Genomic DNA, 71,346 nt, shown 5'->3' with positions numbered 1-71,346 from the left:
TTCCTGTTCAGCAGTGCAAAATTGAAGCTCAAATAGGTGAAAAGACTTGTCCTCACTCCTCTTGCTTGACCAGAGACGATATAGTGTCCACTAGGATATTTTAGGATGCTTATCTTTGAGAGTGGTGGGGACAGAGTTGGCCTAATCTAGAAGCCTCCATCATCAGTGAGCACGCGCTGGAGACCACGCCTGTTGAGAAAGTGAGGCTGGCTCTCTGGAGGAAACTTCATCAGGATTTGACTTGGGGATTGACCTAAAATGGCTGCAGTATCAACAGGCACAGAAACCACTTGGGAGACAGCAGGGTGTCTGGGGGAAGAAATCACAGAAACCTCTCAGAGCAAAGCGTCTGTTTTCATACCAGCTGCAAAGTGCAAAATGATATTAAATTGTCAGCATCTTTCCCCTGGTCTAAAGAATGTGAAATCTTATCCCAATCTGTCTGTCGTCAGATCTGCTGTGGGGCTAGGGGCCAGAACACAGAATGTTACGTGCCTAGAGCACCACCATTTCTCAGCTCTGGGGGCCGGGGCAAAGCTTCCTTGCGGTGCTCTGAATCTCAGTTTTCTCATGTGTAAAATGGAGAGACTTCAGAGCTGGGAGGCTTGTGATGAGGATTAAAAATATGATGTGTCAAAAAAGCTCTGTAAGCTGTGAAAGTCTCAACTAATGTTATCTCATTAAGTGAGATAATAGATGTAAAATATCCACCTGTTATGTAAGTAGGTGGTCAACCTAAAATAGCTTTCACTTGCTGTCTGCATTATACCTACTGTGATGGTTACTTTTACCAAGCCCACCCCATGATGGGAAATCTTAGAGGGTATTAGTGTCCCCTTTTCATCCTATGTTATTATTTATTACATCTTTGTGGCCAACTGTATTTTGCAAAAATGGCCAAAGCAATATTTTCAGTCTCACATGGTTGTCCAGAAACTTGCTACCCCCTATCAAAACTTAGAATCTGGCCGGGCGTGGTGGCTCATGCCTGTAATCGCAGCACTTTGGAAGGCCGAGAAGGGTGGATCGCCTGAGGTCAGGAGTTCGAGACCAGCCTGGCCAACATGGTAAAACCCCATCTGTACTAAAAATGCAAAAATGAGCAGGGCATGGTAGCGCATGCCTGTAATCCCAGCTACTTGGGAGGCTGAGGCGGGAGAATTGCTTGAACCCAGGAGGTGGAGGTTGCAGTGAGCTGAGATGGCGACATTGCACTCCAGCCTGGGCGATAAGAATAAAATTCCACCTCAAAAAAAAAAAAGAGAGAATTTATTTTCCCTCCCCTTGAACATAGGTGGGACATTGTGACAGCCTGTGGAATAGAGTGTGGTGGATGTTAGGTTCATGATTTCTGAAGCTAGTTCATAAAAGACAATATAGTGCCCACTAGGATGTGTTCGGATGCTTATCTTTGAAATCAGCCACCATGCTGTGAGGGAGCCCAAACTAGCTCACACGCAGAATCCCATAGGGAGGAACCGAGATCCCCAGCCAACAGCCAGCATCAACCACCAGACACGTAAGAGAACAAACTTTAGATGATCCCAGGCCATGTACTTGAGTTTCCTCCTAGTTAAGACATCATGGAGCAGAGCCCTTCTCCACTCAGCTTGCTAAGCAGGATGCAGATAACAGAGTCTCTTCCCTCTGTTTCCTGCCTGAATTTCCAGTCCACAAAATCAGCACACAAATGGTTGCTTTACACACTCACTAAGTTTTGGGGTAATATTTGATGCAGTCATAGAAACTGGAACACTCCCCCACTGAGCCACAGACTTCTTGAGGAGAGAGACTATTTTTTTCCTCCTTATCAAGCTGAGCCCAAGAGCCCTCAGGGTCTGGGGTGACCAGTCCTTCCTTAAGGACATCCACCTCCCTTTCTGTCATGTTAGAGTGCCTCTATGCTCTGGGAGGCCTGGACTTCTGAGATGCGCAATGTTTTTAATTCATTGATTCTGTCAACAAATATTTATTGAATATTGGGGACAAAATGCTAGGACCGAGATAAGAACAAGCCAGACGGGGTGACTGCCCCCGGGGGCTTACAGTCAAGGTGGAGGTGTGGGGAGGAGATTACAAAATGAATCCAAATTATGATGCTTACAGTTACAGGAGGAACACAGGGGCCCTATTTGGGTAGAGTGGCTGGCAAAGGCCTCTTCGAGAGAGCGACACTGACTCTGAACGATGAGCGAGCCTCAGGCAGGGTGGGGACAGGCGTGAAGAACACTCCAGGTGGATGGGACAATGACCGCAAAGGCTGTGAGCAGAAGGAACCTGGGATGTTTGGGGAAAATGAAAGAAGGCAAGCGTGGGCCGGGCGAAATGGATCACGCCCGTAATCCCAGCATTTTGGGAGGCCGAGGTGGGTGGATCACCTGAGGTCAGGAGTTTGAGACCAGCCAGGCTAACATGGTGAAACCCTGTTTCTATTAAAAAAATACAAAAAATTTGCTGGGCATGGTGGTGGGCACCTGTAATCCCAGCTACTCAGGAGGCTGAGGCAGGAGAATCGCTTGAACCTGGGAGGTGGAAGTTGCAGTGAGCCCAGATTACGCCACTGCACTCCAGGCTGGATGACAGAGTGAGACTGTGTCTCAAAAAAAAAAAAAAGAAAAAAAAAAAAAAGGCAAGTGTGGGAGCCTGGTAGGCCAAGGCAGGCTGGAAGCCGGAGATGTGAGAGGGGTGGGCCGTGGAGCCTGGTGGGCCTCGGAGAATTGCTTGAATTTTCTTCTAAAGGCAATGGGGAGCCATAGGAGGCTTTCCAGCACATTTGTTTCACTTCGTGAGTTGCCAAATAGCTCCTTGGTCTCACTTTCCAGCACCGGCTGTGCCCAAGCGAGCAGAGTGGTAATGGGGCCCCCTGTCAACATTTGTGTTCCCACAGGTCCTTGGTGGGAATGAGGAAATGCTGAGTTTGGTCTCTACAGAGGGCACATAGAAGGCAGCCTTCTATGTAGGCTGGGTTGCCAGGACAGGCAGCATTGGGTCTGAGTTACTGGGGAGTGGCCAGTCTGTGGCACATTCTCTCTCTCTTTCTCCCTCTCAATCACACACACACACACACACACACACACACACACACACACACACAGCCAAAAGTAGCTAAACAAGAGAAAAGGAGCCTCTGAACCAAGCTGTGGCCTCCGAGTGCCATATCCTTTCTCGCCTAAAAAGCGCCTGGCCCCTCACTGAGAGCTTGCCTGCTCTTACTTTGTGCCAAGCTCTGGCAACCCTGGTTCTCTGCCTGAGGGTTCCTCATACAGGGCTGTGCCTGCCTCTCCAGGAGCGGTTCATGCTCTCAGGTTACTTATACTCAGTGTCCCTGGATTAAGAAAGTAGGACATTTGTAGCACATTTTATAATTGTTTCTATTCAAAATGGATAAGAGAAAATGTTGGTGTTTAAAGCAGCAATAATAAAGACGATGATAACAACCCGTGTTTGTATTTCTTGGTGCGTGCTGTTTGCAGGCACTGTATTCATCTATGACATCCCTGCCACAGGCCCCCGACCTCTCCAGCTGGGGCAGCTCTCTGATGCAATGCCCCTCTCCTTTAGCGCCCTATCTGCAGGCGCACACACACACACACACACACACACACACACACACACACACACACACACACAGCTTCCCAGGAGTGTTCTCATGGATGCACACAGACGCTCCTTCTTACCCTTTCTGAACCCCCCCAAATACAGTCCACGTTCTGTGGGAGCAGGAGCTAGGGAGCAGCTGCCCATGGCCCCTTCCCCGCAGGGGCTATGGATGTCAGGAGTGTGATAGCCTCAGAGCCATCCCTGGCGTCTGCTTCACTCCAAGGGATGGTGGCCGGGCTGGTAGGAGTGGGGCTTGGGCGCTGCCCCTCGCACACTGTGTGGCAGTCTGTCGGCTCATCTTCAGAGTGTGGTCCCCATCCCAGCTGTTGCTGCCTGAATTGTGTTTTCCCACGCCCAGGCCTGCCCAAGCTGTCACCAGCTGTGACCAGCTGTCAACCAGTTGTTAGTTCTCTGCTTCCCTCCCTGCCACGTGACAGCACTCATCGTCAGCTAGACCCCAGAGGAGTTTTCCGACAGGCAGACTGATGGGCAGATGGCACTCCATGCCTGAGCACCCTGCAGTCAGGAGGACACCCATGGCGAGACAGCCGTGGGGGTGAGCCAGAGAGACAAACACCCAGAGAGACAGGGATGGAGGCGGGATCACAGAAAAAGAGATCAACCAGAGAGGAGCAGAGTGGCAGATGGAGATGGAGAGAAAGTGTGCACGCGTACACACACACATACACACACACGAGAGAGAGAGAGAGAGAGAGAGAAAGAGAGAGAGAGACATAGGGAAGGAAGGCCATCCTGGCCAAACAATGTAGCAATAACTCGTTTTCTATCAACTGTGGATCCCGGGAGCCACGGCACCAGGAGTGTTGCTAGTCTGCAGCCCCAATACTCAAAGGGTGGTCCCTGAACCAGGACCAGCAGCATGAGCGTCCCTGAGAGCCTGTTAGAGCCTCGGGCCCACCCCAGGCTATCCGCATCTGCATTTTTACAAGAGCCTAGGCAGTTTATATGCACATTAAGCATGAGAAGCCTACTCCAATCCGAGCTGGCCTCTTGGCTGCAAGAAGTTTGAAGCTGACGTGTGCAGTGTGTACACTTTCTCTCCTGAGTTGTGAACTGAGCCTCAGGAGAAGCCACAATGAAGGGGTGTTCTCTCTGGCTCTGAATAAAGACCAAGGAAGGGGCCTGGCAGCCAGCGTGCTGCCAACTCTGCCCCTACCCTGCCATCCTGGCCCGACCCCCGCCATCCTGCTCCCGCTCCTTGCTTTTGCCCCCATGGTCCTCTCCGTCTACCATGCTGTTGTTTCCTCTTCCAGAAGATCCAGTACTTTGCTTCCTTCCACACCCAGTCTCGGGCTCACCAAAGCAGGAGGCCTTCTTGGGCAGACCCGGAAGATAAAGCTGTCCCCTCTGCTCCCACTGTAATGACAGTCACAGTGAGAATTGCCACCGACAGGCGGCACGTTTTCCACATTCCCAGGCTGCTTTGCTGATTTTTCTCACTCAACTCTCACAGCTGAACCAAATGAAGCCCTATTATTATACCCATTTTACAGATGAAATCATCAAGACTTAGAGGGTGAATCTGTCCTTCGTTCAACAAATGTTTAGGTGTTTCCAAGGATGTTCCAGTTTAGGGGACCAGCTAATCGAGGAGCCCCACCCCCATCCAGGCTGCACCTCCCAGATGGTGGACCGGGGAGGCTGGAGCAGGCCATGTGCAGAGGAGGGGGCAGGAGCCCAAGAAGCGTCAGTTGCCTCGCCAGAGATAAGGTTGCTTTGTTCTCCAGGCTGCTTCCTGCACTGGGGAATTCCATTCTGGCCTGTAGGCAGGTGGCTGCCTCCTCAGTTCTTGCACAATCGGCTCTGAAACATCTAGAATGACAGTTATTATGTATTTATGAACTCAGGATCTTTATGGTTTCACAAACTAGGTCTCCCCCTGAAAGAACCACCCATCCCCAGCTCTCAGTCTTAGCCCCGCAAAGGGCCCGCTCTGCCCTCAGTCTGTCATTGCCTGAAGCTGGGCAGGGTGCAAGGGTTCCCCACTGGAGACCTGCAGGGTGGCCCTGGACAGAGAGATAGGAATGCCAAGAGACGCCCCTAGCCCTGGGACCCGCAGGCCTGGGGTGGAGAGAGAAGACACCTCTTATCCACCTATCATCTGGGCCTCCTAAGCCAAGTGGCTTTACCCGTTTGGAACTCAGTTTTGCAGGCTGTAAATGCAGACAATGGTCCCAGCACTGCCTACCTACCGTGCTAGGGGATTCTGAAGAATGTGAAAATTCTAAAGTGCCGAACACACGGCAGGGCAGTTATCCTGATTCCTGTGGGGCAGGGACAGCCCCCCACCACCCTCGCTAGAGAAAACCACTTCCAGTTTTTATCTTGTAGATTATATAGGCAGCCATTGCTTAGGGAACAATTTACATTATACTGATCACAATTTCCACTTTTGAAAAATCTTGCTCCTTGTAGAATTTTCTACTTTCTTGTTATTAAGAACAGGCCCTAGCTTGCAAGTGGGAGCTCAATGTAATCTTTAGGGATGTAGTTTGAAAGCTAGAAATGTATGGTAATGAAAAGACCTTTATTACTAACATTTCTGCATGAAAAATAACTTTATTTTTGCTGGTCTGACACTCTCACAAAAACAGTTACTTGCAGAATATGATTTCTGAGATTTCATATTAATATCTTGCTCCTGATTTAGCAGAACAGCCTTCTTGGCACCCCTCCCAGCAGCCCCATGAGGTAGCTACTGTCTCCATTCTCCTGCTAAGAAAGCCGAGGCCCAGACAGGAGATGTAACTTAGCCAAGATTGCATAGTTGGTAGAAGGGAAGGAATTTGAAGGCAGGACCGTGGGTCTCCAGAGTGATATTTTCCACTGCAATGCTCAACCCATTCTCTTCTGTAGAAAAGGATCCCTTCACGGCTTCACCCCGATAAATACCAGATGACCCAGACAAGCAGAGGTGAGAGAATTCTGTCAACTGTGAAGTCCTACATGCAGGTCAGAGCTTTTTATATCAAAGCTCTAATTTATTACGAGTCATTTAGAGCTTGTTATTTCCTTCACCAACAGAGCCTTGCTTTTACAGAAGGAACCACCGCAGGGTTCCTTGAATAATGAGTGTTTAAGATATTACTAAACACAACTTTCCAGAAGCACAATCTGCCGGAGGGAAGTGAGGGGCACTTTGGGCTGGGAAGTGAAATCTCTGGAACAGTGGATTCTGCACAAGCAGAGGAGACCTACTGAGACCTTCTCAAAAGGACAAATGCTTTGGTTACCCCAGCCTGTTTACAACCCTGCAGCACCAGCTCATTTTTAAAAATCTGTATCTGGCTGTCGGGCACGGTGGCTCACACCTGTAATCCTAGCACTTGGGGAGGCTGAGGCAGGTGGATCGCTTGAGCTCAGAAGTTCACGACCACCCGGGGCAACAAGGCGAAACCCCGTCTCCACTAAAAATACAAAAAGCTAGCCAGGCATGGTGGTGTGCATCTGTAACCCCAGCTACTGGGGAGGCTGAGGCACAAGAATTGCTTGAACCCAGGATGCAGAGGTTTCAGTGAGCCAAGATTGTGCCACTGCACTCCAGCCCAGGCAACAAAGTGAGACTTTGTCTCAAAAAATAAAAAATAAATAAAAAATAAAAAATAAAAAAATAAAAACCTGTATCTTATTTATCATCACTTATAGTAAATTGTGTTTATGGTAGGGTCTAACAGAGTTATTATTCCAAGGACACTCAAAAAGTTTTCATAACCTGCCCAAGGTCCTATTTGCAAGCATCTCTTAATAGTCAATGCACAACAATATGGTCTAGCAATTCTACTTCTTGTGTATACACACAACAGAGTGGAAAGTAGGGACTGAAACAAATGTTTACACACCTATGTGCATAGCAGCATTATTCACAGCAGCCAAAAGCTGTAAGTAACTCAAATGTCCATTAACAGATGAATAGATAAACAAAATATGGTACGTACATGCAATAGAATATTGTTCAGCCTTTCAAAAGGAATTACATGCTAATTACCTGCTGACACAGGCTATAACATGAATGAACCTTGAAGACATTATGACAAGTAAAAGAAGCTACACACACACACACACAAAGGCAAATACTATATGATTCCGCTAACATGATGTACCTAGAGGAGGCAAACTCATAGAGACAGAAAGTCAAAAATGTTGGTTGCCAGTGGCTTGGGAGAGGGGAGAATGGGAAGTTGTTTTTTAAATGGGTATGGAGTTTCTGTTTGAGAAAATAAAAAAGTTCTGGAGATGGATGGTGGTGATGGTTGCATAACGATGTGAATGCACTTAATGTCACTCAACTGTACACCTAGAAATAGAGAAAATGATAAATCTCACGTTATCTGTGTATTACCACGATGCAAAAGCAAAGTCAATGTATAATCTGAATAATAATGGTGGTTGCTACAGGTACTCAGTTCAACCATTTGAGGATTTTTATTACCCTCCCAACTTTATAGATGAAGAAACTGATGTTCAGAGTGGTTAAGTGACTGCTCCCAAGTCAAAAAGCCAGAATCAAAGCTGGGATGCAAGCCAGGGCTTTCTGACAGGTCTCTCTCTGCTTCTGCATGCTGCTTCTTGTCTGAATGCCTTAGTGGCCTCTGCATGGCCTTTGGTGAAAGGATTTTGTTTCTTTTGCAGAAAACAATCATTGAAAGGCATTTAGCCTTGGATCATTAGTTAGGAGCTGCCTCTGGCACAAATTTAGTGCGGCCTCAGCTTAGGCCCTCCCCAGTCTGCACCTCAGCTTCCCCATCGGGCAATGAGGTGGCTGCATTGGTGGTCGGCTTCCAAGGGCACATCCAATCCCCACATTCCATCACTCTCTCATATCACATAGCCTCTCAAACAGAACTGCCTTTAGAAAGAAGCAAAATTCATAGGTCGATTATAATTCCCAGTTCTCCTTAGTTCCAATTTCTGCCTGTTGCCTCGTGTCATGACAATTTCACCCTCTTGAATTTGCAGAAGTGTGCTAATTTGGTTGATATGCTCACCCTACAAATTCCCCAACCATGTTTTGTTTCGGCAACAGTTGGCTTCAGACCTCGTAGTCAGAACTGCCTCTTGTAAATTCTTTATTACTGTTTGGTTTGAAACCTGCAAGGTAAAATCGTCTGAAGTTTATCAAGATTGATACTACAGGCTTTGTTTTGAAGTCACTCAGTGGGGACAGTTATATGTATCTTATTTTAAAACTTGCAAACAAGATCCCTAATGATTTGTTTGTCTCTGCTTCAAAGCTTTACACATTTCTTTTGTCTATTGTCTGATAGGGATTCGTCTGTGATTTAAAACAAACAAACAAACAAACAAACAATTTAGTTGAATTTTTTTTTTAATTCTAAGTGTAGGACCAGCACATGAAAAGTGGCTGACCCAGCAGGATGGGATAAAAGAATAACTATTACAGAGTGTTTAGGACTTGATCCGTAGAAAGACCACACTTTTATTCAAGTGCAGTGAGTAAAAAAATGGTCCCGTTATATTATCTGGCAATTTATTGTCATTCTGAGAAGGCTATAGGTTTTTTTTATTTGATAAAAAAGTAATACATATTCAGACCTAGAAAATGTGAAAAATGTAGAAAAGTACAAAAAGACAATAATCCCATTACCCGAGATACCTACTATTACATTTTGATATACACTTCTAGTTATTTTTGCATTCATGTATATATTATTTATCCAAAAATAGGATTATGTGTTACATTCTCTTCTGTAATCTACTTTTTTCATTTATATGTAAAACTTTTTTCTATTTTATTAAATACATTCTATAAAGTCACTCTAATATTAATAGCTACACAGTAGTCTATTGCATGGATGTATCAACATTTACTTAATTCCACCCCTACTATTAGATGTTTCTTTCCAATTTTTTTGCCTTAAAAAAAAAAACAAAAAGGACTGAGATTATCATTACTTTGGCTAAAATTCTATGCACGTCTCAATTATTTTTGGAAAATAAATTTCTACAAATGCATTGCTAGGTTAAAAATACACGGTTCTAAAGCTTTTAATAGATATTGTTATCATAGTTGTGAAAACTCTAAAACTTCCAAAATAAACACAAAGCGAGAGAAATGGAAAGGGTAATCATATATTTCTAGACCTCTTCCACATAATCTTCTTCCTCTGTGTCTCATCGTGATACTTTCCAAACCCAAACTGGCCAGCCTGCTCTAATATCTGCGGTGTCCTCAGATAGTTAAGCTGTAGAGGGGAAGAACTCAGGACTAGGAGATTGGACACTTGGCTTCCAATCCTGAATCAAGCTTCACCCATCTGGCCATAAACAAGATATCTGGCCTTTAAAGTTTCTCCATTTGTGAAACCATGTCACCATGGTTTCATCTGATGTCAGCCCGATAATTACAAAAGGCCCTTCCTGCGCTTATATTGGAAATGAAAGAAAACGGATGAAAATGCAGGTAAAATATTAACATGGTGCCTCTGATTTTCGTTCCCCATGCTTTCTTTTCCAATCATTTCAACCTCCCCATGTGCTTCCCCCAGTGCTTGGCTGCATTTACCTTCTCTTATTTCAGTCTAAAACTCACTCTTGGGCAGGCTTCAGCTGGGTGGCCAACGATTACCAAGCCTTTTTGAGTCATTAGGAATTAGAAGTAATCTTTCCCCAATGTGCTCCTTTGCAGTTTATCCAGAGCCTTTGAAATGCAAATCACTCCAACCTGCAGCTGGGGAAACTGGACTCTTTAGGGCCTCCAACTGATCTCCACAGCCTGTGCCCAGCAAGCCCCAAGCAGGCAGGATCCTGTGGCCTGCTTCCGAAGATCAAAGGGGCATTGTTCATCTAAAGTTCACCACCAGAAAACCTAGATTAGCAAGTAGTTCCACCTCCATCAGTCTTTAATATCAAACGGCTGTTAACACAGGCAGGACACAAGGCCTCTGGCCACAGGCTCTGAGCAACTCAAGAAGAGAAGCTACTAAGATATCTCACAAGAGGAAAAAGTAGCAGGTGAAGTTTCTGTTCTGATCTCTCTTGGTATGGAATACAATCAGTGGTTAAGAATGGCAGCTCTGGAGCTGGGCACGCTGGGCTGTTCTCTGGTCTTGCACAGAGGAGGTACTAATACAAGCATTTGGAATAAACTAAATGAATTTCTATAGCTAAGTCTAGGGGGCATATACTCTTCTTTGTTGGCACATTTGTGGTCTCCTCCTTGCTCTTCTTTGAACTAGTCCTGACTGGGCAATGGAAGTCAGCAAGCTCTGGCCAGCAGGGAGTGGACTCTGGGCTTCTTGACCACCACATGTTTCCACAATGCACAGTTTGATTACCTGGGCCCCTGCCTTGTCTTTCCAATAAATGCCCCATGGACACGCACATTCTCTCCACTCCCTCCTGGAGTCCCACCAACATGATCGTAAAGGAATGCAAAAGGCACAAACTACGAGGGAAGAGAGAATAAGAGAGGAGATGACAGTGGACAAGAGATAGCTACAAAATTCTAGAAGCTGCAAAACAGATGAATTAGTAGTAACTGACTTAGTGGAGAGAAGAATAACCTTTCTTCAGTAGGCTAAACAAACTAGGAGATAGCAGCTAGTAAGAGATGCCAAAAAAGCTCTAAAAATGTGAAAACAGAGAGATGAATGGTATCTGACTGAGAAGAGAGAAGAAAAGTGAATCTGACTTCCTTCAGTAGGACCAGCTAGATATAATTTCCTAGAGCTAAAGAATATATGTATAATTTCCCAGAGCTAAAGAAAATATATATATATATATTTTAGAGACAGGGTCTTGCTCTGTTGCCCAGGCTGAAGTGCAGTGATGCAATCACAGCTCACTGCACCCTTGACCCTCTCCGCTCAAGCAATTTTCCCACCTCAGCCTCCCAAGTAGCTGGGACTACAGGTGTGGATCGCCATGCCTGGCTAATTTTTGGTACTTTTTTGTAGAGATGGCATTTCACCATGTTGCCCAGAATGGTCTCGAACTCCTGAGCTCAAGCATTCCACCCACCTCGGTCTCCTAAAGACGACATTTTTAAATAGAAAAGGTTCTCCAAATGCCCAACATAATGTTGGACATTTGAAAAAAAAAGTACATTGATATAGAATTTGATAATAGTAAGTATGAAAAAGATGTCCCGAAAGGTTTTTTCTGGGTTTTTTTTGTGTTTGTTTGTTTTGTTTTTGTTTTTTCTTCAGAAGGGGAAGGAATCAATCAGAAAACTAGAAGCTAAAAACACATGGATGTACTTTCTTAAACATTCTGAGGGAAAATAATTTTCAAATGTAGAATATTATACCCAGCCAAATTATCAATCAAATGTAAATTGAGAAAAAAACCTCAGACTTGAAAGATCTCAAAAGCTTATGTCCATAAATTCTTCCTCAGGAAGTTGCTGCAGAAAATACTCCATCAAAATGATAGTTAAGATAGAAAAAGACACGGGACATGGCAAAGATTTACCCTAGGAACTAGATTTACCCTCCCACCTGAAACAAATATAGAACCAGACCAAATGTAAGAAACAACAGCTCTGAAGACATTAGACATTGGGTAACAAAGACCAGTGAAACAAATAGAGCCTTACAGGCAGGGAGGACACATCCAGACAGAAGCCAAGGGCTTCTTTGAGTTTGAGGAGATGAAGCGGCACATCTGGGGAAATGTCCTGGAAAAACCAAGGGCAGCCAACATTCATAGAATTGAATACCCGCGTAGAGAGTGCTGCACGGAAAGGGAACTGCAAAGATCTGAAGAGAGTTCCTTTAAGAATTCAATTGAGTACTTACCAGTGCGTACAGGTGAGGAAACTCCCCAAGGTCAGGGAAAGAAAGCACTAGAGGGAACTGTGCTGGGGCCAATGCCTGCTCCATCAGATTGGAACAGCTCATAATTCATAAAGCATTAGCTAGAGTACCAAGGAGGATCTTGCCCCAGTCAGGGAGAAAAGTTGACCCTAGACTAACCATTGCTTCGTTCCAGCCTAATAAAGACTAAAAGCAAGAACCAAAAGGAGCACATTGTTTCTATGTAATTTAACCTCATCCCAGAACAAAGTTCCACAATATTTTGAAAGGTCGGGCATGGCGGCTCATGCCTATAATCCTAGCACTTTGAGAAGCCAAAGCAGATGATCACTTGAGCTCAGGAGTTCGAGACCAGCCTGGGCAACATAGTGAGACTTCGTCTCTAAAAAAAAAAAAAAAAAAAAAAGAAAGGAAGAAATATTATTAGGAATGAAAATATATCCAGCACCCAACACTAATAAAATTCATAATATTTGGGATCCAATTTAAAGGAAAATGAAACCCATACTGAAGAGAAAACTCATTTATGGAAACTCACCCAGAAATAGCACAAATGATAGAAATAGTAGACAAAGACATTAAAATCATTATAGGGCCAGGCACCGTGGCTCATGCTTGTAATCCCAGCGCTTTGAGAGGCCTAGGCAGGCAGCAGATTGCTTGAGCTCAAGAGTTTGAGACCAACCTGGGCAAAATGGCTAAGCCCTGTCTCTATTAAAAATACAACAAAGTTAGCCAGGAGTGGTGGTGTGCACACATATAGTCCCAGCTATTTGGGAGGCTGAGTTGGGAGAATCGCTTGAACCTGGGAGGCAGAGGTTGCGGTGATCCGAGACCACGCCATTGCACTCCAGCCTGGGTGACAGAGCGAGACTCCATCTCAAAAAAAAAAAAAAAAAAATTGTTATAACCACATTTTATATCTCTAAAGAGTTAGACAAAAGATTGAACAAGTTTAGTAGAGAGACAAAAGATATAACTAAGATCCAAACAGAATCTCCAAAGAGAAAAACTATTTATATCTGATACGAAAAGTACATTGGAAGGGAATAATGGCGGATTGTATATTACAGAAAAAAAAGATTAGCAAACTTGAAGATGCATCAATAAAAAGTATTCAAAATGAAACACAGGAAAAAAAAGACTGAAACACAAATAAACAGAGCATTAGTGAAGTGTAGGACAATTTCAAGCAATCAAATATAAGTGAGGGCTACTGTAAAACATACTTCACCAGCAAATGATCCACAGCTCCTGCTACACACGTCGTCATGTAAACCCCTCATCGGATGTGAGCTGTGCTTAGTGAGTGACTTCCAGAGAACAGGATAAGGGAAATGTGATGGTGAGTGACTTGGACACCAGTGTTCCCAAAGAAAAGGAAAGCGGGGGACAGAAAAATATTTGAAGCCAGGTGAGGTGGCTCACGCCTGTAATCCCAGCACTTTGAGAAGCTGAGGCGTGCAGATCACCTGAGGTCAGGATTCGAGACCAGCTTGGCCAACATGGTGAAACCCTGTCTCTACTAATGATACAAAAATTAGCTGGGCATGGTGGCCTGTGCCTGTAATCGCAGCTGCTTGGGAGGCTGAGGTATGAGAATTGCTTGAACCCCGGAGGAAGATGTTACAATGAGCTGAGATTGCACCACTGCATTCCAGCCTGGGAGACAGAGTGAAATTGTATCTCAAAAAGAAAAAGTATATATATATATTTTTTTAAAAGAAATAACACCAAAAACCTTCCAGATTTGATAAAAATTATAAACCCACAGATTTAAGAAGCTAAAACAAACATGAAAAAAAAAAAAACCTATACCAAGCCATAGTATCATCAAATTGTTTAAAACTAGTGATGAAAAGAAAAATCCTGAAATTAGCCAGGGATGGGGGTAGGGCACATTGTATACAACGGAAAAAAGACACGTGAATAATAGCAAATTTCTCATTAAAAACAATGTAAGCTTAAAGACAGTGAAGCAACATCTTTAAAGCATTGAAAGAAAGGAAAAACTGTCAACACAGAATTCCACATGCAGTGAAATTATCTTTCTAAAAACAAGGATAAAATAAAGACTTTTTCAGACATATAAAAGCTGATAATTCATCACCAGCAGACCTGCACTATAAGAATCGTTAAAGGAAATACTTCAAGCAGAAGGAAAATGATACCAAATGGAAATCTGGATTTACACAAAAAAATGAGAAGCACTAGATATGGTACATACATGGATAAATATAAAGGCTAATATTATTATTTTTGTTATTGACATTTTTAAAAGGTAAAAGTGATTGAAGCAAAAATATTAACAATGTATTTTGATGTTTGTTGTTAACATATATACAGGTAAAATATATGAGAATAATATCACAAAGTCCTAGAGGGAAAAAATAGAAGTATATTGTTGTAAGGTTCTGATACATGATGTAGTATAATATCCCTTGAAGACAGCTGTAGAAGTTAAATATATATACTATAGACTGTAAAGCAACCTCTAAAATAACATCACAAACAGTTATAGCCACCAGGCTAACAAATTGTTACAAAGGAATCATAAACAATATTCAATGAATTAAAAATAATGTATAAAGAGGGGGAAAATGAAACAAAGAACAGGTGGTAGAAATAAAAAAATAAGATAATAGATTTGAACACAAACATATCAATAATTATATTAAATGTAAATGGTCTAAATATCTTGTGGTTGCCAGCCTCCAAGATGGCCAGCATTGAGGCCCATCTTCTGGTATTTCCACCGCCATATGAGCTTCTTCCATAGAGCATGGACTGAGCTTTGTGACTTACTAAGCAAAGGATAAGGCAGGTGGGATGATGTGTAATTGGTGACTAGGCCATAAAGGGCAGGGCAGCATTGCATTCTCTCTCTCTTTTTCTCTCTTTCTCTCTCTCTCTCGCTCTCTCTCTAAGGGCAGAGCAGCATTGCATTCTCTCTCTCTCTCTCTCCCTTTTTCGTCTTTTTCTCTCTCTCTCTTCCTCTTTCTCCCAGTATCGGTATCAGCTACGGGGAAAGCCATGCTGAGAGCAGTCCCATGGAGAGGCCCACATGGTAAGAAACTATAGCTTCCTGCAAACAGCCTCCTGGATGAGCTCAGAAGTGGGTTCTTCAGCCCCAGTCAAATCCTCAGAGTCTGCAGCCCCGTCTTGATCATAACCTTAGGAGAGAGATCTGCCCAGATAAGTTGCTTCAGATTTTGGACCCTCAAAACCTGAAAGATGAAAAAATGTTTGGTTCTTAAGCTATTATGTATTGTGGTAATTCGTTACACAGTAGTAGATAACTAACATACACCTTAATTAAACAGCAGATATTGTCAGACTAGGTAAAAAAGTAAGACCCACCACTTTATACCCATTAGGATGACTATTATGTTAAAATTAAAAACAAAACAAAATTAAAAAATAGAAAATAACAAGTGTTCACAAGGATGCTGAGAAATTGGAACCCTGGTGCATCAGCGGTGGGAACATAAAATGGCGCAACCACTGTGGAAGTTTCCTCAAAAAGTTAAACATTGTGTGACCACATGATCCAGCAATCCGCTTCCAGGCATATTTCAATTTCCAAAGAATTGAAAGCAGGAACTCAGGTGTTTGTACAGCAGTGTTTATAGCAGCATTGTGCACAAAAAACAAAAAGTGAAAATGGTCTATAATCCCAGGACTTTGGGAGGCTGAGGCGGGCTGATCACTTGAGGTCAGGAGTTTGAGAACAGCCTGGACAACATGGTGAAACCCTATCTCTATAAAAAATACAAAAATCAGCCAGGTTGTGGTGGTGTGTGCCTGTAATCCCAGCTACGTGGGAGGCTGAGGCAGGAGAATCGCTTGAATTCAGGAGGTGGAGGTTGCAGTGAGCCGAGATAGTGCCACTGCACTCCAGCCTGAGTGACAGAGTGAGACTCTGTCTCAAAACAAAAAGGTGAAAATGACCCAAATGTTCATTGATAGAAGAATGGATTAACAAAATGTAGTATATACATGCAACAGAATATTACTCAGCTTTAAAAAAATAAAATTCTGACGTATGCTACAACATAGATAAACCTTGAAGACATTATGTTAAGTGAAAGAAGCCAGGCCAGGCGTGCTGGCTCATGCCTGTAATCCTAGCACTTTGGGAGGCCGAGGCTGGTGGATCACAAGGTCAGGAGTTCAAGACCAGCCTGGCCAAGATGGTGAAACCCCATCTCTACTAAGAATACAAAAAATTAGCAGGGCATGGTGCAGGTGCCTGTAATCCCAGCTACTCAGGAGGCTGAGGCAGAGAATTGCTTGAACCTGAGAGGCAGAGATTGCAGTGAGCCAAGATTATGCCACTATACTCCAGCCTGGGCGACAGAGCAAGACTCTGTCTCAAAAAAAAAAAAGAAAAAGAAAAAGAAAAAGAAAGAAACCAAACATAAAAGGACAAATACTCTGATTCCACTTATATGAGGTACCTAGAATAGTCAAATTCATAGAGGCAGAAAGTACACTAGAAGTTACCAGGGGCTGGGAGTGGAAAGGTATTATTTAATAGGTACACAGAGTCATTTGGGATGATGAAAAAGTTCTGGAAATGGAGAGCAGTGATAGTTGTACAACATTGTGAATGTACTTACTATCACTGAATTGTACACTTAGAAAGGGTTAAAATGGTAAATTTTATGTTATGTAAATTTTACCATAATAGCAAAAGTGAAAAAAAACCAAGATCCAATGACAGACTGCCTATAAGAAACCTATTTTAATATACAGATACAAATAAGATAAAAGCAAAAAAAGGGAAGTACATATGCTATGCTAACTGTAATCAAAAGTAAATGAAATGGTTATATTAATATTAATACAAAACCATGTAGATTTCAGGCAAAGAATATTACCGGGTATACAGCAGGTCAATACACAAGAGGTTACAACATCCTAAATACTTATGTGCCTTAATAACCAAGCTTAAAAATAAATAAAGTGGCTGAGCACAGTGGCTCATGCCTGTAATCCCAGCACTTTGGGAGGCCAAGGCTGGCGGATCACTTGAGGCTAGGAGTTCGAGACCAGCCTGGCCAACATAATGAAACCCCGTCTCTATAAAATATACAAAAAAGCTAGCCAGGTGTGGTGGCTCACACGTGTAGTCCCAGCTACTCAGGAAGCTGAGGCAGGAGGATTGCTCGAACCTTGGAGGCAGAGGTTGCAGTGAACCGAGATCGTGCCACTGCACTCCAGCCTGGGTGACAGAGTGAGACCCCTGTCTCGAAAAATTTTTGAAATTGAAAAAATAAACAAAGTGACCCTTTTGTAGTTCATAAGCATGATGATTGAGTTTTCAGGTGCATGGGTGAGATGTGCCTCCCTCAAATCTTGTTCAGACATTGGCACATTACCTCTGATGGGAAGAGAGATAATTAAATTAAATTAAATAATAAATTAAGCAAAAACTAATAGAATTGCAGGGAGAAATAGCCAAGTCCACAATTATGGTCTGAGAACTTGCTGACCCTCTCTCAATAATTATAAAACAAGAAAACATATAATTAGTGTGAATACAGATGACTTGAAAACACTATCAACCAAATTGACTTAGTAGACATTCATAGAACACTCCACCCAGTAACAGCAGAATATACACGCTTTTCAAGTGCACATGAACATTTACCAAGATAGACCATAATCTAGGCCATAAAACAAGTAAGTCTCAGTATACTTTTTTTTTTTTTTTTTGTGATGGAGTCTCGCTCTGTCACCCAGGATGGGGTGCAGTGGTACCATCTCGGCTCACTGCAACCTCTGCCTCCCAGATTCAAGAGATTTTCCTGCCTTAGGCTCCCAAATAGCTGAGATTATAGGCACCTGCCATCACGCCTGGCTAATTTTTGTATTTTCAGTAGAGACAGGGTTTCACCATTTTGGCCAGGCTGGTCTTGAACTCCTGACCTCAGGTGATTCGCCTGCCTCGGCCTTCCAAAGTGCTGGGATTATAGGAGTGAGCCACCATCCCTGGCCTTCAGTATATTTTTAAAAATTCAAGTCTTTACAAAGTATATTCTCTGACCACAATGAAATTATAAATTAATAGTAAAAAGATAGCTAGAAAATCCAAAATATTTGGAAACTAAATAACACACCTCTGAATAATCTGTGATTGAAAGAGGAAGTCTCAAAGTAAATTTAAAAATATTTTCCACTAAAAGAAAATGAAAACAAAGCAGTATTTAGAAATTTATAATACTAAATGATTCAATAAAAAAGAAGGTCTCAAATCCAGGACCTCATCTTTCACCCTAAGAAACTAGAAAGACAAGAACAACTGAAGAAAAGAAAGTAGAAGAAAGAGAGATCAAAGAAAAAACCAATAAAATACGCCTGTAATCCTAGCACTTTAGGGGGCCGATGTGGGTGGATCACTTGAAGTCAGGAGTTCAAGACCAGCCTGGCCAACATGGTGAAACCCCGTCTCTACTAAAAATACAAAAATTAGTCAGAAATTGCTTGATCCCAGGAGATGGAGGTTTCCGTGAGCCGAGATCACCCCACTACACTCCAGCCTGGGCAACAGAGTGAGACTGTCTCAAAAAAAAAAAAAACTAATAACATAGAAAATCATATAAATAATAGTGAAAATCAGTGAAACCAAGGGCTGGCTTTTCGAGATCAATAAAATTGATAAACTTCTAGCCAGATGATGAGGAAAAAATAAATATGAAAGTTGATCATAAGAATTGGGTTATTCTTGTCATTCCCAACTAAAACAGAGTCAAGAAGCCACCGGAGGAAAATCACTCAGGGTATAAAACGTTACTCTGAGAATGTAATTCTCATAAGTATGGCTGCTGAAACTGCCTGTTGTAACCTAAAACCAGTTTTATCTATAGCTTCTGAGACAATTTGCTGCAACTCTAGAACTAATTTTGCCCATCACTGTTGCTCACCTATTCAGGCTTCCCAACTTTACAAACCCTTACTAGTGGCAATGAACTTTCTCAAAGAGCAATACGTGACATTTCTTCTTTTCAATAAAACCTCTAACCTTGCCTTTGCTCTTCAGGCATACCAAAGGCCACCTGGTCTGCATGTATGCCCTAAATTACAATTTTCTCTTCCCAAATAAAACATTAAGTTTAGAGATTCAGCTCTACATCTTTATTTTGATTTCAATATACAAAACACAAATAGTCAATATCAGCAATGAGTGAGGTGACATCACTACAGATCCTCTAGGTATTAAAAGGATAATAAAGAAATATTATGGCAATTCTATGCCAATAAATTTGAAAAATTAAATGAAATAGATAGATTTCTAGGAAGACAAACTACCAAAGCTTACTCAAGAAGAAATGGATAACATAATGACATTATGCCTTTTAAATAAATTGAGTTTGTTGTTAAAAACTTTCCCACAAAGAAAATTCCAGGCCCAGATGGTTTCACTGGTGAGTTCCAGAAAACTTTTAAGGAAACATATGAACAAAATCTTCCAGAAAACTGAATCAGAAAAAATAATTACTAACAGATTCTATGAGACCAGCATTCAATAATATCAAAACCGGATAAAGGCATTTCCAGAAAATTTGATGAATTTCCTTCATGAACATATGCAACAATTGTTAACAAAATTTTAGCAAATTGAATCGAACAATGTATAAAAAGGATAATACATCAACAGCCAACGCAGTTTATTCCAGAAATACGAGTTTGTTCTCATATTTGAAAATTAAGTAATGTAATCCACCACGTCAACAGACTAAACTCCAAACCAAAATGAAGCAAGAAAGCGTATGATTATCTCTAGTAGATGGGAGGAAAAGCATTTGACAAAGCCGACCCCTATTTCTGACAAAAATTCACAGCAAACCAGGAACATTGGTAAACTTCCTCAATCAGATAAAGGGTATCTACAAAAACTCTACAACTAACATCGTGGAAAGACTGAATGCTTCCTTCTTACGATCAGATTCAAGGCAACGATGACCCCTCTCACCATTTCTATGTAACATTTGTACTGAATGTTGAAGCCACTGCATAAAGCCAAGAAGTATTAAAAGGTATCTAGATTGGAAAGGAAGAAATAAAACTGTGTTTATTTACAGAAGACGTGATCATCTACATAGAAAATTCTTCTGAATGCACATAAAAGCTACTAGAACTACCATATAGAGGGTAAAATTACACCACTGTATAACTCAGACATTCCACTCCCGGACATTTACTCAAAAGAAATAAAGACATATGTTAATAAAGTGAGTTTAGCAGAGTTGCAGGACACAAGACTAAATATATAAAAATCAGTGGTATTTCTAGATTCTCACAATAAAGAGGCAGAAATTGAAGTAAAATTAATACCATTTACAATAATAGCACCAAAAATATTAAGTACTAAAGGATAAATCTGACAGGAGATATGTAAGACCTATATACTGGGAACTACAAAACGTTGCTGAAAGAAATTAAAGAAGACTTAAATACATGGAGAGAAATATATATTCATGGATTGAATGACCCAATATCCTTAAGAGGTCAGTTCTCACTAAATTGTTCCAAACTCAACACACTTTCAATAAAATTCTAGGAAGCTTCTTTGGTAGAAATTTAACATATTGGCCAGGCACGGTGGCTCACTCCTGTAATCCCAGCACTTTGGAAGTTCGAGGTGGTGGATCACTTGAGGCCAGGAGTTTTAGACCAGCCTGGCCAACATGGTGAAACCCCGTTTCTACTAAACACACAAAAATTAGCCAGGCATGGTGGCGCATGCCTACAATCCCAGTTACTCAGGTGGCTGAGGCAGGAGAATCGCTTGAACCTGGGAGGCAGAGGTTGCAGTGAGCTGAGATTGTACCACTACACTCCAGCCTGGGTGACAGAGTGAGACTCTCTAAAACAAAGAAGAAAAGATAAACAAACAAAAAAAGAAAATTGACATATTAATTCTAAAATTAATATGAAAATTTAAAAATTTAAAATACCAAAGTAATTTTGAAAAATAACAAAGCTGGAAACTGCTCTTGCCTGACTTTGAGACTTGTAAAGCTATAAAAATTAAGACAGTGTGATAATAATCTCAAACTATACAAATAGTTAAATATGACAAAACAGGTAGACCCACATATATATAGATAGCTGATTTTCAAGAGACATGCAAAGTTAATTCATGGGCAAAAAGATAGTCTTTTCAATAAATGGTGTTAAAATAATGGTTATTCATATGCAAAAAAATGAACATTGATCCATACATCACACCATACACAAAATTTAACTCAAAATGTATTGGAGACTTAAATGTAAAACCTAGAATTACAAAAAACTTAGAAGAAAAAAATAGAAAAAAATCTTTGTGGTCTTGAGTTAAGCAACAATCTCTTAGATACAATACCAAAAACACAATACATGAGGGGAAAAAAAACAAAAACAGATAAATGGACTTCTTCAATATTAAGAACCTCTTCTCTTCAAGCCAGGTGTAATGGTTCATGCCTGTAATCCCAGAGTTTGGGGAGGCTGAGGTGATCGTTCAAGGCCAGGAGTTCCAGACTGGCTTCAGTAATACAGTGAGATTAAAAAAAATTGTTTTAATTAGCCAGGTATGGTGGTATGAGCCTGCATTCCCAGCTACTCAGGAGGCTGAGGTGGGAGGATCACTTGAGCCCAAAAGTTTGAGGCTGCAGTGAGCTATGATTGCACCACAGTATTCCAGCCTGGGTGACAGGACAAGATCTTGTCTCAAAAAAAAAAGAAGAAAAAATTTCTGTTCTGCTCTTCAAAATCACTGTTACAAAATACAAGCCACAGGCTAGGGGAGAATATTTGCAAACCACATATGTGATAAAGCACTTGTATTCGCAATAAACACAGAATTCTCAAAACTGGATAATAAGAAAACCAACAACTTCACAATAAAATGAGCAAAAGATATGAACAATAAAGAAGATATATGGATGGCAAATATGCCCATGAAAATAAGCTCAGCATTGTTTGTCATTACAAAATGGAAACTGAAACCTCAATAGACACCACTGAATAGAATGTGTGAAATTTAAAAGACTGATCATACCAAGTATTAGTAAGCATGTGGAACAACTGGAACTCTCACTCACTGCTGATGAAAAGCTAATATGGTACAAATATTTTGGAAGATGAAATGGCTGGGCTGTGTCCCCACCCAAATCTTATCTTGTAGTTCCCATAATTCCCACATGTTGTGGGAAGGACCTGGTGAGAGATGACTGAATCATTGGGGCAGGACTTTCCCATGCTGTTCTCGTGATAGTGAATGGGTCTCACAAGATCTGATGATTTTTAAAAACAGGAGTTCCTGCACAAGCTCTCTCTCTGCCATCCACCTAAGATGTGACTTGCTCCTCCTCGCCTTCCACCATGATTGTGAGGCCTCCCCAGCCATGTGGAACTGTAAGTCCAATAAACCTCTTTCTTTCATAAATTTCCCAGTCTTGGGTATGTCTTTATCAGCAGTGTGAAAACAGACTAATATAGAAGACAATTTGGTAGTTTCTTAAAAAACAACAATATAGCCAGGAGTGGTGGCTCATGCCTGTAATCCCAGCACTTTGGGAGGCCGAGGCAGGCGGATCACCTGAAGTCCGGGGTTCGAAACCAGCTTGGCCAGCATGGTGAAACCCTGTCTCTACTAAAAATACAAAAATTAGCTGGGCGTAATGGCGCACGCCTGTAATCCTAGCTACTCGGGGCGCTGAGGCAGGAGAATTGCTTGAACCCAGGAGGCGGAGGGTGCAGTGAGCCGAGATTGTGCCACTGCACTCCAGCCTGGGCGACAGAGTGAGATTCTGTCTCAAAAAATAATAAGAAGAAAATAAAATAAGAAAATACACCTCTATATGACCTAGCTCCTAGATATTTATCCAAGAGAAATGAAGGCATATAGCCATACAATGAATTTTACATGACTGCTCATAGCCGCTTTATTTGTAACAGCCAAACAATAGAAGCAACCCAAATGTCCTCAGTAGGAATGAATAAGCAAAGTATAAGACATCTAAACAAGAGACTACTACTCCACAATAAAACGCCATGAACTGTTGATAGAAATGGCAATGCAGGTGGGGTGCGGTGGCTCATGCCTGTAATCCCAGCACTCTGGGGGGCCGAGGCAGGTGGATCACCTGAGGTCGGGAGTTTGAGACCAGCCTGATCAACATGGAGAAACCCCGTCTCTACTAAAAATACACAATTAGCCGGGCGTGGTGGCACATGACTGTAACCCCAGCTACTCCGGAGGCTGAGGCAGGAGAATCGCTTGAACCTGGGAGGCAGAGGTTGTGGTGAGCTGAGACCACGCCATTGCACTCCAGCCTGGGCAACAAGAGTGAAACTCTGTCTCAAAAAAAAAAAAAAAAAAAAGAAAGAAAGAAAAGAAAAGAAAAGAAAAAAAAGAAATGACAATTCAGATAAATCCCAATATAATTATGCTGAGAGCTGGACATGGTGGCACAGGCCTCTGTTCTCAGCTACGCAGGAGACTGAGGTGGGAGGATCCCTTGAGCCCAGAGCTCGAGGCCAGCCTAGGCAATATAGCAAGGCCTCATCTCTCTCTCTCTCTCTCTCTCTATATATATATATATATACTCTCTCTATATGTATATATATATACATACTAAGTAAATGAAGCCAGATCAAAACAAGTACATACTGTATGAATCCATTATATATAATTCTAGGCCAGGCACTGTGACTCACGACTGTAATCCCAGCATTTTGAGAGGCTTAGGTGGATGGATCAACCTAGGTCAGGAGTTCGAGACCAGCCTGGCCAACATGGTGAAACCCCTAAAAATACAAAAATTAGCTGGGTGTGGTGGCGGGTGCCTGTAATCCCAGCTACTCAGGAGGCTGAGGCAGGAGAATCATTTGAACCCTGGAGGTGGAGGCTGCAGTGAGCTGAGATTTTGCCATTGCACTTCAGTGTGGGCAACAAGAGTGAAACTCTGTCTCAAAAGAAAAGAAATAAATAAAAAGTAAAAATAAAATTATAGAAAATGCCAACTACTTTATATTGACAGAAAGCCTGGGAATGGGGAGAGAAGCAGAAGAGAGGGATGACAAAGAGACACAAGGGGCCAGGTGCAGTGGCTCACCTGTGTAATCCCAGAACTTTGGGAGGCCGAGGCGGGCAGATTCCTTGAAGTCAGGAGTTCAAGACCAGCCTGGCCAACATGGTGAAACCTCGTCTCTACTAACAATACAAAAATTAGCCTGGTGTGGTGGCGGGTGCCTGTAATCCCAGCTACTGGGAAGGCTGAGGCAGGAGAATTGCTTGAACCCAGGAGGCGGAGGTTGCAGTGAGCTGAAATGGCACCACTGCACTACAGCCTGGGCAACAGAGAGAGACTCATTCTCAAAAAAAAAAAAAAAAAGAGACACAAGGAAGCTTTGGGGGTGATGGACATGCTCATTATCCTGATGATGGTGTTGGTTACTCAAATGTATGCATGTGTCAAAATTCATCAGATTGTACATTTTAACATGTGAGGTTTGCTGTCTGTTAATTATACCTCAATAAGCTGTTAAAGATAAAAAGAGTAAAAAAAAGAGTGAAAAAATCCCTTACATGAGAATGCTTCCGGAGTTGTTGGAGAGGAGGCCTAGAGCCCAGCTGGGCATGAGAGAGCAGTCGCTCCAGTTTGGAGAAGGAGGATGGGGTGCTCCAGGGAGGACATTTCCAAGGAACAAATGGAAGACATAGCTGGCTTTTGTGTTTGAAGGCACTCATTACAATACTGAGGAGGCTGGGCGGGGTGGCTCACCTGTAATCCCAGTACTTTGGGAGGCTGAGGCAGGCGGATCACTTGAGGTCAGGAATTTGAGACCAGCCTGGCCAACATGGTGAAACCCCATCTCTATTAAAAATGCAAAAATTAGCCGGGTGTGGTGCCGCATGCCTGTAATCCCAGCTACTCAGGAGGCTGAGACAGGAGAATCGCTGAAACCTGGGAGGCAGAGGTTGCAGTGAGCCAAGATTGTGCCACTGTACTCCAGCCTGAATGAGTGAGACTCTGTCGCAAAATAAATAAATAAATAATAAATAAAAATACTGAGGAAATACAGTTCTACGGAAGAGGTGGGGGTGAATTAGAGATAGATACACAGAAAGCTTAGTAAACAACATGAGGCGATTATTCATTGCAAAGAAAGCAAAAAAAGTTCTATAAGACAAGAAATGCAATAGAAGGACAAAAAATGGCTCTATTCCAAATATATTAATATAGTCATGAAAATGTGAGTAATGATGGTTTAGCCAAATTGATAGAATATATCTGGGAAGATGGAGTGGGAATTGGTGTAAGGCTGAGCTGTTAGGGCAAGAGGAAGAGGTGTAAAATCTCATCCACCACACCTGGAAGTCAAAATGCAAAAACCTAAAAGTAGTAGATGAAGAAATGGTAATGAAAGCATAGTATTTAGACTGAGGGAGGTAAATAGCAGAGACAGCTGAAGGGAATAATCACCGTTGCCTCTAGGGAGTGGGAATCGGGAGGGAAGTCTGGGGCCTTAGATTGCTGGTTGTTGTCAAAAGCCAACACTCTCTGGTTTTTCAACTATTTGTAAATATCCCTTAGACATGATAAAACTAAATTTAAGAAACTGTATGGAAAAAGTCCTGGGAGAACATGACTACAAATTAAAACAGTGATTTCAACTCTTTATTTTCCCCCGGTTTAATTTGTACTGGTCCTGGGTCTTTCTAAGACCATTTATTACTTTCATAAAGAATAAAATAAATGAGTGAATAAATGCAGGTGAACAAAACCCATCCCATTGCTAATTCTCAAGAAAGTGGAGGACAAGACTGAAAAGAAGGTAGGAACCAAGATGGAAAATCCCAGAGACGGGAGCCGCTGGCCAGGTTCCTGGCACACAGCGTTGGAAGAAGCAGCCTTCCCCTGGGAAACCGCCAAGGAGTCATTCCAGGACAGCAGCTGGGCTTCCGGAGAACCGGTGCCCGCTGACTACTGTAAGGTTAGGCCCCTGCGGCCCCTCCTACACACACAATAACAATAATAAATATAAACACACAAAACAGCGAAGCCTGGGGTAAGATTCCTGCTCTGGCTCACAGGCTGCCTTTCATGCTTACGACATAATCTCTCAAAAACATCTCCTGTTTGGTGACTTCAGTTTTCTGAACATCTCCCCTTTAGATGAGAATCAAGAGGTGAAAGAAGGGCAAAGTGAGTAAGAAGAAAGACAAGAAAGACTTCAGTGCTATTCTAAAGAGAACATTCTAGATGTGTCCAGGGGAAGAAGCAAAATATGGGCTCTCTGCCCAAATTCTCTCATTGAATTTCAAAAAGAATTTGTATCCCCTTTTGATCCCATAGAAGGCATCAAAAGGTGAGAGAAGTCAAAGAATCTTTCCAGGTTCACCAAAGTCAGAATTATTATTATTATTATTTTGAGATGGAGCCTGGTCTGTCACCCAAGCTGGTGTACAGTGGCGCAATCTCGGCTCACTGCAACCTCCATCTCCGGGGTTCAAACAATACTCCTGTTTCAGCCTCCTGAGTAGCTGGGATTACAGGTGTGTGCCACCATGCCCCACCCAAAGTCAGAATTTGAACCCAGTACTCTTGCCTTTTTCCTTTCTTCTCTCCATCCTTCCTTTTCCTTCTTTAATTTTTATTTTTTTATTTATTTTGCCTTCAAAAATATTTATATAGCTCCCAAGCACAACACTAAACACTGGCCTGGGGCTTCATGAAACTTACCTCCAGGGGGAGGGATGGAAAGTAAAATAAACAAATAAATGAGCAAATAGTTGCAAATGCTTGTCAGGGCTGTGAAGCAAATAAAACAGGGTCATGTGAAATACAGAAACTGAGCAGGCATGACATGGAATACTTCAGGATAAGTGGTCAAGGAATGTTCTCGAGGAAGCAGTATTTGAGCTGAACCCTGGGGGAAGAGCTGTGGAAAGACCAGAAACAGTGTTTCAGGTGCAGAGAACAGTAACTGCAAAGACTGAGGTGAAACTAAAAAAGTCATCGAAACCCACACTGAGCCCTGCTGGCGGGGAACTGATGACTCCTCGTTGGTACGGTCGTCTGCCCTGTCCAACGTGGGGTTCTTGAGAAGCTGATTCTGAAATTGAGATTAGGGTACAGGAAGATTCTTGTGGGGGTGCTCTTGTGAGGAGTGAAGGCAGTGAGGCTAGGCAGACGGAGGGAGGCACTGAACTGTGCTGCAGTCTCACAGCACTGGCACAAGGACCCTGACCTTGACATCACCGACTGCATAGGGTTGAGAATTTGACCATCTCTGGGGTGCCACAACTCTTATAAATTCAATCTTGGGTCTGATACTCAGCCTTTTCCGCCTTCCAGTTGTGAGAGATGATGGCCTCTTTATATGCTACCAACGAGGTCCTATGGCTGTCACACTTTACCTTCGTGATTAATCACTCTCAGCCTTCCACTGCCTTTCTCAAATGCATTGATGGTTCTCAGCAACAGCCATCTCACTCCATTGTTTGCCCCTCCTCACCAGCCTTTCAAACTCCTGAAGTCTTGCACCTCCTGTCCATTCCTTTCCATAGCTGTTCCACCCAAGTGTATCATGGAAGTTTTACCAATTGCAAAGCATGCCTGGGGGAATCTGTGCTCCACTGCCACAAGGGATGGGGTCCTTGTGGTCAACTGGCTGATGAGTGATCAAACTTCAAAATCCCATACACAGTCTGCTTCCTCAAACCCTTCCTGGCACCAACATCTCTGAGCCGGAGATGCACGTGCGGTAAGTTTATAGGGAACATCCTCTGAATTATTCCCTACAGAGGAGTGAAGAAAGTAAACATATGCCAGGTGCGGTGGCTCATGCCTGTAATCCCACCACTTTGGGAGGCTGAGGCGAGTGGATCACTTAAGGTCAGGAGTTCGAGACCAGCCTGGCCAACATGGAGAAACTCCATGTCTACTAAAAATACAAAAACTAGCCAGGCATGGTGGCATGCACCTGTAATCCCAGCTACCTGGGAGGCTGAGGCAGGAGAATCGCTTGAACCCGGGAGGCGGAGTTCACAGTGAGCCGAGATGGTGCCGCTGCACTCCAGCCTGGGCGACAGAGCGAGGCTCTGTCTCGAAAAAAACAGAAAGAAAAAAGACAGAAAGTAAGTGTGGCCAGAAGTTCAATTCTGAAGCCCTCACAGCAACAGCCTCCGCCAGTCTCATAGGGCTGAGAGCTCTGGAGCTGGGGTGGCACTTTGAAGTTGTCCCAAACTGAAGCACCGAAGGGCTAGGCTTTTGTTCCCCCACATCAGTCAATTGTGAGACTGGGATACCTCACTGGAGGGGCCGCATGGCAGCTGCTTTCAGCTAAACATAGTGTGAAGGGAGGAACCCAGCTGAACCTCCGCCAACCTTCTGCACTTCAGCAGGCAAAGCTGCGGTGGCTGGGGCAGTCCTGCCTTGGCTCTGCAGGGGGGCATAGGGAGTGCACCGGGAGAGCCACCAGAGCCCCACTTCCATGCTTCTACCACAAAGAGCAATTAGCTTCTTTTCTTGGGACACATATAGAATCAACATCTGGAGACCACGAGCCTGAGACCCATTTCAAGTAGCAAAAGAATTTGGACAGGATGCATTTAATCTTGAGTTAATGGTACAATGCTCAGCCAAAATAAACTTCTCAGCCTCAACATATTTTATTTTGAAAAAATGTTATTGTCAGGTACAAGGGAAATTCCTCCTAACTTAGGGGGCTCTGCCAGATGACATAAGCACTGGAGGGACCATTCGTCTGGTGTGTTATCTTTTTCATCTAAGTAGGTCTTTCCTCCACCAACTCATCTCTCAAAAACCTGGCCACAGTTCCTAAGTAATTCTAGCCCCTGACAGCTGCAGGAAAGAAAATAGTTGTGACTTGAAAACACACATTTTTAGGCTGGGCGCAGTGGCTCACACCTATGATCCCGGTACTTTGGGAAGCTGAGGCAGACGGATCACCTGAGGTCAGGAGTTCGAGACCAGCCTGACCAACATGGAAAAACCACGTCTCTACTGAAAATACAAAATTAGCCAGGCGTGGTGGTGCATGCCTGTAATCCCAGCTACTCGGGGAGCTGAGGTAGGAGAATCACTTGAACCCAGGAGGCAGAGGTTGCAGTAAGCCAAGATCGCGCCACTGCATTCCACATTCCAGCGTGGGTGACAGAGTGAGACTCAGTCTCAAAAAAAAAAAAAAAAGAAAAAAGAAAAGAAAAGAAAAAAAGAAAGAAAACAGACATTTTTGGGGCCAGGCACAATGGCTTACGTCTGTAATCCCAACACTTTGGGAGGCTGAGGAAGGATCACTTGAGGTCAGGAGTTCAACACTAGCCTGGCCAACATTCCAAAACCGCAACTCTACTAAAAATACAAAAATTAGCCAGGCATGGTAACATGTGCCTGTAGGGTGGCAGAGGTTGCAGCGAGCTGAGATTGTGCCATGCACTCCAGCCTGGGCCACAGAGCAAGACCCTATCTCAAAAAAAAAAAAAAAAAGAAAAAGAAAGAAAAGAAAACAGACATTTTTGGATGGCATGTTTCCAAACACCAAATATGTTGGGTTTCCCCTTTCTTCTCCCATATCTTCCCTGCTCTGGGTGGAATTCAAATGGGGAATTAAAGCGAACACTTTGAGCCTAATTTCCAATCCTTACATTTTTATTGAGCACCTACTATGTGGCCAATGTGTTGGTAGTTATCAATAATAATAACAACCACCATTCACTGCCTATTATGGGCCAAGTACTGTGCAGATATTACTTTGCATGCTTATAAGGATGATAAAGATTAGATGCATGTTAAAATTATTCCATTTGTCTCAGAGGGAAAATGGGGCTCTACTAGATTAACCAATCTGATCGACTCAGTGATGAACCCAACCTATGATAAAGGAGTTCAGTTTTAAAAAACTCAAGGGCTTCCCATCTATCATAGAGTCTAGTGAATAGAAAGAACTCAATAAATGCATTTGAAGCATTTTTAAGTATGATTGACCCATTTAGGCTGCAGGGTGGGCATGGAGGCAGTGGTGCTGCCTGCAGCCACAGGGTATGCCGTCTAAGTATGACACCGGACCTGCTTCTCAGAAAGGTCCAGCACTCTCAGTGAACTTGAGAGAGCCACTGTCAGTCCCAAGTTTGGAATTTCTACTAGCAGGACAGGCAGTTCATGCCCAGAAAAGGGGCTGCCTCTTAGTCCGGAGCTTTCAGTTCTCTGCCCCAAGGAAGCCATGGGTGGCCGGTGTGCTTCCCATTCGCACAGAAACAGGAGGACTTGGCAGTCCCTTCTATGGGAGCTTTCCTTCAGGGCTAGGATAGGCCAAGGAAAGGATGGGATTGGACAGAGAGAGCATTCTAGAGCTCACCTTTATCACAGAACCTCAAAGAACACAAAGTGCTAGATATAAATACCAGGGCAGAGACTTCCAGGATAAGGCCTTCTCTGAATCCACTGTTCTTCTTGTCCCCTACTTCCCCCAGTGTCTACTTCAGAAATCTGGGAGGAGCATTGTACTCTAGTGGAGGGAAATCAGGCTTTGGAGTTAGAAGGGCTGGGTGTGAATCCTGGGTCTCTAGCTGGATGACCTTGGGTAAGTTACTTAGCTTGTCATAGCCTCAGCTTTCTCTTTTGTAAAATGGAGCTAGTAATCCGAACACCAGAGAGATTGTTCTGAGGAATAAAGGATATTGCAGCTGTAAAATGCTGGCCCTTACTATTTGAAAATAAATCTTACATCTGCTTTCCCCTTCTCAAAGATGTGTGATTATTCCTGCATAGACATGTGACTAGTCCTATACGTTTATTTTTACCTGTCCTTCTTCTAAAAATAATTTGAGGCAGCTGGTTTAATGACAAGACCAAAATAGAAGGCTCTCTCTCCCCTTTAATCCCTGCTCTCAAACACTTAGTGCAGGTGGCTATGTCACATCGAAGGAGTGGGAAGTAACAGAAGTGCGAGACATGCATTCAGCAGGTAGTATACCAGCCATGGGAGACTCAGAACGGACAAATGCCCACCTTCACGGAACTCACTATCAAAGGTGGCATGCAGCCTGTGAGCCATTCCACACGGGCTTTCAATCCTTTGAGTTCTGATAATTCTACCTACTTCATATTTCTTTTTATTTTTGTTTTATTTTATTATTATTTTTTTGAGACGGAGTCTCACTCTGTTGCCCAGACTGTAGTGCAGTAGCATGATCTCAGCTCACTGCAACCTCCACCTCCCAGGTTCAAGTGAATCTCCTGCCTCAGCCTCCCGAGTAGCTGGGATTACATGTGCTCACCACCACGCCCAGCTAAATTTTTGTATTTTTAGTGGAGATGGGGTTTCACCATGTTGTCCAGGCTGGTCTTGAACTCCTGAGCTCAGGCAATCTGCCTGCCTCAGCCTTTCAAAGTGCTAGGATTATAGGTGTGAGCCACCGTGCTAGGCCCCTACTGAGTATTTCTAGGACCCATCTACTTCTCCTTAGACCCTCGGCCATGACTGTAGCTTGGGCCCTCTTTTTCTCTCGTCCAGATGTCTGCGTCTTAATTGGTTGTCTGCACTCTTGTTGTCTTCCAACCTTTTCTCTATGCTGTAGGCAGTGTACGTGGCTCAGTTTCTCTGCCTAAACATTCAGCAGCTTCCCAGGGACCTGGGAAAAAGCTTAGCATGGCTCAGAAGACCCTTGCTTCTCTCTCTTGGGTCCATTCACACTTTCCAGCTCCTCTTTCCTCCATATTGAACTTCTCTCCCGAGTGTGCCACTCTTTCCATTTTCAATGTGCTTCCCTTAGCCAGGAACCTTGTTCATCTAACTCAGCTTGGCAGTCACTTCATTCATTTCATTCACTCATTCATTCACTCAGGATTAACTGAGTGCCCACTATATTCTGAAAGATGTGCTATATTCTAGTAGGGAGACAGCCAAGAAACAAGTGCACATGTCAACAAATGACATATCTAATTTCTGTTAATGGCAAGTGTTCTGAAGCACAGTGGGGCAGGGAAGGAACTAGAGAGCGGCAGGGTGCTGTTTTGGGTATGGTACGCAGGGAGCACGGAAGTAAGGGAGCTGGTCATGCAAAGAAGAATGGGAGGGACACAGATGTTCAAGGCTGGGGGAAATACGTGCGAAACCTCTGTGGGAATAAAGCTGGAGTGTGGAGAAAAGAGCAAGACATTCAGAGTGGCTGGGGCAGAGAGAAAGGGGCCAGTGGTGAGAAGCGAGGTCTGGGAGGAGGCTTGTGGACTTTGCCTGACAGCTCCCCACCACTCTCTCCAGCTCTGACCTCAAGGGTAGCCTGTATTTTTCCAATTTTTCTGCTTGGGACTCTGTATTGTAAGTGGATGCTGAAGTATCCATGTTCCCAACAACACTATAGTCTTTTTATTCTTATTGACAATTTAACTTCTGCAATAAGGTAGTTTCTCAATATATATCTGTGGGTGATTGAATGACTACCAGGAACAAGAATAGAGGTGAAAGAAGAAGATGTCATTAGCCCCCTGCGAGGTAGCCCATGACAAGTGGTAGGTAAGGGTGGACTGCCTGGGAGTGAGGCCAGAGGATTCTGCGTGGCGGGCAGGGTTGGGGATGGAGGGAAGCAGAGATCCCCTGGACAGGAGATCAGCTGAAGGAAGTGGTCTCCTATCTTAGTGTGTCTTGGCAGGCTGAGAGGAGGAGGCTGGGGTGAGGAATTTCTGGCAAAGGGGATTCCTACAGGTAGGAAGGTTGGGGCTTATCTGGAAAACAATGAGTAGACCACAGAGTTATTTCTTGTAACAACACGGAAAGAGCATAGAGCAGGGAAAGAGTCCAGGTATCCCCCACGCCTCTGAGCCTGGAATCTGGTGGTGTGAGGGAGGGGTGGACTTGGGTGTCTTTGTGAGTTTCCATCACTCTGAAGTTCCAGGAGCCAAAGAGCCCTGAGCCCATGACCGGCTGGACGGTGAAGGGAGGTTTCAGGATGCTGGTGCTGCAGTTAGCTCAGATGAGCCTGTGCTTGGCTCCCTGGGTGCAGACCACCAGTGCAGAGTTCGATGGACACACAGTGGGTCTGCAAGGCTGCCTGAGGCAAATCCATCACTGCTGCCTGGCTCCGAGATGGAAGCCTAGTGAGTCCAGAGATCATCCATCTCATGCATCTTCCCACCCAAGGCAGAATTCCTTCCGTGTTAGTTTCCTAGGGCTGGCATAAACAACCCCCACAAACCGGATGGCTTAAACAACAGAAATGTATTCTCACAGTTCTGCAGGCTAGAAGTCTGAAATCAAGGTGTTGGCAGACTCCCTCTGAAACCTCTGGGACAATCCTTCCTTGTCTCTTCCTAGACTCTGGTGGTATTCTGGCAATCTTGGAAGTCCCTGGCTTGTAGATGCATCATGCCAGCCTCTGCCTGTCTAGACGTGGACTTCTCCCTGTAGGTCTCTGTCTGCACATGACAGTCTTTTTGTAAGGACACCTGTCATATTGGATTAGGAGCCTATCCTACTCCAGTATGACCTCATCTCAACTAACACCTGCAACAGTCAGATTTCCAATACAGTCACATTCTGAAGCACTGGGGGTCAGGACTTGGACATATCCTTTTTGGGGGAGGGGGGTGCAATTCAGCCCATACACCATCTGTGCCATCCCCAGCAAGGGGTCTTTCATCCTCTGGCGGGTGCCCCCACTGAGGGGACAAGGCCTGCAATGCAATCAGCTCTTTGCCAGATTGTACCCTCTTCCCCCCTCCTCCCTCTCTTCCTTCCTCTCTCCCACAAATATTTATCAAGAGATTAATATACTCAAGGAATGGTGCCAAGTCCTGGGTGCCCAACAGTAAACAAAACAGAGACTAGGGGAAAGGCTTTCATTACATCATCCTCTCCCACAGGTCCCCCGAGGCCACGCAGCGCATGCGGCTGCACCCTGAATGACTGAAGACAGTGATGGACTCCCCAAGGCTCCCGTGGGTCAAATCCCTGTGCCTTCTTTACATATTTCTCAAATGGAGGGTGATTATATATGTGATGGATTAAACCAGGACACTTTTGAGAATGAACATGGGTGCTATTGGTAATCACACCGAGACACAGCAACGTCCGGGACCAACTCAACCCTCAGTCCGCTCATGGGGCACAGGTTTCCTGGTCCTTCCCTACCCTGACTTCTCTTCTCCTGATGTTTGGTGGTCTGCCTCCTTTTAAACCACTGTGCTCCCAGAACTGATTCCCATATGTGTCTGCCATTGTGGAAAATACCAAATAGGCAAGGAGATCGTTTCAATACTATCTGCTGAACACCTTAATAGAGGCAAGAGAGAACGCAGAGGAAGAAACAATGGACTCTTTCTGAGAGAGTGGAAGATGGCTTCGCAGAGGAGCTGCTGTCTGAGACAGATAGCATGAGTAGGAGTTTCCCCAGGCAGGGAAGGTGTTGTTGTTTCTCCTCAGGGTAGAGGGGAGAGCAGGGTTCCCTGCGTGTCTGTTGCTGAATGTGACTCATGCTGTTTTCCTGCTTTGAGCTTGCTCTAGGGTGTTATGGGCAGGATGGACTTGTCCTGCGTGCTTGTTGTTCCGCCGTGTTTCTGATCTTCAGATTTATCGTAAGGAAGAACAGCCGATATACAGGCAGAACTTGACAAATGAGGCAACAAGCAACTTGATCTGGGATCCGTCGTCCTCTAGACCCCCGTAGGAGTGAGTCATTTACAAGTGTTTGTTGAGAACAGGCTTCACTGATGGGTCTGTGCTGGTCTCTGGGAAGGCAAAGGTCACATGTAGTCACTGATCTCAAAGAAATTGACCCAGGCAGCAAGACACATGCATGCAATTAAATTATACCAAAATATCTAAGGGCCACCACACACCTTTATAAGTTTTGTGCACATTTTGGGAATACAGAGAAAGTCACAGGTAATTCCAGCTGGAGGAATAGAGTTGGCTTTCACTGAAGAACTTTGAGGGCTTCAAGGGCCAAGTCACACATCACAGCTGGAGAAGGAGAGGCTCAGAGGTGTGAACACATAGGAAATGCTTGGGGCAGGACCAGCCTTTGGGGCCAATGGTGTGGGTGGGGTGGAAGGGAGAAGAGGAGACAGATAAAGGAGGCTGCCTTGGGATGCAGAACAGGGAGCTGCTGGGGTAGCAAGCCAGCATCGTATCTGGTCAAGTGTCCTCACCCCTGCCTTCCCTCCTGCTAAGGTCTAAGCACCAGCGTGGTGGCCACCCCAGCAGCCTTGGACCCCTGAAGCCTTGAGCACCAAAGCACACACAGCTGCCTCTGGCTGAGTTCTGTGGTCGCCTGCACCCCCTCCACCTGCTTCCCCCGGAGGTAGGCCCTTCCACTGCCAGGGGCCGCCTCCTCTGAGGTGAGTAGTGCTGGTCCTCTCGAGGGACCCAGACACTCTCACAGCCCGGGTTGATACCATCAAGAGTGAATCCTCACTAGCCCTCTAAAATCGGAAAAGGGGACCCATCTCAGACAGTGCTGGGTTCAGCTGTGTGGACATCGACAGGGCTGAGAAGAGAATGTCAAACCCCAAAGCATCCCCAGGGCTGTGCCTTCCCATCCTGGGTGAGGGGAATTCTGCAGGGGCACTGGGGTGCTTGTCTCCTGGGGTTCATAAATCATGTCTTTGGGGAGGCCTCTCTCACCCTGCATGGCTGGAGCAGGCCTCTCTCTCTCTCTCTCTCTGGCGCTCCTGGGCTCCTATGTAGCATTGACCACAGGGTACTGCAGTTGGGCATGTCTTCATCTTCGTGCCTTCTGGGCTGGAAGCATCCAGGGGGCAGCGAGTGGGGCCTCCTTGTTTCTGAATCCTCAGAACTGGCACACACAGTAGGTGATCAACAAATGTGGATGGAAAAAGAAAAGTGAGCAAAAGAGGAAGGAAGTGGATGGAGGAGGTCATCGAGAAGGAGGAGCGCAGTGCTTGGAGTTGAGAGCAGGATGCACTGGGATTTCATTGGGTCTGACGCACTTTTGCCCTTGTGAACCCCATCCTTTAAGAAAAGATTAATAGTTGGCTGGGCACAGTGGCTCATGCCTGTAATCCCAGCACTTTGGGAGGCCTAGGCAGGCGGATCACTTGAGGCCAGGAGTTTGAGACCAGCCTGGCCAACATGGTGAAACCCTGTCTCTACTGAAAAATACAAAAATTAGCCAGGTTTAGTGACACATGCCTATAATCCCAGCTACTCAGGAGGCTGAGGCATGAGAATCGCTTGAACCTGGGATGCAGAGGTTGCTGAGATGACGCTGCTACACTCCAGCCTGGGTGACAGAGTGAGACCCCGTCTTTAAAAAAAAAAAAAAAAGTACAGTAGGCCTAGACACTGTGCTACTGTGTCCAATGAGGAAGCTGGCCCAGAGCGCAGTGGTCACCTAGTAAGGAAAGGGACTGCCAGGCCCCAGCCAAACAAAACTGACCTTTTGTTGCAGCAAGTTCCTGGAAGCCCCCTCTTGTGCCAGACATTAGCCATTTGATTGCTGGATCTTGGGAAGGGCTGGATCTTGGAGGCAGGGGCTGAAGTGGTGGGCAAAGAGGCATGTCAGGAGATTGGAGCAGTGACTCTCCACTGACTGTGTGGCAGGTTCTTAGTATTTGAAAAATGGGTGTAGACATCCTGACACCTTCTTTTTTTTCTTTTTTTTCTTTTTTTGAGATGGAGTCTCACTCTGCTGCCCAGGCTGGAGTGTAATGGTGTGTTCTGAGTTCACTGCAATCTCCGCCTCCTGGGTTCAAGCAATTATCCTGCCTCAGCCTCCGGAGTAGCTGGGATTATAGGCATGTGCCACCATGCCCGGCTAATTTTTGTATTTTTAGTAGAGACGGAGTTTCACCATGTTGGACAGGCTGGTCTCAAACTCCTGACCTCAGGTGATCCACCCACCTCAGCCTCCCAAAGTGCTGGGATTACAGGTGTGAGCCACCACGTCCGGCTCTGACACCTTCTATAAGGCTTGGATGGAAGTAGAAATAACAAAATATGGCCACTGCAAAAATGCAAGATGAAGAAAAAGAAGCCAGCCAGCCCAAAGGCCAGGTTTCTGATCCGGGTACCAGTGAAAGAGACAATTCATTGGCAGGAGTAGTCTTCAGGGGAGAGATAATGAGTTGTGTTTGGGACACATTGGATGTGGTGTATCTCTGGGATTTCCAGAAAGCTATGCCCATGTTGAATAGAAGGATGCAGACTTTCTAGGAAATAAGATGGGGATGTAAACAGAGATGTGTGAGGTATCAGTCGGCACATAGTAGGCTCTCAACTAGTCTGTCTTGATTTGGTGTTGCTGACACCCCAGAGCTGAATGAGAAACCCCTAACGTGAACACATCAGCCCAGCTTGGGAGGTGACTGGGAGGACCTCACGCAGACTAACTTTAAGGAAAAGCACAGAACATCCTTTGTCTGATTATGATCGACACAGACACCTGGAGGGCATATCTCAGCTCAGAGTTCCCTAGGTGTGCTGGGCTGTCAGAAGTCAGCAGGAGGGGCTGGCAAGAGCTTGTCTTGAATCTTGAAATATAGGAGGCAGATGAATAAGAAACTGCATTTTCCAAACCCTGAAGCAATACTTACTTTTCCTTCACATCTACTTCTCTAAGTGTATTTTTTTAACCTTGTTGGTACATATTATATAATCACATTGTTCAAATATTTGAGATGGTGATTACACCAACATTCAATTTTAATTGGTACTTGTGTTACTATGTCAGATGTTCTCAGGAAAAATTAATTAGGACTTAACAATTGATTGACGGTCTTTAAAATCCAGGCTTTCAAAAACGAACCCGTTTCATAACCCATACCACAACTGTGGGGTTAATTTGGATCATAGCTTTTATTAGCTCAGGGATGATCTTCCTTAAGACCACATGCCAGTCTATCAATAAGAAATAAAGGCCGGGCATGGTGGCTCATGCCTGTAATCCCAGCACTTTGGGAGGATGAGGCAAGCAGATCACCTGAGGTCAGGAGTTCGATACCAGCCTGTCCAACATGGTGAAACCCCATCTCTACTAAAAATACAAACATTAGCCGGATGTAGTGGCATGTGCCTGTAATCCCAGCTATATGGGAGGCTGAGGCAGGAGAATCGCCTGAACCTGGGAGGCGGAGGCTGCAGTGAGCCGAAATTGTACCACTGCACTCCAGCTTAGGTAATGGTACAATCCTCTGTCTCAAAAAAAGAAAGAAAAATGCAAAACATACAGTTGAGCCAGACGTGTTGGCTCACACCTGTAATCCCAGCACTTTGGGAGGTTGAGGCAGGCAGATCACCTAAGTTCGGGAGTTCGAGACCAGCCTGGCCAACATGGTGAAACCCCGTCTCTACTAAAAATGCAAAAATTAGCCAAGCGTGGTGGCGTGCACCTGTAGATCAGCTACTTGGGAGGTTGAGGCAGGAGAATCACTTGAACCCAGGAGGTGGAGGCTACAGTGAGCCAAGACCACACCACTGCACTCCAGCCTTGGTAACAGAGCAAGACTCCATCTCAACAAAACAAAATAAAACAAAACAAAAATAGTTAAGAAACAGAATTTAAAATAACTTAGTCCAACTTCCTATCTAAGACAGAAATCCCTTCTATAGCAAGTCAGATGCTTCACTAGTCTCTTTTCAATCCTGTGAGTGACAGAGATCTCAGTACCTAACAAGACAGCCCCCTTCATTATTGGCTTGTTCTAATTGCTACCAAATTCTTTCTTATGTCATACTGGAATAGAGTTCCCTGTCGTTTCCTCTTGTCAGCTGTAAATTTCACGTTCTGGAGCAACAGCAAAATTCCATTTCCCATAGGAAGATTCCTCCAAGAATTGACTCCTTGAAGAGCGAAAAACAAAAGGCTCACGAGATATCATACTCTCCTCCCCGGTGATTATATTAGGGTGAAGCTCTTGGGAGATATGCAGAGGACTTCATTTCACACGGTGGTGTTAGAAGTCTACAAACTTAGAGTATTTTAGGAATCTTTGTTCTAAGGACAGGTGCGGTGGCTCACGCCTGTAATCCCAGCACTTTGGGAGGCCGAAGCGGGTGGATCATGAGGTCAGGAGTTCAACACCAGCCTGGCTAAGATGGTGAAACCCCATCTCTACTAAAAATTAAAAAAAATTAGCTGGGTGTGGTGATGGGCACCTGTAATCCAAGCTACTCAGGAGGCTGAAGCAGGAGAATCACTTGAACCCAGGAGGCAGAGGTTGCAGTGAGTTGAGATCATGCCACTGCACTCCAGCCTGGGTGACAGGGTGAGACTCCATCTCAAAAAAAAAAAAAAAGAAAGAAACATTTGTTCTAAAAAGATTTCTGAATAGATTGGTTAATTTTTGTGGCTGCGCTTGGATATAATTTGTTTAAAAGACAGCACACCTTAAGGTCTTAGCTAAGCTTTGCTCATTCAGGTGGATGAGCACCCCCCAGGACCACCAAGAGGATTACTATACAATATTAAAGATTTTATTTTAAAATCAAATTGTATGCATGAGTGTGTATTGATAAAAAAATTAATTATGTGCATGAGGTTAAATGCAATCTTAAAGACGGCATCAGGGAACCTTCATAAACAAATGTGCACTTTGGAGTTAGGTTGTGCTGTGTTAGAATTCCAGCTGTGCCACTTATTAACCGTGTGACCTTGGGCCCCAGTTTCCTCAGATGTAAAGTGGGTATGAAAATAATTAACCTTGCAAGGCTGGAGTGAGTATTAAGTGCAAAAACACCTATATTCAGCCTGGGATATAGCAGGCACTCAATAAATGGAAAGATCAGGTTTGTAGATCCTAATTTTAAACACGAGAGAGAATGTTCATTTAATTTATTTAGAAAGTTAAATAGTAAGAACAGAGATATACAATCTAGTAAAAAATATTTCAAGGCCATATGTTTAAAGTGTCTGTCAGTGTTTAAAAATGTGAAATTAAAATGTAACGACACCCAATTGTTATTTTAAAAACTCAAACCATCAATAGAAAAACAAATGAAAATTTCTTTACCATATCTCCATTTCAATCCTCAGTCCCATTCCCCAATAATTTTGCTAAACAGTTTGGTGTACAACCTTCCAGATATGCTTATACAAGCACGTTAAGACGTATTCCCTTCAAAAATGAACTCATGTCATACACATTGTTCTGCCACTTCTTTTTGCATCTGACACTATATGATAGACATGAGCTCCAGCTCCGTCCTCTTCACAGCCAGGCATTATTATTATTATTATTATTATTATTTTTTTTTTCAGGCAGAGTCTCACTCTTGTCGCCCAGGCTGGAGCACAGTGGCGTGATCTTTGCTCACTGCAACCTCTGCCTCCCAGGTTCAAGCGATCCTCCTGCCCCCTGAGTAGCTGGGATTACAGGCACGCACCACCATGCCGGGCTAATTTTTGTATTTTTAGTAGAGATGGGGTTTCACCATGTTGGCCAGGCTGGTCTCGAACTCCTGACCTCAGGTGATCCTCCCATCTTGGCCTCTCAAAGTGCTGGGATTACAGGCATGAGCCACTGCACCTAGCCACCGCCAGGTATCACTAAGATGGGTTTTTAAAAGAGGGTTTTTGGCCAAGTGCAGTGGCTCATACCTGTAATCCCAGCACTTTGGAAGGCCAAGGCTAGAAGATCCTCTGAGGTCAGGAGTCTGAGACCAGCCTAGGCAACATAGCAAGACCCTGTCTCTACAAAAAAAAAAAAAAAAAAAAAATAGCTGGGTGCAGTGACACACGCCAATACTCCCAGCTACTTAGGAGGCTGAGGTGAAATGATCGCTTAAGCCGGGAAGGTCGAGGCTTCAGTGAGCTATGATCGCACCAGTGCACTCCAGCCTGGGAGACACAGCGAGACCCTGTCTCAAAAATAAATAATAAATAAATAATTTTTAAAGAAGGGTTTTAAAAGAAGTAATGTCAGTGAAATGTAAGGTTTGCCCTAAGTCCACAATTCTAAAGTTTGGATGACAACGGAAAAATTCAGGTTTATTTCATCTCGAAAATAGGGCAGAGGTCAGACAGCAGGTGGGGAGATAATACGGATAAGACAATTAGAGGATTCTGAATGAGCAGGAATCATTTTTGTAGTATTGACAACCACCTCTACAATGACGTGGTGCTCTGTCGCTTACCTTGCTTTTGGCAATGGCTGCAGTCCTGCAAGGAGAGAGGGGCCCACGATTCCCATTTTAAAGAGGAGGAAACTGAGATTCACAGAAGCTGACACGCCGCTGCAAGGACAGGAGTTGGCAGTCAGGTAGAGGAAGGTAGAATTTGATTCTTTAAGGCTCTAGGCCAGTGGGTAAGCCATAAAAAGGAGCAAAGCGAGCCCTTGGCATCTGACCTCCTGCCTCGAGTAGAGCTGAGATTCCTTCTGCAATTTCAGAGGAATGCTGCTCTGTGGCATCTGGCTTAAGGGCTAAATAGTCCACAGTGTTTTGTGATTCCCTGTGATGTAGCCGGCACTGTGTTAGAAATCAGTGAATGCGGGAAAGTGGGACCCGCATTGGGCTGGCAACCATGACTTCTGTCCCAGCTGGGGCATGTCACTGCCCTGAAGAGTGGTATGGGCTACAGGAGCTCCTCCTTGGCTTGGAATTGAGGCAGTTGGGGGCTCCATGAGTACAGAAGAGGGAGTCTGGGAACTCACTCGTGCTGGAGTTCACAGAATGAAAATCTCTTTCATCCATCCTCATGGTTTCAGAGGTGGGCAGACAGTCTGGAATTACCTAAGGCTGATCTCGTGTTATAATGAAATAGAATGAAATGAGGAAAAGGGCAAGAAATCTCATCTTTCTTTTTCTTTTTTTTTTTTTTTTTTTTTTTGAAATGAAGTTTCACTCTTGTTGCCCAGGCTGGAGTGCAATGGCACAATCTCGGCTCACTGCAACCTCCACCTCCTTAGTTCAAACGATTCTCCTGCCTCAGTCTCCTGAGTAGCTGGGATTACAGGCATGTGCTACCATGCCTGGCTAATTCTGTATTTTTAGTAGAGATGATGTTTCCCCATGTTGGTCAGGCTGGTCTTGAACTCCTGACCTCAGGTGATCCGCCCACCTTGGCCTCCAAAGTGCTGGGATTACAGGTGTGAGCCACTGCGGCTGGCCAAGAAATCTCATCTTTCTATGCAGCTTTAGGAGTGGCTGGCACAGGACAATGATGTTTAGAAAGCAAATCAAGCGGCCTAGCCCATCATCCTAGGGAAAGTCAGGGGACCTGCTCAGGAGGGACAGACACACCTTGCTCCCCTGGACAGCATCTGGCAGAGGGTGGGGACCGATCCTGGGGGTCTGGCTATCTTTGACTCAGATTAGCAACGCTGAGAGGAACTGACAGCCCATGTCAGCCTCTCTCTGGGGCCCTCACAGAGAGGGTACTGTCACCCTTGTCTGGTACTATAGTGGATCAGGAGTCTTCAGTCAGCCAGAAGGGAGGCGCTGACCAACAGGACATCCTCTCCATTCTCCCCAGCCCCGCCACTAGCATGGACGGTGAGAAATGAGTCTCAGATGGAGGCATCTGAAGCAGATTCTGCAGAAAAGGTGATTCATGCCAGGGATCTCACCTTCCCGAGGCCTTAGGAGCCCCGCTTAGTTCATCTGTGCCTCTGGAGGAACCCCGGACCCTGGAGCTGCAGAGGTGCTCTTTTGAGGATACTGGAGCTGGTGGCTTCCTCCAGCTCTCTTCTCAGGAGAGCCACATGTTCTTGCTCTTGTGAACATTTCATTCCTTCATGGAGAAACCAAACACCCCAATCCCCAAAGGAAAATAGAGACAACTGCTGATTTCCACAGGTGGAAGAGACAAAAGCCAGAACATTCTCCTGGTTTCATGAGAAAGTGCTGGGGTTTTATTGTTTGTGTGATCTGATTGATCTGAATGTGTGGCTTTCAGTCTGGTTTTGAAACACTTCAAGATCCCCAGAGAGGCTGGGCGCAGTGGCTCACATCTGTAATCCCAGCACTTTGGGAGGCCGAGGCAGATGGATCACTTGAGGTTAGGAGTTCAAGATCAGCCTGGCCAACATGGTGAAATCCCGTCTCTACTAAAAATACAAAATTAGCCGGGCATGGTGGCAGGTGCTTGTAATCCCAGCTACTCGGGAGGCTGAGGCAGAAGAATCGCTTGAACCTAGGAGGCGGAGGTTGCAGTGAGCTGAGATGGTGCCACTTGCACTCTAGCCTGGGCAACAGAACAAGACTCTGTCTCAAAAAAATTTTAAAAAAATAAAAAATTGAGCTTAGTGTAAAAGATATTTAGTTAGCATTTTTTAAATAAAAAGTTTTGTAGCTGCAAGCAAGTTTGAAAACTACAAGTCTGCTGTCTCAGTTTTCTATGGATTGCTGGTCCTGACATTCTCTTTATATACATATCTATATATCTATATCTATATGTATATCTATCTATCTATCTACCTATCTATCTATCTATATATAAAATAGTAGCTGAGATTACAGGCACTCACCACCAAGCCCCACTAGTTTTTGTATTTTTAGCAGAGATGGGGTTTCATCACGTTTGTTAGGCTGGTCTCGAACTCCTGACCTCAAGTGATCCACCTGTCTCAGCCTCCCAAAGTGCTGGGATTACAGGCATGAGCCACTGCACCCAGCCCTGACATTCTCCTTATGTACATAGAGACATAAGTCTTGTTTTGGGAGAACAGAGAGAAATCTGTCCATTCATTCCACAAAATATTTTTTGAGCACCTCCTTTGTGACAGGTACAACTATGCATCATGAAAAATAAAAAGGCCTAGTAATGGCTGCCATTGCCCTTGAGGAGATTGTGCTTGGGGGCACAGGTGACTCCACGGCAGCCAGTTCAGAGGAAGCATTTCGAAGTGAAGTCTAAGCTTCTATCCTTGAACGACTTCATTCCGATCAGCTGTAGCTACAGACACCATTCTCTTCAAGACTTCTCTCTCTCGTTTTTTATTTAAACCTATGTGTATTTTAATATAGAAAACTTTTTTCATGAAACAACTTGCAGGACTAATTTAGGATTAATTAGAATATCTTCAACAGGCCGGGAGCAGTGGCTCACACCTGTAATCCCAGCACTTTGGGAGGCCCAGACCAGAGGATCATTTAAGGTCAGGAGTGTGAGACTAGCCTGGCCAGCCTAGTGAAACACCATATTTACTAAAAATACAAAAAAAATACAAAAAAAAAAATTAGCTGGGTGTGGTGGTGCATGCCTGTAATCCCAGCTACTCAGGAGGCTGAGGCACAAGAATCACTTGAACAGGGGAGATGGAGGTTGCCGTGAGCCAAGATTGTGCCACTGCACTCCAGCCTGGGTGACAGAGAAAGACTCCATCTCAAAAAAAAAAAGGAATATCTTCAACAGTTTGCTCTAAATCATAATTATAATAAAAATCCATTAAATTTGCACTATTAAGACTTAGTATTTAAAAGGTTATTTAACAAATAACAAAAATAAGACCCTGCTTTTTTCTCTAGACTTACTTTCAGCACCTCCAGTTTATGAAGCTTTCTTACCCCATGCTCTTGGTCTTTTCCCTCCAAACAAACCATTCTATCCAACTGGGGCCACCTTGATCCATTGGGGGGTTTTAGCATAGAGTGTAACAGCTGCATGCTTGATTTGGTTTGTTCCTTCTGGCTGTTTTCCCTCTTTCACGAGGGGCTGCTCTTTTAACAAGAAGGCTGTAATGTGTAACAATAGCAAAAAGTAAGGCTTTGTTGCATTAAGCCGCTGTGATTTGAGGGTTGTTTGTTACTACAGCATACTCTCACCCATCCTGACTAATACAATCCTATCCGCCCTTGTGTCCTGGGCAAACTGTTTCTCATCCTGTAGCTCAAATGTCCCTCCCAGTCTGTGAAACCATGTTCCACTCCCCCAGGGAGGGGTGGAGTCTCTTTCCTCTGGGCCATCCTTAATTGTAGCACACAATAAGTTTCATTGGATTTTTCTGTGTGGCTTATAAGTGCCTTGCAAGCAGAAGTTATAGTTATATATAGTCATATACAAGTGTTTGTTGATGGACTAAATGAATGCTTGTATTTAGAAATTGCTTCCTAAAGCCTACTGTTCAGAGCTCATTTCTGAGCTGCAAAGACACAGTCTGTCACTGTAAAAGTGACATGGTGCAATCAGCAGCATCTGCCCAACAACTCGAGCTAGGTATGCAAGCTTGAAATCAAGACAGTTAGGAGAGAGAGTCCATAAGGTTTCTTTCAGACTCCAATAGTCAGTGCCCTGTGAACATAGCTGGACCAGAAAGAGACCTTCCTTGGCCAGTGTCAGGGAAAACAACACAGTCCTCCACATTGAAACAATTTGTTAGCATTTACAAGTTCACATTTTTCTGTATTTTAACTTCTAATTGGTTTCCTCTTTTGTGCTAAGAATGCCATCTGTCCCTTTGACAGGTTTTTGGATTTGATGCCACTTACCAGGAAATATGACCATTATAAGCATTGTAAGAGGATTCAAACGTGTCCATCCCAAACAGCCTTGTTTTAGGAACTCCATACATGATCCCACACTGTTCATGTGTAGAGGTTTTACCATTTTTCAAGCCCCTGCCCCACAGAATAAAGCCTTTTTCCTCTACAATTTCTTAGCGCTCATAATATACAGCAAGGTAACATACATGGCCCCATTTTGATTGTAGATTTCCTATCTTCTCTGTGGCAGTAAGAAGAATATTATTATCCCTATTCGTAGGTAAGAAAACTGAGGCTGTTGGAAATGGACATGCCCAAGATCATATAGAAATAATAGAACCAGGTTATCAAACTTCATTTCTGAATCTAAGCCCACTGCCCTTCAGATATCTTTCCCTTATGGAATAAAAGCAGGGATAGGGCTCATTATTCCGATTTTATGAACCAGGAGAAGTTAATGGACCGATCTAAAATTCCTCAAGAGGTAAGACACAATTCTAAGCTTGAAGAACTCCAGTCCTCTCCCCGGGTGACCCTGTGTTCTTACTAGGACTACCTTATACTACCTTGACTCTGCAGTACCTTCTTTCAAGCCTAAAGTTAGTTGATTACGGACAAGCCAAGAAGAGTAAAGGGGTGTGGCCCAGAGAGATTTCCAGTTGAAGAAAGAATGATTCAACAGTCCTATTAAAACAAAGAGCCATTTTCTGCAGGTTCCCCCAGGACACACATGCTATGGTCTATTGCTGCGGGGTACATGGAGCCCCTGCAGGAGGGCTGGGACTAGAAGGAAGGGAGGGAACGTTTACTGGACATCCATTATAAGCCAGATGGCTACTTTGTGTAATCCTCACATGATACTAAAAGAAAGATGAAAAAATGGCCGGGTGTGGTGGCTCATGCCTGTCATCTCAGCACTTTGGGAGGCCGAGGCGGATGGATCACTTGAGGCCAGGAGTTTGAGACCAGCCAAGCCAACATGGTGAAGCCCCTTTTCTACTAAAAATACAAAAAAAAAAAAAAATTAGCTGGGCATGGTGGCTCGAGCCTGTAATCCCAGCTACTTACGATGCTAAGGCACAAGAATCGCTTGAACCCGGTAGGCGGGGGTTGCAGTGAGCCGAGATGGTGCCACTGCACTCCAGCCTGGGCAAGAGTGAGATTCTCTCAAAAAAAAAAAAAAAAAAAGAAAAAGAAAAAGAAAAAGAAAGAAAGCAAGAAAGATGGAGAAATAAAGCCTCAGAAAAGTTGGACTATCCAACATAGCAGAGCTCGCTGGCATGTCTGGTGTCAGAGCTGTTCTTTCCAGCATTCGCTGCACCGGATGCTGTAGAAGATGGAAAGGCAACATGGGAAAGGGTCCCGCACTCAGGAACTGCTCATCCTGTTAGGGGAGTCACACATACACACATGAATCTGATAAAGAACCCCCATGGCCGGGCACGGTGGCTCACGCCTGTAACCCCAGCTCTTTGAGAGGCCGAGGCGTGAGGTCGCCTGAGGTCAGGAGTTCCAGACAAGCCTGTCCAACATGGAGAAAGCTAAAAATACAAAAATTAGCCGGGCGTGGTGGCACGCACCTGTAATCCCAGCTAGTTAGGAGGCTGAGGCACGAGAATTGCTTGAACCTGGGAGGCGGAGGTTGCAGTGAGCAGAGACTGCACCACTGCACTCCAGCCTGGGAGACAAGAGTTAAAAATAATAATAAAAATTTAAAAAGAACCCCCTTGTTGGCGGCAAGCGGTATAAGATTAATGGAGATTTGGGGCAGAGAATGAGTAGGGTTAGGGGAAGGGAGGACTAGATTCCTTCCAGGACAGTCTCCAGCTGAACTTTGAGGAAAGAATTTGAATAAGCAGAAATGAAAGGAAAAGACTTCCTAGGCCAGAAGTAGCAGCTTCTGGAAATGAGCAGATAGAATCACTGATATTTATCAGTGATTATTATCTGAGTCCAAGGAAACTGAAAGGGCCAGCAGGCAGATTCTAGCAATTCCACTCAGATATTGATGTAGCTCGGGCCGTCCATGGGGCTACAGGAATGTATCCAGCATTATAGGAAAATGAAATTAGCAAGAATCAGTGGGTGAGATCAGCCATCTACTAAGTAATCACCTGAGGAGAAGATCTGAAAACTTCAGCACAGCGCGAGGTGATCTGGACACATCCAAAGCACGTCATTATGTCTGGAAAGTAATCCCAGAAAAAGGAGACCCCTGTCCTTCGTAGAGAGCCTGCCTGTTTCAAGGGGCAGCGCCAAATGGACTCAAAGGCCAGATCTGGCATCAGAATTCCTTGTAGCCCTTACAGGTTCCTACTAAGATGAGGATCCCCTAATTGTGAGCCATTCCAGTGCACTGACAAATTCAAGTTTGAGGCCCACAAGGGGAAACCTATTTCTCCCCAAACCCCATACCTGTGGAGCCTGGCCCTGAGCAGCTGCCTCCAGGGACATCTTTCCCATTTTGACTTTTAGCATAAGGAAACTAAGGGAAATGAGAATTCCAACTCCACAGCAGCAGTATCACCGTCCATTCCCCGTAGCTCTTCATGGTTTGCAGTGCATTTTGACTCACTCCATCTTAGCCCTCTCTCAAGTCTACGTAATGCGTGAAGCTGGAGGGAAGTCTTCACAGTGGAAGGGGTCTTTGAGCTGCCTCCAAGGATGCAAAACTAGTCTCTGAGGGCAGTCCAGGGTCTGCTGGACACTTCGATTTTCTAAATCAGTAATCAAATTACTGGCATTAAATGAAGATAATTTTTGTTTTAAACCTAATTATGCTATTACAAATAAAACTTCCCACCTCCAAAACTCTCTCAGTGGTGGATCTCAAACTCTCCTCCAGCCTCAGATGTCAAAAAACTATGCATTTTGCCTTGGGCATATCCAACATCATATACGTTGAATGGCTTTGATGGGCATGATTCTAATCTTAATTAAAGCAGTGCCCGTTTTGGTCCATCTTGGTCTCTTTGAACCCACTCTCAGCTGACTCAGTTCAATAGCAGTTTGGTGGGGAAAATGCCAACCGGCCTGGGAAACAAAGGAGAAATTTGGGGGTGACTTTAGGCTTCACAAAAGGGTCCCATACATCACTTGAAATGATTAACTTTACTGAAAAGTAACAAAATTATTTTTGAAAAATAACAAAAACAAAGAAATTAAATTTGTTCATAACCCCATTGCTTTAAAAAAAAAAAAAAAAGTTATAGGCCAGGCACAGTGGCTCACGCCTGTAATCCTAGCACTTTGGGAGGCTGAGGTGGGTGGATCACTTGAGGTCAGGGGCTCGAAACCAGCCTGGCCAACATGGTGAAACCCTGTCTCTACTAAAAATACAAAAATTAGCCTGGTATGGTGGCATGTGCCTGTAATTCCAGCTACCAGGGAGGCTGAGGCAGGAGAATCACTTGAACCAGGGAAGTGGAGGCTGCAGTGAGCCGAGACTGTGCCATTGCACTCCAGCCCGGGCAATAAGGCGAGACCCCATCTCAAAAAAAAAAAAAAAAAAAATTAATTAGGCATAGTGGCAGATGCCTATAATCTCAGCTACTGGGGAGGCTGAGGCACAAGAATCACTTGAACCCGGGAGGCAGAGGTTGCAGTGAGCCGGGATCACGCCACTGCACTCCAGCCTGGATGATAGAGCGAAACTGTCTCAAAAAAATAAAATAAATAAATAAAAGTTATATCAAGAAGAAAGTTTCTCCCTCCACCTGACTGATTGTCTTCTTCGAAGTAAACCCCTGTTAGCAACTTGGTGCACATTCTTCTCAATTTGTTACTGGGGGGTTGATGCAGATATATCTAAGTACATATATATCCAAAATGCCAGACAGATTGACCTATACCTTGCTTATTTTCCTTCATGTTCAGGAACATTTCCCAAGTCTGTAACTATAGATCTAACACATTATTTTTAGTGGGTGTATGTAATTCCACTGCATGGATATATTACATACCATTCTCCTGTTTAATTTGTTTTTGTTATGGATATTTAGATTGCTTATAGTATTTTTGTTATTGAGAATGATGCAGCCACACACATTCTGGTTTATATGCTTTTATGTGTTTGTGTTATTATTTCTCGTAGGATGGATCATGAAGAGTGGAATTGCTTTTCCTCTTGGGGCAGGCACACCAACACTGTATGTGAGGCCCCTGCCCCCACTCCCCAGGCTGGCTGGTACTTTGGGCCAATCTGCTAGACCCAAAAATGTTAATCTCACTGAGATTTAATTTGCATTCCCCTGACTACCGGTGAAGTTGAGCATCTTTTCATATGTTTATTGACAATTTGCATTTCTTATTCAGTAAATTACCTGCTCATATCCTAGAGTCATATTTCTGTCTGCCCGTTTTTTTCTGTTCAATTTGTGGGAGCTCTTTGTATACCTGGGATCTAATCTTTGACTCATATATATGGCAAGTATTTTCTATTACTGTTGTCATCTTTTTAACATAGTAAAATTCTTACGTCCAGCACCCCCACCCCTCCCCTGCCCTTTTATTTTTTTTGCATTTGGGTTAGGCAGAGAACTAGCTTTACTGTTTTCCAAATGAAGTCAATCGATCCCAAGGATTTTTAAATTATTTAATCAGTAAAAATGTACACATTTTGAGGGAGGTGTGAAGATCCTAGGAGAAACTGTGCTCTTGTCCCTGAAGACAGACCCAGTAGATCTTTTTTTTTTTTCTTTTGAGACAAGGTCTCACTCTGTCATCCAGGCTGGAGTGCAGTGGTATGATGATGGCACACTGCAGCCTTGATCTCCCTGGGCTCAGGTGATCTTCCTGCCTCAGCATCCCAAGTAGCTGGAATCACAGGCACGCACCCACCACGCCTAGCTAATTTTTATATTTTTTGTAGAGACAGGGTTTCACCATGTTGCCCAGGCCGGTCTCAAAATCCTGGGCTCAAGCCATCTGCCCTCCTCAGACTCTTGAAGTGCCAGGATTACAGGCGTGAGCCACCATGCCTGGCCAACCCAGCAGATCTTTAATTCACAATCTGGAAAAACCATCTAGAGGCTGTTGCTCTCCTAGCCAGTCATGATTTGGGCCCTTCTCAACATGTGTACGTGTGTTGTTTCTTTGTGTGTGTGTGTCTTAGTAAAGAGGAGATTTGTAAACTAAAATATTCTCCTCTCTCAAAAATCACCTTAATTATAAACCAAATGCTGTGTATAACTCTATCCTAGCAGTTGGTCATTAGATTGAGGCATCCATTTCAGATGTGGGTCTCCTTCCCTGGTCCACAGTGAGCTCCTTGCGGCTGCACCTTAACTTACCTCTGTTCCAAACCCACCCAGGGGCTCAGACACAGTAATAGATGGGTACTTGTCTCAGTTCATTTTGTGTTGCTATAACCTAATAGCACAGACTGGGTAATTTATAAAGAAAAGAAATGTATTTCTCATGTTTCTGGAGGCTGAGAAGTCCAATATCAAGGTGTCAGCAATTGCTGAGGGCCTTCATGGTGTACCATCCCCTGGCAGGAAAAAGGAAGAAAGAGCAAGAGATCAAACTCCCAGCCTCAAGCCCTTTTATAATTAGCATTAATCCATTCACAAGAGTGGAGCCCTCATGACCTAAACACCTCACATTAGGTCCTGAGACAGGAATAATACAAGGTGGCTGCAGAATAATAGAAGATTTTGGGCAGCAATTTCACATGACTAGCAAAAGGAAACTGTTGAAATGGCTGCAGAGGCCATGGGCTAAGACCGTGAAAAACAGAGTGTAGACCAAGCTGGCTAAGACCCACTGAACCCAGCATGGCACTGGATTTGACCTAGGTTTCTCCTAGGACCTCATTATACGCTCATTAACATACTAAATCACACACCCCACTAGCATCATGACACTTCCGAGAACACCCATATTTGGTGTAAAAATAGGTGGTGTCACAGTTCTGAGAAATCTCCTCCTTTTTCTAGGAATGATCATGAATATTCCGCCTCTTGGTTAAAGAAACCCGTAAAGGTAGCAGCCCCAAACCCCCTTTCGTGTGAGTCTCTCAAGTACACCCATATTCCCTTTTCTTGAGTGTGTACTTTTCCCTTTGCAATAAATCGTACTTTCACTATTTTCCAACTGGTCTTTGAATTCATTCTCTTGATGGTGTCAAGAGCCTGGACACTGGCTGGGGTCTAGGTCCCACTGGCATTTGGGGACCTCCCCTCCAACACTGTTGCACTGGGGGTTAAACTTTCAACATGTGTTTTTTTTGGGGGACACATTCAAACCACGGCAGTACTGAACAAAACCTTGGCTTTGAAACCATATGAGGATTTGTTTTGTGTGTGTTCACATAGTTGAAGTATTTCAACATTTTTAAGAGGGATTTTCAGGCTTCTCTATAAGCAGACTAAGAATCAGCATTAGCATGTTTTCTCCATGTACAAAGTCTTTTATCTTTCTACTTACAAATGAAGGTAACCAATAAATATTGAATTTTATCGTTCTGTTAACCTTCAGATTCAGACTTGTCAGTAATTACTGGCTTGCATTAAAAGCAGGAGATTAGAGATTGAGGTCCAGGAAGTATAAATGATTTGCTCAAAGGCATGTAGAGTAACCAGGTCTCCTGTCCCTCTGTCCCCCTTTTCTGCTACACCTTGTCCCTCGACAAAGGGTGAATGACCTAGTGATGGTCATTCATCTGATGAGAAAGGACAAAGGTAGGACTTTAAATCGGAGCAACTGAACCCATCCTGGCCTATTTTCACAGTCCTGCCACAGAAGATCTGGCCACCTTAGAAGGACTCATTCGGTGATCTTGGTCTTGAACAATACCATGAGTACTTACTATACACAGGTACGCTGCTGCGCCGTGAGGATCCCCTCTGGAGCAAAAGTGACCCAGGTCACAGGTTAGTGAGGGAGACTGAGCCTGTCTTCCACAGTGTCACGGAAGTGAGCACTAAACAAATACTCCTAGGCATGGATCATTACAAATGGAGGTGAGTGCTGGACAGGAAAGGACAGGATGCTAGGCGAGAATTCAGCAGGAGGGCTTGGTGGCGATTAGGGGGCTAGGGAAAAGCAGAAGTGGGGCTGTAAAAGGCTTTTGCAAAGATGAAGGCTTTTACATTTGTGAGGGAAATAACAATAATAAAGGTGCTTGGAAGGGCTGCTCATCCGCATTCATGGGCCTCTTCCTAGGACTCTGGGAATCTTTCTCCCTAGAGCTCTGTAGGCGTCCAGGGTCAGGGCTGGAAAGGCCTTCACAAATGCTAATCTGTGAGCATTTTATGGGTTGCCCCCTGACCCTCAGCATCATCCTCCTTAACTAGATCCAATGGTGAGGTGAAGAGATGGGGGCGATGGAGAATGGCATTTCCAGTTTGGAGAAAAAAGTAGGGAGAGACGGGGAAGCCTTCCCACCCCAATCCCAGGGCCAAGTTCCCCTCTCTCCAAACAAGCCTAAGGAATGTTTTTCAAGGCAAAATCCCACCTCACTGTGTATTTGGTTGTGAAGAGGGCTGTCCAGGAGATCAGGGTTGTTTTTGGAGAGTTTGGAGGGCAGGGGCAATAATGTCTGACCCCCTGCAAACAAATACACCTGTAAGAAAAGCTAGACCAGAGTGAAGTAAAGCCAGGATTTGATGGTGGCGGGAAGGGAGGGGGCCAATGCTGCTGCTGGACAGAGGGGTGTTATTTTCCCCGGAAGAATAGCATGTCGTGGTCATCATCATAATAATAGCTGACACAACTATTATGGGCTGGGGACTTATAAGAGCTTTCATAACTCTCAGGTAGGAGGCACTACGAACTCCATTTCACAATTGAGGAAACTGAGGCACAAAGAAACGAAGTAGTGACAGCAGCTTTCCTTTTTCCCTTCAACAGTTTGGAATCAAGCTGTTTGAGCCGAGATTGGGTCTCAGGAGGTGTGGACAGCACTTCCATCTCGGTAAATCAGATTCGCCTGCCCATAACTGGGGAGAATGGTGGCTTTGAAAAGGTTAACTTGGGAGCCCTGGGGACGGCTGCAGGGAACGTACGCCCATTCCCCCTAGGAAGCAGAGCCAGGCCGCCTCCTCCTCCGCAGTGGTGAGGACGCGTGGACAGTCCCGCGGGGGCGGCGGGAGACTTGCGGAGTGGCCGCACTCCAGGTCCGCGCCAAGGCCGGGCAGCTCCGCTTTCTGCTCAGTCTCCGCGAGGTGTCGCCTTCGGCCGAAGAAACCACCGCGGCACCACCCTCGTAGCTTGCACTTATTTATTTATTTATTTTCAAACAAGGGGGGCGCCCCTCTTCTTTCAATTTGAAACTAGAAACATCCAGAGGTCTTGTTCCTAAGGGGGCGCGTCCTCTCCCTGCTATTTTGCACCTTCGGACTAGCCTTCTTTCGGAATTACACAGGAGCAACCTCCCTGCAAGGCCTTGCTCAACGTTGGCCTCGCGCTCAGCTGCACAACACGCAGTCAAAGCGGGGGCTGGGTTAGAAGCATCGGTCTCCCCTCCCCAACACACACCCCCGGAGCCCTCCGTAATTTTTTTTCTTTTAATGACAAGCAATTGCCAGGCTCGCAGGGTGGGTGCTGCATTGCACCGCTCCGCGCGCAGCTGGTTCTCAGAGTGCAGCCGGTGCAAGCCCGGGGGTCCAAAAGGGCGGGAGGAGCACACCCTGGGCTTCCCAGCTTTGCAGCCTTCTCTCTGCAAAGAAAAGCAAGTGGCTTTTGGCGCGAAAGCCTTGGCGCCTCCCCTGATTTTTATGGAAATCAGGAGGGCGGGGTAAAGCCGCTTTCCTCTCCTTTCTCCCTCCCCCTTGTCTGCGCCACAGCCCCCTTCTCTCCCCGCCCCCCGGGTGTGTCAGATTTTTCAGTTAATAATATCCCCCGAGCTTCAAAGCGCAGGCAGTGACAGTCATCTGTCTGGACGCGCTGGGTGGATGCGGGGGGCTCCTGGGAACTGTGTTGGAGCCGAGCAAGCGCTAGCCAGGCGCAAGCGCGCACAGACTGTAGCCATCCGAGGACACCCCCGCCCCCCCGGCCCACCCGGAGACACCCGCGCAGAATCGCCTCCGGATCCCCTGCAGTCGGCGGGAGGTAAGGAGCAGGGCTTGCAAACCGCCCGGCGCCCAGGGAAGCGACGAGCGCCGGGGCAAGGCAAGCCCTGGGACGGGATTGCGACGTGCGCACCGGGCGCCCTAATATGCCCGGGGGACTGTTTCTCCTTCGGAAACAAAACCATCTCTGGGTTTTCCCAGAAAAGCCAGTTCCAGCCCCGAAGGCATCCTGGCTAGAGGAGACCCGCCCTAATCCTTTTGCAGCCCTTACCGGGGGGAGTAATGGCTTCTGCGAAAAGAAATTCCCTCGGCTCTAGAAGATCTGTCTGTGTTTGAGCTGTCGGAGAGCCGGTGCGTCCCCACCCCAGGCTGGGGTTCTTCTCCAAAGGGTGCCCCTGGAGGAAGAAGAGGGGGGGATTAGGCAGGGCGAGGCCGCCGCGGTCGTAATCTGGGTCACGGCTGCTCCAGCTTGGAGGAGAGGCGGCTCTCCCGGCGACCCTCCTCGCGCGGGCGCCCCTGCCATTCCCGGGAACAGGGGCTCAGCCTCTCCCTCCCTGGAAGAGGACGTTGTTGTGGGTTTGGAAGAGCAGGGGTGGGCTTAGAGAGCTTCCAAATAAGCTATTGGCAGGAGTATCCCTGCAGCGGGTGAATGCCGAGGGGCGTTTGCTCAAATTTGGGGAGGGGAAGGATTTGTGGATATGGGTGTCTGTTGTTGGTCTCTGTCTAGAGAAAGGCTTTTTTTTTTATTTGCAAAGTTTTCTAAATCCCCTGCTATCATTTGCACTCCTGAGGTTGCATTTTTACAGAGGGGGTAGAAGGTACTCCAAATACCATTCCCGGTAGCTGGGTCGGCATTCCCTGAGCAGCCGGCCCCACACCGCTGCGAGTGCGGTTGTCTGCGTGCTCGTGAGAGCTAGAATTCTGCAGCCAGTAACAGCCCCCTCCCCCAGGCAGTGCCTTGTGTGAATGAAATGGCAGTTTCCAAAGTTGCGGAGCCTCGCCACCACCCCCTGCATCTGCATGCCCCCTCCCACCCCCTGTCGTAGACAGCTTGTACACAAAAGGAGGGAGGGGGGGAGGGAGCGAGAGGCACAACTTCCTCCACCTTCGGGAGCAGTGGGCAGACTGGGGGGCTTGGAGGGAAGCTTGGGGAACCTGGTTAGAGGGGGCGCCCATTGCCTATCCCCTCGGTCTGCCCCGTTTGCCCACCCTCTCCGGTGTGTCTGTCGGTTGCAGTGTTGGAGGTCGGCGCCGGCCCCCGCCTTCCGCGCCCCCCACGGGAAGGAAGCACCCCCGGTATTAAAACGAGCGGGGCGGAAAGAAGCCCTCAGTCGCCGGCCGGGAGGCGAGCCGATGCCGAGCTGCTCCACGTCCACCATGCCGGGCATGATCTGCAAGAACCCAGACCTCGAGTTTGACTCGCTACAGCCCTGCTTCTACCCGGACGAAGATGACTTCTACTTCGGCGGCCCCGACTCGACCCCCCCGGGGGAGGACATCTGGAAGAAGTTTGAGCTTCTGCCCACGCCCCCGCTGTCGCCCAGCCGTGGCTTCGCGGAGCACAGCTCCGAGCCCCCGAGCTGGGTCACGGAGATGCTGCTTGAGAACGAGCTGTGGGGCAGCCCGGCCGAGGAGGACGCGTTCGGCCTGGGGGGACTAGGTGGCCTCACCCCCAACCCGGTCATCCTCCAGGACTGCATGTGGAGCGGCTTCTCCGCCCGCGAGAAGCTGGAGCGCGCCGTGAGCGAGAAGCTGCAGCACGGCCGCGGGCCGCCAACCGCCGGTTCCACCGCCCAGTCCCCGGGAGGCGGCGCCGCCAGCCCTGCGGGTCGCGGGCACGGCGGGGCTGCGGGAGCCGGCCGCGCCGGGGCCGCCCTGCCCGCCGAGCTCGCCCACCCGGCCGCCGAGTGCGTGGATCCCGCCGTGGTCTTCCCCTTTCCCGTGAACAAGCGCGAGCCAGCGCCCGTGCCCGCAGCCCCGGCCAGTGCCCCGGCGGCGGGCCCTGCGGTCGCCACGGGGGCGGGTATCGCCGCCCCAGCCGGGGCCCCGGGGGTCGCCCCTCCGCGCCCAGGCGGCCGCCAGACCAGCGGCGGCGACCACAAGGCCCTCAGTACCTCCGGAGAGGACACCCTGAGCGATTCAGGTAAAGACCGAACTCGGGTCCGGCTGCCTCCCTGGGGCACTGGACCCCGGGTCGCGTCCCCTTTGTTAGTGCTCGTATGTCTTGGCCTGGGGAGCATTTTGGAGGCAGTGCTAGGGGCAGAGAGGTCCTGTTTCCCCCAAGTCTCTCCTCGGGGTAAAGAGAAGGGGCTGAGAGAAGGCCGCTGCAAAAGGGGTGCTCTCCAATTCTCGCCTTCACTAAAGTTCCTTCCACCCTCTCCTGGGGAGCCCTCCTCTAGGCCATCACGGGCCCTCACCCCGTCCCCCACCTCTCTTTTGCAGCGCAGTCTGAGGAATAAAATTGGAGAAAGTTGGTGGCTAAACCGGGTGGGGGTTTAGGGGGTTGCTGGGTGCACTGCCTGGACAGAAACCTGTTAGCGCAGGGGTGAAAGGGACTCTCCGGCCCAGGTCAGGGGAGGGAAAGACATCCCGAGAAGATTCAAGGGCTGTGCAAAGCTCTGTTTAAGGCGCAGGAACTTATAGGAGGGTTGCACAGATGGCTAGAGCCGATTTTCTATTCTTTTTTTTTTTCTTCAAATGTCGGTACCTTTCCCTTCCCCCATCCTCGGTGGGTGGTGGGCTATTTGCTCCTGGTGCGTGGCCAGCAGGCGGCGATATGCGAGGCCAGCAGGCGGGCCCGGGATCTGAAAGGCTGGGGGTGGTGGGGGCACCCTCCCTCCCTCCATTCAGCAGCTGGCTGCAAGTGCAACAGCAGTTGTGTACATTCTCAAGGGGCCTCCTCTTTCCAGTGTGCAGTGAAAACTGGCTCTAGTTTTGTCTTCCAGCCTGAATTCCAGGCCTAATTTGAGATGTGAGTTGTATCTGTAACCCAGTGCCCTTGAAGGTGAGGGCAGGCACTCAGCAGCCTCTCCAGGAATGCTCGCATCCTGGGAGGACTCACTGATTAGTTCTATTGTGTTCATTTGTCTGTGTCTTAAGCTGAAGGGAAGAGTTAAAACCAAGCCTTTCCCTGGGGGTCTGGACGAACAGAACTCAACCCAAAGGGTGGCATTGCCTTGTCCTTGGAGCAGGGAGCTGGGACCCGCCTTGGACTTTGAAAACCAGTGTTTTCAGAATGCAGGTGGATAACAAGCCTAAATTTACTTCTGGGCTGAGGAGAGATCTTTGAGGCTCCTGGAAGGAAACTTGGTGATAAGCCTCCAGTTTGAAACGGCTCTGTCCCTTTAATGTCTGCGCCTTGACAGCTTTCGGTGAGGAAGCACTTCCTTCCAACAGCTGTCTTCTTGGCAGAAAACCAAAACATTGGCTTAAAGGGACCCACAGACTGGAACAGCCTCACATTTCGGCTTTAGAACAAATCCCACAATTGTTCAGCTTTCCGGTCCCCTTCAGATCAAGCAGAAGATATGTTTTGATTTTCATGCTTGTATTTTAAACAATAATTTTCTACCCCAGCGTGGTAGTCAATGAGGAGAGAGGGGAAGAATGAGCACATGATGCTACACGTTTTTGTTGTTGCTGTTATTATTGGTGGCTTTGAGGAGAGCTGCTCCCATTCGGGGGTTTATACCAACTGTGGATTATGGCTTTGTCGTTAAGATTTGATCTTTGTTAAATGAAAAACTGCTTATTGTATAAAACTCAGGTTTGTGGACGAAAAGTTGTTTTTTTTTCTTCAGTTAATTAAATTGTTCCTCAAGTTTGTTTAAGGACTTAAAATCAAACACAACCATGTGTAAACTGCTAAATGAGGCTCCTAAAATGAGAGGCCTCAACTCTTTAAGTGTGGAGCTAGAAATGTAAATAAGTCCACAGGGCAGACTGGTGATTATGATAAAAGTTACCATTTACTGAGCATCTGTCTACTAGGCTCAGCTCTATGCTAAGTCTACATGTTATCTGTCAAAGTGGTATCATCCCCATTTAATAGCTGAGGAAACAGAGGCTTAGAAAGGCTGGGTAACTTGACCAGGGTCATGCAACTAGTCTGCAGTGGAGCCAGGATTCTGTCTGACCCTAAAGGCCAAGTTCTTTATATTTATTTCTACCACCTGCTAAAGTCTTGAATGGAGGCTGAAAGCACAGTTGGGGTATGGGGAAGAAAAATTAATATACATACATATATGTATATGTATGTATGTATGTATGGGGGGTTTTTTTGTTTTGTTTTTGTTTTCGATACGGAGTTTTGCTCTTGTTGCCCAGGCTGGAGTGCAGTGGTATGATCTGGGCTCACTGCAACCTCCGCCTCCCGGGTTCAAGTCATTCTCCTGCCTCAGCCTCCTGAGTAGCTGGGATTACAGGAGCATGCCACCACGCCCAGCAAAGTTTTGTATTTTTAGTAGAGACGGTTGTTCACCATGTTGGCCAGGCTGATCTCGAACTCCTCATCTCAGGTGATCTGCCCGCGTCCGCTTCCCAAATTGCTGGGATTTCCAGGTGTGAGTCACCACGTCCGGCCTACAGATATATTTAATTTAAAGAGATCTAAAACAAATACATAACTGTCCACATCTATGTTGATGGACCCATAAAAATAGCAGTCTGCCAGGGTCTGCCGGAAGAGACAGATAAGCATACATATTAACATGGATACATATGTGAATTTCATTCAAATGGTTCTCACATGAGAGTAACTAGCATCTTTCTCTCAGATGATGAAGATGATGAAGAGGAAGATGAAGAGGAGGAAATCGACGTGGTCACTGTGGAGAAGCGGCGTTCCTCCTCCAACACCAAGGCTGTCACCACATTCACCATCACTGTGCGTCCCAAGAACGCAGCCCTGGGTCCCGGGAGGGCTCAGTCCAGCGAGCTGATCCTCAAACGATGCCTTCCCATCCACCAGCAGCACAACTATGCCGCCCCATCTCCCTACATGGAGAGTGAGGATGCACCCCCACAGAAGAAGATAAAGAGCGAGGCGTCCCCACGTCCGCTCAAGAGTGTCATCCCCCCAAAGGCTAAGAGCTTGAGCCCCCGAAACTCTGACTCGGAGGACAGTGAGCGTCGCAGAAACCACAACATCCTGGAGCGCCAGCGCCGCAACGACCTTCGGTCCAGCTTTCTCACGCTCAGGGACCACGTGCCGGAGCTGGTAAAGAATGAGAAGGCCGCCAAGGTGGTCATTTTGAAAAAGGCCACCGAGTATGTCCACTCCCTCCAGGCCGAGGAGCACCAGCTTTTGCTGGAAAAGGAAAAATTGCAGGCAAGACAGCAGCAGTTGCTAAAGAAAATTGAACACGCTCGGACTTGCTAGACGCTTCTCAAAACTGGACAGTCACTGCCACTTTGCACATTTTGATTTTTTTTTAAACAAACATTGTGTTGACATTAAGAATGTTGGTTTACTTTCAAATCGGTCCCCTGTCGAGTTCGGCTCTGGGTGGGCAGTAGGACCAGCAGTGTGGGGTTCTGCTGGGACCTTGGAGAGCCTGCATCCCAGGATGCTGGGTGGCCCTGCAGCCTCCTCCACCTCACCTCCATGACAGCGGTAAACGTTGGTGACGGTTGGGAGCCTCTGGGGCTGTTGAAGTCACCTTGTGTGTTCCAAGTTTCCAAACAACAGAAAGTCATTCCTTCTTTTTAAAATGGTGCTTAAGTTCCAGCAGATGCCACATAAGGGGTTTGCCATTTGATACCCCTGGGGAACATTTCTGTAAATACCATTGACACATCCGCCTTTTGTATACATCCTGGGTAATGAGAGGTGGCTTTTGCGGCCAGTATTAGACTGGAAGTTCATACCTAAGTACTGTAATAATACCTCAATGTTTGAGGAGCATGTTTTGTATACAAATATATTGTTAATCTCTGTTATGTACTGTACTAATTCTTACACTGCCTGTATACTTTAGTATGACGCTGATACATAACTAAATTTGATACTTATATTTTCGTATGAAAATGAGTTGTGAAAGTTTTGAGTAGATATTACTTTATCACTTTTTGAACTAAGAAACTTTTGTAAAGAAATTTACTATATATATATGCCTTTTTCCTAGCCTGTTTCTTCCTGTTAATGTATTTGTTCATGTTTGGTGCATAGAACTGGGTAAATGCAAAGTTCTGTGTTTAATTTCTTCAAAATGTATATATTTAGTGCTGCATCTTATAGCACTTTGAAATACCTCATGTTTATGAAAATAAATAGCTTAAAATTAAATGATGCAACTCAACCTTTTCCTTAATGGCATTGCACTCTGTCCCTTAAGGAGCAACCATAAATAATCCATAACTTATAGAGGGAATTTGGTTTCCATAAATAGCCCTTTTTGCACCTGTACAATCCCGGTTGGGGGGCATGAGTCATTGTCCCCACTTAAGGTGGAGGGAACTGAGTTTGGGGAAATTAAGGCAGTTCTCCAAGATTATGCAGAATAGAGATGTTATTAGCGACTATTGTGTGCATTGTAGCAATGGCACTTGATAATTTACAGAGCACTTCTGTATACCGTGGCTCCTTGGTGGAATTAAGCTGAGACCTCAGATCAGTCCCTTTAAAAGAAAAGTAAAAACAGCCACAGGGTTGTTTAACTCGCTTGTATTGGGCTTTGGTAGTATTCGTCCCATTGGCAGACAGTCTTCTATTTTAAGGTAGAGCATAGTTTGTCTCCAAGAATTCATTGTTAAAAATGTTCACTAGGATCTGTGGAGGTTCTAGGCTAAGCATAGTAAGCAGAATAAACAGATGGAAATGGGTTCCTCCCTTGAATGAACTCAACCTGATTCACCGAAGTGTAATTCATGAGTGACAGTTATGTAGTCCAGAGCAAGCACCAGGTGCAGGAGAGACCCTGGGGTCACAGTGGAGACCCCATATGGGTGGCATGGCTCTCTACTTGCCATTCCTATTACACAGCAGTGTCTTGGCTACTTGGGCTCCCCTTTGGAAATGGGATCAATCTTGCAGGTTCCAGAAGACAGAGCCAAGACATGTGTGTTAAGGAGATAGTTTACCTGTTGAGACATAAGACCCTTGCTTGTAAGCAGCTTCTCAGAACTAAAAGTGTACAAATAACCTATTTCTCTTTGGAGTGTCAGGTTGTACTCGGTTATTTCTCTAGGGTTTTTTTCATCTCAGATTTTTAACTGTGAGCCGAAAAAAAAGAAAAAGTCCTTTTGCTTCACTGAGAAGAAAGCAGGTCCAGAGATGAGACAGCTTTGCTTGCCTGGACACACAGTTTGTCAGGGGCAGAGATGGGAGACACCAAGCCATGTGGGAGACACCAAGCCACGTGTCCTTGTCTGCTTTGGTCATTTTTATTTTTTTCTTTTGAGATGGAGTCTCACTCTGGTGCCCAGGCTAGAGTGCAGTGGTGCAATCTCGGCTCACTGCAACTTCCGCCTCCCGGGTTCAAACGATTCTCCTGCCTCAGCCTCCTGAGTAGCTGGGACTACAGGTGTGTGCCACCATGCCCGGCTAATTTTTTGCATTTTTAGTAGAGACAAAGTTTCACCATGTTAGCCAGGACGGTCTCGATCTCCTGACCTTGTGATCCACCTACCTCGACCTCCCAAAGTTCTGGAATTGCAGGCGTGGACCACCATGCCCAGCCGCTTTGGTCATTTTATAAAGGCAAGTAGGAGTTTAGAACTCAGTCCTCCTTATCCTGCTTATCGCACACCCTTGAGATGCGAGGTTGGTGATACTACTATGGACATCTTTCTGATGGTCTCGCCATGTAGAAAATAAGATAAAATGCCCTTTAATTCTCCTAGTCCCCATCCCCAGACTAAAAAATAATGCACCCCTTCTTTTTGAATTGTCATTCAAAAAACTATTGTTCGTTTGCATTTTACAGGCCCCAAATCACTCACGGCCTCTGCCCCTCTGTGTGTGCAAGAGCCAAAAGAAAGTTAAGTAACCTCACATTAATTGTGTACCTAAGATTCTTGAAGCCCAGCTCAGTCATCCCAGTTTCTCTATTTGTGATTCCCATAAGGAGCCTACCTGAGTGTGTCCAATGAAATGGAATGCTTAACCGTGAAGAAAGAAAACTGTTCATATGAATGAGGCCACTAAACTACAATTCCTACTATGCTCTCTTTTTGCTCGGGCTGCTGGGAAGCTCAGAGCCAAATTCCACCCCCTCTAACATCTCCAGTGGTCATTCTCTTCTAAATGTTTACAGTTTCTTATTTTCCATTGTTAGGTTAGTCATCTTTTTAATGTATATAATGTAGTATATAACATGAAACGTTTTTGCATTAGGTGGACCACAAATATGCCCCTAAAGGATTAAAACTAAAGTGAAAAAATCCCATATTTGCCTTTTCTGACCTAGCTGAGGGAATGTCACCAAATTTAGCTCTGCAATTATCTATAAAGTAATTGCTGTAGTCACAGAAGAATTGAACTAGTTGTTTCAATAACATGAAAAACCATCTCTGCATTCCAAGAGCAGTTTTGAGACCGGGAAAGAGCTCTACATCATTTAGATCAATAAACGATAGAGCTGAGACGAAGCACAGAGATCATCTCATTGAAATTCATTTCACAGAATGAGGGTGCGGGATCCCACCTGGAATTAATGACTTAACCCAGGGAGACTAGAGCCGGTGTCTCCTATTACCCGCCCAGTGCCCTTCCCATAACATTCACTTTCTCATTGCCCACACTGTAGTCTCCCCACCTCCTGGCCTGCCTGTCCACCTACATCATGCTTCCATATTAACCCTTCTAAACCACCTACTCTTTATGCAAACTTCCAACAGTTCCCTACTATTTACAGAATCGAGTCCTGACTCTCCAGCCCAGCACAGAGGCACTTCTACCCGGTCCCACCAGCTCCATTGCCCATGGCCCTCCATGTGCTGGACTCTGGCTGTTTCTCATCCGTGACTTGTTTCACCACATCCCTCCTTCTAGTTACCCAGATTCCATTAATTGAAATCCTTCTCAATCTTGCACCCCCAGGTAGGCCTTTCCCAGCCCTTGGCCTCTGTGCACTTATCTTCTAGCTGCCTTACGCACCTCCTGGACCCCCTAAATTGTGGGCTCCCTTAAGGCAGATAGGGCTCTCATTTGCCTCTGATTCTGAGCACCTGCCCTGTGACTGACAGGTGACAGAGCCTTAGCAGATGCCAGCAGTATAGACGGTAACAGAGGAAGGAGCGAGGAGAGGATTTCCATTATGGGTAGGTCTCCCACCAACTCCAGTTCACAAGCTCTTGGGCTAATTCAGATGGGAAAAGACATCCCTTAGACATCAATGAGTGTCTGGTACTGACTGTGCTGGCAGTTCTGAGGAAGTGAAGATAAAATGCTCATAGAGGACTGTCTACAAGAAGCCCATAGTCTGCAAGAGAGTTAAAGCCCTGGGGGTTGTATAGAAGGCAAGAAGAGAAACCAAGAGGCACTGGGGTTGAGGGGCTGATGAATGAAAGCATATGAGGGGCCTAGTGGCTGAGTTTGGGGCTATCTGAAGGAGGAAGCTGGTCCTCTGCCTGGGTTCACTGAGCCTATGCCTGGCCTGGCCTGTGGCAGCTCAGACACTTGCCTCAGGCCACAGATGGTCTACACTCATAGTGAAAAAGGTTGCAATGCCTCCCACCCCTGTGTAGCACTGCAGAGCTTCCCAAGTTTTTGTATGCTTGAGTCTCAAAAATCCTTGAGGATTTTTGACCAGTTTATCACATTCCCACATTATAAGTGAGGGAATCTGGTCTTCTGAGTCTTAGTTTCATTAATCCCTATGGTGGCTATGTTTTGAAATTCTGATGTGAGTTGTTTTCGAAATCAGAGGTTGTTTGATTTGGAAGAGGCATAGAAGCCAACTAGTTTACTCTCCCATTTCAGGGGAGGCACCTACAGTCTGCTTGTGAGAATTTTATTTTTCCTTTATTTTATTTTTCTTTTTTTTTGCAACAGGGTCCTGCTGTGTTGCCTAGCCTGGCGTGGAGTGGCTAATCTCAGGCACAGTGCCACTGCTGATCAGCACAGGAGTTTTGACCTGCTCCATTTCTGACCTGGGCCAGTCAGTTCATACTTCCTTAGGAAACCTGGTGGTCCCCTACTCCCAGGAGTTGCCATATTGATGCTAAACTTAGTGTGGACATCCAGTAGGCATAGGGTGCTACAGCTTGGAACTTCTGGACTCAAGTGATCCCCCTGCATCAGCTTCCTGAGTAACTCGGACAACAGGTGCACACACACTGCCATGCCTGGAAGCGTTCTTTTTTCTTTTTTTCTTTCCCTCTTCCCCATTCTCTCTCTCAACAAATATTTATTTAGCAGTTACCATGTATCAAGCACTGTTCTAAGTGCTTGGGAGACATCAATGAACAAAAAAGACAAAACTCTCCCAAATCTTCTCTGCTTTCTTGAAATTTATAGTCTAACAGAGAGTGACAGCTGTACAAATAAACATAATAAGCAAATAAATTAAACAGCATCTAATATGGTGGCAAATGCCGTAAAAAATAAGTAGAAAGGCTAGAGGAATTCAGGGATGCCAACAGCGGAGGTAGGAGGCTCAGGGAAGGCGCATCTGGTCCTGGGAGCTGAGGGGCAGGGCCTGTGGGGAGAGCATCCTGCCCTGGGCACTCTTGTGCTTGCTCAGAAACCAGATCTCAGGCCTCAAGCTTCTCGGTTCAGTGCTTAACTTCCCTTATCTCTGGCTGGGCATGGTGGCTCACGCCTGTAATCCCAGCACTTTGGGAAGCCAAGGCAAGTGGATCGCAAGGTCAGGGGTTTGAGATCAGCCTGACCAACATGGTGAAACCCCATCTCTACTAAAAATACAAAAATTAGCTGGGCATGGTGGCTGGTGCCTGTAATCCCAGCTACTCAGGAGGCTGAGGCAGGAGAATTGCTTGAACCTGGGAGACGGAGGTTGTAGTGAGCCGAGATCACACCACTGCACTCCAGCCTGGGTGATAGAGCGAGACTCCGTCTCAAAAAATAAGAATAAAAAATAAAAAATCTTCCCTTATCTCCCTCTGGACATTGGTAAATGTACCCCACCAATTTCCGTTCATTGTCTCGAGGAGACACCATTGAGCATAATAGTTAAGAGTATGAATCTGGGCTGGGCATGGTGGCTCATGCCTGTAATCCCAGTACTTTGGGAGGCCAAGGCAGGTGGATCTCCTGAGGTCAGGAGTTCAAGACCAGCCTGACCAACATGATGAAACCCCATCTCTACTAAAAATACAAAAAAATTAGCCAGGTGTGGTTGCGGGCACCTGTAATCCCAGCTACTCGGGAGGCTAAGGCAGGAGAATTGCTTAAACCCAGGAGGCGGAGGTTGCAGTAAGCCAAGAGCGCACCATTGCACTGCAGCCTGGGTGACAGAGCAAAACTCCGTCTCAAAAAAAAGGGTATGAATCTGAAGTTAAGACTCCCTGGGTTTGGCCGGGTGCGGTGGCTCACGCCTGTAATCTCAGCACTTTGGGAGGCCGAGGCGGGGAGATCACCTGAGGTTGGGAGTTCAAGACCAGCCTGACCAACATGGAGAAACCCCGTCTCTACTAAAAATACAAAATTAGCCAGGTGTGGTGGCTCATGCCTGTAATCCCAGCTACTCAGGAGGCTGAGGCAGGAGAATTGCTTGAACCTGGAAGGCAGAAGTTGCGGTGAGCCAAGATCATGCCATTGCACGCCAGCCTGGGCAACAAGAGTAAAACTCCATCTCAAAGAAAAAAAAAAAAAGTTAAAGACTCCCTGGGCTTGAATTTGATTCCCAAACTCACAGGCTCCGGGTTGTGCAGCTCCCCAACTGGTACAACGAGGGGATAACACTGGGATTATTAGCGGGTTGGCATCATTATTAATATGTTTTAAAATGGTCTCACTCTGATTGCCCAGATTGGAGTGCAGTGGCCTGATCTCGGCTCACTGCAGCCTCGACCTCCTGGGCTCAGGCGTTTCTCCCACATCAGCCTCCCAAGTAGCTGAGACTACAGGCGCATACTACCATACCCGACAAATTTTTTCCATTTTTAGTGGAATGGGGTTTTACTATGTTGCCCAGGCTGGTCTCAAACTCCTGACTTCAAGTGATCCCTCCTACCTTTGCTGGGATGACAGACATAAGCCACTGCACCCCACCTTCAATTGATTTATATACAGCACATAGAATAGTGTCTGGCATGTGACAGGTGTGGTTTAAGTCTGCTCAATAATATGATTTGATGTTGATGGGGTCTTTCCTCTCTCTATTTCCTCAGTATGTTACCAGGGCAAAGAACCTTCAGAAAAAAACATTTACCGGTAGAAGAAATTCACAAGCCTGAGTTTAACAAGAACTTTGCGGACTTTTGTTCCTCAAAAGAGGCCTTACAAAACCTGAAAATGGGTACCTTGGAAACAAATGAATGTGAGCTTTGAAGCCTATTTTAAGACGGAGCCTAGGAATTTGAGTGCCGCAGAACATCTACGCCTTCTACAATGGTTTATTAGTTTTCCTTACTTGTAAAGGAAATCTCTTCATAGGCCACTGACCAGGGTTACCTGATCTCTTTTGATATTGATGTATCAAGCTACAAGACATTCATCCTGAAACCTTTGACCAGGAGAGGTAACAGAGCCTTTTTATGGTCGAAGCACACAGACCTATTGGTACAATGCACGTTTGGAGAGCACACACAGCACAAACTCCTCCGATAGCTACAGACAATTTGCAATGGGATTCGCTCGGAAGAGGCAACACAAAATCAACTTTTCTCTGCATTCCAGTGGGCCTGAGATTCTCAGCAGAACTTTGGGGTAGGGTGGGGGAAACAGGCCCACTCTTTCACAAAGCTTGACATCAGTTGAATTTTGTGTGTTCTTGTTTTGTGGCTCAGGCTATCTTCAGATCTTCAGCCATCTTCCTGAGAGAGGACAAAAGAGCAGTCCCTCCACTGGAAAAATGTTGTTCCAGGTTCACTGGGAGGCAATCCTGAGTCACAGAAACACTTAGTTTGGAAGAAGCCCCTGGATTGGGTCTTAGATCAGTTATTGACTATTTTCAACCTTGAAATAGGAAAGTAACTTCTTGTTGCTCAGTTTCCTTGTCTATAAGTAGAATGGGCTGAAGTCAGTGATCTCTGGGGCTCCCTGTCAACTTTGAGGATCCAGAGTCATTGGTCCTTTGCAATGGCTGCAGCTTTAAAGGTGGCTGCAAGACTGCAGTGTCTGTCAACACCCTCTGGTTGGAAGATGTGCCCTGTCAAGTTCATATGATGGAAATTTAATCCCCAATGCAATAGTGTTGGGAGGTGGGGACTAATAAGAGATGATCAGGTCATGAGGGCTCCGCCCTCTCAAATGGATTAATGTGCTTATTGGGGGAGTGGATTAGTGACCTTGAAATCGCCATTACAAAATTGTAACTGAGACAGTGAAAGAGCTGACCTAACCAACTCCATCTTGTTTCTAACCTCCAAGCTGTCCTTGTTCTTTGCTGGGCGTAGGCTGAACTAACTTTGGGAGGAACTTAGTTTATAGTTTAGCCCTTTCCCAAAACAAACCTCCTTCTTGCCTGGGGACTAGACTGCCTTTGTGGGACTAACACCAGCCACAAGTTTAGAAATTATGGTTTAGGAGCCATGCAGCTGGAGGCTACAAGATTCCGACCCTCCCTAAACTGCTCCTAAGATCAGTGCTTGAGATATTCTGCAGACCCTGTACTTGATGATCAGCTGGCACCACCCAGACTGATAAACTGGCTCATCTGATCCTGTGGCCCCCACCTAGGAACTGACTCAGCACAAGATGACAGCTTCGACTCCCTATGATTTCATCTCTGACCAATTAGCACTCCTGGCTCACTGACTTCCCCCCACTCACCAAGTTGTCCTTAAAAACTCTGATCCCCAAATGCTTGAGGAGACTGATTTGAGTAATAAGAAAGCTCTGGTCTCCCGCACAGCTGGCTCTGCATGAATTACTCTTTCTCTATTGCAGTTTCCCTGTCTTTATAAATTGGCTGTGTCTAAACAGCAGACAAGGTGAACCCACTGGGTGGTTACAACCTCAGGAGTGAGTGGGCTTATTATGAAAGCGAGTTAAGCAGCCTTTCTCTCTCTCTCTCTCTTGCATCCTCTTGCTCTTCCACCTCAAGCTATGGAGTGACACAGTAAGAAGGCCCTTGCCAGGTGCAGGTCTCCCGACCTTGGATTTCTCAGTCTCCAGAACTGTAAGAAATAAATTTCTTGGCCGGGCGCGGTGGCTCACGCCTGTAATCCTACCACTTTGGGAGGCTGAGACAGGTGGATCACCTGTGGTCGGGAATTCGCGACCAGCCTGACCAACATGGAGAAACCCCGTCTCTACGAAAACTACAAAATTAGCTGGGCGTGATGGTGCATGCCTGTAATCCCAGCTACTCAGGAGGCTGAGGCAGGAGAATCGCTTGAAACTGGGAGGCGGAGGTTGCTGGCGAGCTAAGATCGCGCCATTGCACTCCAGCCTAGGCAACAAGAGCGAAACTCCGTCCCAAAAAAAGAAATAAAAATAAAAATAAAAAATAAAAATAAATAAATTTCTTTCCTTTATAAATTACCCAGTCTGTGGCATTCTATTACAACAGCAGGGAAGAGACTCAGATAGGAGCCCTGGGGCATATCTTGGCTCTGCAATTCACCAACTCCATGGCTGAGGGTCAATCACTTCCCTCTGAATCTCACTGTCTCTCTCTAAAACAACAAGAATAATCACCACCTCACCAGGTTCTCATAAGGACCAAATGACATATAGGAGGGAGGTGCTAGCACTTGAAGATGGGGCAGTATTTTAAGAACCCTCATTGCCCTCGATATTGACACATTCAGCCCTTGTCCAGCAGGGCCCACCCATTCCACTGTTTTGCTTTCTGGATTCATCTCTAAGTGGGTTTCCCCAGGTGGGAAACTCCTTTAAAGACAATTAGCATACCTCTGGGTGCTCCCCTCTCCCTAGAACACGGCTATGCTCATAATAGCTGCTTCATAATGTTTGTTAAATAATGACAACCAATGAAAAGACTTGACTGATTGTTCAAAGCCAGATAGAGAGACTCAATGTGTGCAGACAAACTGGTTACACAGGCTTGTCTCATCTGGAACTATGGAAAACTATGATTAATCTGGTTTTTAATTTGGTTACTCGAATGAAATAGAATATGGCAACAGACATCTAACACCCTGAGTTTTTGCTTGGGTTGGTTTAGCCACTTTTCTTTGGCATAAAGCCAGGAAGAACAAGGAATTTAAACTAGAGATTTGAAACCAAGGAAGCTTTAGTTAGATGCATTTTTGTTGGTAAAGAGGGCAGAATTGAGACCTGAGTTTATTATTATAAATAGTTTAATTACGTTTGGGTTTCAAAAGAAATATTGTTTTCATTCCAAGTTGGTCTTTCTTCTGAATTTGCTGAAATAATATTTTATAGTCTGTTTTGAGGGAAAATCGTCTTTCTACCGGCAGCCCTCTCCCTCAAACATCTCATTAAAATGATGAACCCTGAGGTTTTCTTGGATGGATTCAACTATAAACTTCCGGGATGGCTGTGAGCACATTCTGTTGAACACTTCTGGGAGGTTATTTTTCCTGGAGTGTTACCTCACTTGATAATTCCTCTGGGTAACAAATGTGCACGTCAGTTTCCTGCTGCAGCTCACGCCAACTTCGTGGAGGCAGCCTTCTCGCTTATGGCAACTGGTCCTGCTGGCTGGGCAGCGACGTGAGGACTTGCCCACCATGATGAGCCATAAGGTGCAAATGTTGGAGAAAAGAAACAGCATTTAGCCCAAGTGCACATCAAGCCCCAGCTTTACTGGAGGCATGGGATGCTGAGGCCTGGCTAACTGGAGTGGAAATTGCCATGAAATGCATATATGATAAGATGTTAGCTGACATTCAAGCGCTGTCTCCACAGTGTCTTCATTTGAGGGGGAGGAGTCTCTTTGCAGGGATGTTGTTTCTTTTCTCTCTTTACCGAGGTTGACTGACTTGTCCCAGTTTGCCCATGACTGTCCTGGTTTTAAAATGGAATGTCAGGCTGGTGGTGGTAGCTCACGCCTGTAATCCCAGGACTTTGGGAGGCCGAAGCGGGTGGATCACCTGAGGTCAGGAGTTCCAGACCAGCCTGGCCAACATGGTGAAACTCCGTCTCTACTAATAATATAATAATTAGCCGGGGATGGTGGCGGGCGCCTGTAACCCCAGCTACTTGGGAGGCTGAGGCAGGAGAATTGCTTGAACCCAAGAGGCGGAGGTTGCAGTGAACTGAGATCGCGTCACTGCACTCCAGGCTGAGCGACAGAGCGAGACTCCATCTCAAACCAAAACAAAAGCAAAAACAAAACTGGAAAGTCCTGTGTCCTGTGTCAGTCTCTGGCAATCGGAAAAAAAGCCCTCCAACCCCCCACCCCCACCCCGCCCCCCAATTCTTCCCTCTCTTCAGTGTTTGCTTTTTCTCACCACAGTTTAACCTGCTTCACAAGGCTCCC

General features: G+C 45.5%; 1 protein-coding gene, 1 long non-coding RNA gene, 1 other non-coding gene and 1 pseudogene across 5 annotated transcripts; 3 read left to right on the top strand and 1 right to left on the bottom strand.

Annotated features, from left to right (window-relative positions):
- Positions 1 to 17,688: 17,688 nt before the first annotated feature.
- Positions 17,689 to 17,790, top strand: LOC115933651 (small nucleolar RNA U13). The gene has a single exon (XR_004069515.1). It is a non-coding gene; the product is annotated as a small nucleolar RNA U13 (small nucleolar RNA).
- A 16,628-nt stretch (positions 17,791 to 34,418) lies between these two features.
- On the top strand, positions 34,419 to 50,132 carry LOC109025797 (uncharacterized). The gene is made up of 3 exons (XR_002004790.4): positions 34,419 to 35,081; positions 35,586 to 35,715; positions 49,888 to 50,132. It is a non-coding gene; the product is annotated as an uncharacterized lncRNA (long non-coding RNA).
- A 3,872-nt stretch (positions 50,133 to 54,004) lies between these two features.
- Positions 54,005 to 56,586, bottom strand: LOC101144396 (N-cym protein-like; annotated as a pseudogene).
- On the top strand, positions 54,600 to 61,094 carry MYCN (MYCN proto-oncogene, bHLH transcription factor). 3 transcript variants are annotated; one of them, XM_055378738.2, is made up of 2 exons: positions 54,600 to 54,848; positions 56,045 to 56,346. In XM_055378738.2, exons 1-2 carry the CDS (start codon positions 54,692 to 54,694, stop codon positions 56,224 to 56,226), a joined length of 339 nt encoding a protein of 112 aa, XP_055234713.1. In that variant the 5' UTR covers positions 54,600 to 54,691; the 3' UTR covers positions 56,227 to 56,346. The 3 variants fall into 3 exon arrangements, with proteins under 3 accessions (XP_055234713.1, XP_018877128.1, XP_055234711.2); XM_019021583.4 differs by lacking the exon at positions 56,045 to 56,346 and adding an exon at positions 59,584 to 61,094 and having other exon boundaries at positions 54,613 to 54,848; XM_055378736.2 differs by lacking the exon at positions 54,600 to 54,848 and adding an exon at positions 59,584 to 61,094 and having other exon boundaries at positions 55,664 to 56,951.
- Positions 61,095 to 71,346: the final 10,252 nt, after the last annotated feature.

Source organism: Gorilla gorilla, chromosome 12 (genome assembly GCF_029281585.2).
Source record: "Gorilla gorilla gorilla isolate KB3781 chromosome 12, NHGRI_mGorGor1-v2.1_pri, whole genome shotgun sequence".
In the NCBI taxonomy this organism is placed as follows: domain Eukaryota; kingdom Metazoa; phylum Chordata; class Mammalia; order Primates; family Hominidae; genus Gorilla; species Gorilla gorilla.
The sequence above is the reverse complement of the archived record's forward strand: the minus strand, read 5'-3'. Positions and strand labels throughout refer to the sequence as shown.

Bases quoted from the DNA above. Each gene is read 5' to 3' on its own strand.
- MYCN (XM_055378736.2), top strand. From the start codon at position 55,775: ATGAAATGGCAGTTTCCAAAGTTGCGGAGCCTCGCCACCACCCCCTGC. The intron at 56,952-59,583 runs GTAAAGACCGAA...TCTTTCTCTCAG, and splicing joins GGACACCCTGAGCGATTCAG to ATGATGAAGATGATGAAGAG.